At 30.3% G+C, this 60,948-nt stretch overlaps 4 protein-coding genes across 5 annotated transcripts in view; 1 reads left to right on the top strand and 3 right to left on the bottom strand.

Moving 5' to 3' along the window:
• Positions 1-1,311: 1,311 nt before the first annotated feature.
• Positions 1,312-35,619, bottom strand: LOC112694492 (transcription factor AP-4). Its single transcript, XM_025569968.1, has 6 exons — positions 34,809-35,619; positions 31,086-31,311; positions 9,228-9,396; positions 2,095-2,291; positions 1,664-2,020; positions 1,312-1,562 (listed from the first exon to the last, which is right to left on the bottom strand). Exons 1-6 carry the CDS (start codon positions 34,889-34,891, stop codon positions 1,434-1,436), a joined length of 1,161 nt encoding a protein of 386 aa, XP_025425753.1. The 5' UTR covers positions 34,892-35,619; the 3' UTR covers positions 1,312-1,433.
• Positions 35,620-37,475: 1,856 nt separating this feature from the next.
• LOC112694546 (polycomb protein Sfmbt-like) lies at positions 37,476-45,084 on the bottom strand. Its single transcript, XM_025570051.1, has 16 exons — positions 44,719-45,084; positions 44,003-44,133; positions 43,281-43,527; positions 42,034-42,233; positions 41,522-41,764; positions 41,327-41,456; positions 41,125-41,259; positions 40,946-41,063; positions 40,756-40,874; positions 40,395-40,642; positions 39,017-39,241; positions 38,591-38,834; positions 38,410-38,534; positions 38,242-38,349; positions 37,685-37,825; positions 37,476-37,617 (listed from the first exon to the last, which is right to left on the bottom strand). Exons 1-16 carry the CDS (start codon positions 44,738-44,740, stop codon positions 37,477-37,479), a joined length of 2,577 nt encoding a protein of 858 aa, XP_025425836.1. The 5' UTR covers positions 44,741-45,084; the 3' UTR covers position 37,476.
• A 5,836-nt stretch (positions 45,085-50,920) lies between these two features.
• LOC112694504 (5-formyltetrahydrofolate cyclo-ligase) lies at positions 50,921-53,962 on the top strand. 2 transcript variants are annotated; one of them, XM_025569990.1, is made up of 5 exons: positions 50,921-51,174; positions 51,581-51,776; positions 53,279-53,406; positions 53,468-53,595; positions 53,665-53,962. In XM_025569990.1, exons 2-5 carry the CDS (start codon positions 51,666-51,668, stop codon positions 53,880-53,882), a joined length of 585 nt encoding a protein of 194 aa, XP_025425775.1. In that variant the 5' UTR covers positions 50,921-51,174; positions 51,581-51,665; the 3' UTR covers positions 53,883-53,962. The 2 variants fall into 2 exon arrangements, with proteins under 2 accessions (XP_025425775.1, XP_025425776.1); XM_025569991.1 differs by lacking the exon at positions 50,921-51,174 and adding an exon at positions 51,188-51,389.
• A 786-nt stretch (positions 53,963-54,748) lies between these two features.
• Positions 54,749-60,948, bottom strand: part of LOC112694565 — a 58,163-nt gene continuing 51,963 nt past the window's right edge. Inside the window, exon 5 of the mRNA XM_025570079.1 lies at positions 54,749-54,997. Coding sequence (XP_025425864.1) covers positions 54,791-54,997 — 207 coding nt within the window. The 3' untranslated portion in view covers positions 54,749-54,790. The remainder of the gene's footprint in view (positions 54,998-60,948) is intronic.

Genomic DNA, 60,948 nt, shown 5'->3' with positions numbered 1-60,948 from the left:
ATTAAATTTGTTTAAAAGTTTATAGGCTCCAAAAGAATTGATTTTATCAGTCTTCAATTCCCAAAAATCTTAATATAAATAAAATGATAATGGCGTACATTTACTTAATTTTTTTTTTCCACTCCCATATCTCTTCATTCATATAAAATAATACTTATTGAAATAATTATAATAATAATTAATAATTAATAATTAATAGTAATAATAATTATGTTTATCAATATTATTAAACTAAACATGAAAAAAAAACACAGATGTGTTTTTTTTTTTGTAATTTATATAATTAAATAATTGAATTTTTTTTATATAAATACAATAAATAGGCTAATTTATTTATCATAATTTTTTTTTTCATTTTTTTATAACTTTTTGTTTAGACATAACAAAGCAAGAATACTGGATACAAGTTATAACAAAAATTATTTAATCCGTATTAAGGAGGAAAATAATGTAAAATTTTGCTAATTTTTTCAATAATTTGGCCAATTGAATATGATAATCTCATTATTTACATTTGAAATAAAAAATATTATGTAGACAAAGGAACATATCCACTGTAGTCACATAAAGGAAATCACATAACATTTTAGTCTAATCCACGTCAATTTAGTTACATCAAATAATATATCAAACAAATTACATTAACAGAACATGAAATCAATAGCACCGATTTCTTTTGTATACAAATAAAAATGGGCATTCTTGGTTTTATAAAGATAAAAATAACACAAATACTAAAAAATAATAATAATAAATTTAAAATAAAAAATAGTTGATTAACCTTATTCTATAGTTATTACTTTTTAAATAGTAATCATATTTAAATAACAATAGAAAAAAAAATGTAGAACTACTATTGCTATTACTGCGTATACTTTTATATTGCAAATAGTCGAGTTAAATTTAACAATATATTGCAAAATTATAATCAATAAAAAATATTTTAACAAAAAAGCTTACACATCCACAAAAATAAAAGAAATGTGACTTATGTGAAAACACAATTAATAGTAAAAAAATTTAAACATTGAACATTTTCAAGTGAATATGGTAAACATGAAAGCTCACATTTTTCATAATCTGAAATTAACATATAACATAATTCGCTATTGAACATCTTGAATATAATATTTAATTACAGAGAAGCCCTGAATATTATTGTTCTAGTAGTATTTTTAGTGGCATCAAAATAACTATACATTTTTTTATTTTTTTTTTTCTAATATTCTATTAACAATATTGTACAGTTTATAAATAAAAGATAAACTGTTCTTACTTCCAATTGATTATAACATATATAAAACATATATCAGAAGATTTCATTGGGACCTATATCATAGGAGCTTTGACTTCATACTACATGTCGGTGAGTTACAGATTTCTTGAGAAGATAATAAAAAAAAAACTTTTTAGGACCTCCTTTTCTAATGAAGTCACGATGCTTGTTTGCCAACAATGACACCGGGTCTGGACGGTTGTACAGGACTATTTGATGTTACCACCGTAGTACCTTGAGATGTCTGGGAACCACTGTGGAACTGAAGGAAAGGATTCATTTCCACCTTGAAAAAAAATCATTATCTGTTAATAATTTGCTTAAATATTTGACCATGTAAATATTTATAAATAATTTAAAATTTCATTCAATTTTTAAACAAGTTACCTTAAGCAACTTTTGATTGCTGGTCGCTGTATGTTTGGTTAATGCAAGAGGTGCTTCCTGGTGGTCATCACTAAACAGATTGTCACCTTCTAGATGTCGAATCGCTTCAACAATGGTTTCCAAGTTTTGTCGAGATGTACTCGTTAGGTAAACACGTGCAGATGGCAGTACTTGCTGTTGCTGCTGCTGCGGTGGCACAAGTTCTTCTTCAGGTGCTTTAAGCCGATCATCTACTTCGGGTGTGTCAGTCTCAGTCTTAATCAACACAGTATCTACTTCTGGTTCTCGTTGCACTACCAGGTTTTCAGACTCATTTACTTCAATTATCTCCATACCGGCTTCTTCACCAACTACACACTGAAATTAATGAAAAAATAAAATAAAAAAAATCTAAACAGTGCCTTAAAAATAAAAACCATTAGCTCTAATACCGTATTTGTGTTATGATGGTATTGTATTGTAGTCTGGGTATTCTCTTCTTTTGGTTTTGAATCGACAAAAGTTTCACCTAAACGGGCGGCATAGTCTTTTAATTGTTCTTCTAGCTCGACGCGTAAACTTTGCTCGCGTTCTAAATGTGCTCGTAATTCAGTCACTTCATCGATCATCAGTCCTCCATCTTCTAAACCTTAAAAAGAGAATACATTTTTTTATAATTTTTTAACAAAATATTTAAATATAATACTGAATTATTTTATGTTTTATTTATTTTGTATCATGATTGCAGCATCACTACTACGATTTCCAACAACAAATAGTATAAGAAGAACCAAATAAATTAATAAATAATAAAATAATCGTAAAAATTCTTCGTCCTGATAAATCAACAAACAATGACGAACCGAACGCACATCGTACTAAATCGTTAAACACTATAGCTAATGACCCCATAATGAGTCGCTAAAGTCGTAAGGGCAAACACTAGTTGCCTCCCCAAGTCAAAAATATCTATAATTTTTATACGAATTGCCTCCAGACTATATACGAGTTGTCTCCTGCCGTACCCTAAAATTTATCTTAAACGAGAAGGGTCTAGTACTAGTTGCCTCCCAATAGTCAGATAATAAATATAAGTGTGGTTCCAAACATTTTCAAACATCATGTATCAAAATAAGTTTGTAATTTCAAAGTCATAATCTATGACTTTTGTTATATTTGATATTTACAGAGCCGTAACTAGGGTAAGGTGAGCGAGACACTTGCTTTGGACGCCTGAAGCTAGGAAGCGCAAAAATATTTAACAATTAACTCATTTTAACAAATTATATTTATTGTTTTGCTAGAAACCTAATTAAAATTTTTCAGATTTTTCCGAATCGTATTATACATATTAAAAGCTGTGAGTGTGACAACCCTACAACTTTGATTCAGTTCTGCCTCAGGATAACAAATGGCTCGGTACGGCTATGGATATTTGATACAATTATATTATCTATAAAACTAATCATTAAAATAATATACTATTTTGAGTAATGATAATATATAATGCAAACCAGACCTGAGCCAGACTACAGTAAATAATATACGTGATCGAGTAACGCTTAGTTGATTTCCAACACTTGTTATCGTTATACGATATTATTTTTAAAAATATTTTTTTACAAACGTTTTTAGAACAAATCAATGTGAAGTGCGAAACATATTTAGTGAATAGGCAAAATATTTTTAAAATATTTAAAGATTTTAAATTTAGTTTTCAAAAAAAGTTAGCCTTCAACAAAGAACGGCGGATCTGTACGCCAAAAATAAGTAAGGCTTTTTTAAAAGTTAATGAAATTACAAAGTCATATTTTATGAAAGTAAGTTGAACCCTAATAATCATGTAGCAAATACATTATCTGAACAAATATTTAATAGGCAAGAAATTAGTTACTCTTTAAAAATAAAAGCAGTCACTAAAACATTATTATGTGAAAGGCCTTCGAAGTTATTACATGCAGAATTAAGACACCATAAAATAGATATTATTACAACTACCAATTGTACATTAAAAAAAATGTACATCAAGCTCGTAGCTCAATTTTTCCGAACTTACCTAAAACGAGAAATGAGGTTCATAATTTTTTAGACGAGATTATTATTATTTACGAAAATGAAAAATTTTTTTTACGCAACGATATAGAATGCGAAATTGTTATATTTTCTACTAAAACTGTGTCGATTTCAACTAAGGCACGCTTAGTGGCATAAAATGCAGTCAATTGGATTAGCTTCGCAATAATCTAATGACGATTCGATTAAATAACATAACGTGCATATTTAGCCTATCATTTTTTAACTCAGCGGAAGTCAGAAATATGTTTACAATGGAACTAGCAGGCATACAGCCTTTAGATCACTGGTTCCCAAACTGGAAAGCGCGCCTCCTTCGGGAGGCGTGTACACATTGCTGGGGAGGCGCAAGCAATTATTACGATGTACAATTTTATTGATTAATTCCGAATATTGTAGTTTATTTAAAAAAAAAAACACCAAAAAAGATGATCGATTTTTTCAATTGGAGAGGGGGTGCGAGTTTTTTGAAAGTCTACGAAGAAGGCGTAGAACAGAAGAAATTAGGAACCACTGCTTTAGATGATAAAATAACAGATAAAATTTCAGTTTATTTAGTAGATACATAGATATCAGAGGATTCAATTTTTCCACCTCATATATGGACACAAAAAAATTCCAGTATTCAACGCACAACCAATGTATGCAAATCCTTCTAAAGCAAATTTAATAGCTATTTTGAGTCTCCACATCCTAATATATACAAATTTATCGAAGTTTTATAACTAATTCAGACTGAGACTATAATTTTAATACAAAGTTCTAATAATCCTAAGCTACATAGACGATTAGAAATTAGAAACAAAATAATTTTCATTGATATCCAAATAAAAAAGCTGAAAGAAAAAAAATATTAAATTTTAAGTACCTACAAATATTGGCTAAAAAATACAAGCCTAAGCAATGTTATAAATAAAAATAATTTTTATAAAAAATATTATTATAACATTAAAATAATATTATTATTTGTAATTTCCTATTGTTTTTATATATGTACCTATATAATATATACACCAAGTCTGATATTTTCAATTATTTATTTATTTATTTAAAAGTAACAATGAATAAACATTATTTTTGTGGGACTGTTTTGTGAAGTTTATGAACCACTACTTAATTCTATAATACGGGAGACAACTATTGTGAAAATTCTTGGGAGACAACTCATATATAAATATAAACTACCTGGTCATCGGAGGCAACTAGTGTAAATTATCCTTTTTATTGACGATAAGAAGACGAGAGGCAATTCGTATATTTTGGGAGGCAACTAGTATGTGCGCAGAATGAAAGGTATATTTCAAATATTAAAATACCAATAACGTAAGACATCTAAAAAGGTGTTAAGTCATAGGTAGGTTAACAGATATTTATTTTATTGGCTCACAATAGAAAGGAAATAGGTAAATATCGGTGAAAAAATCAAATCAACTTAACTCCTATATTTAGTAACATTAAATTATTTTGGTATTAAAATATACATTTATTTCTTGTCTTCTTTTAAAAAAAAAAAGTATTTATTCACAATTCAAAATTACATTTTAAAGATAAAAAAATGAATGTCATACCTTATTGAACGAATATTATGGTCTCTATAGTATAATAACTACAAAAAATGACAACTAACATAATTTAGTTGGAAGGAACTTTAAAATTTTATCTGATCATTTCGTAGGCAATTATTTAAATTCAACACATACACTTCCAGTTCCCGTTATAATAAGTCATAAATCAAAATATAATCATATTATATAAACACAATGATAAGTAAAACACGCGTATATAATAAAATAAAATTCAAAAAATAAATGCAAACGTATTCACAATGCATGTTGGCTATATAACTGGGGCTGTATATTTAATGCGCTTACCACACTTTAAATAATGCATTTATGATACCAAATGTACACTTGGTACACAAAAAAAAAATAGTTTATAATTGTAGAAATAAATAAATATAATAATACTAACAAATCAAATATATCATTATGTAGGTTAGATCTAGTAAAAAAATTACATTTCATTAAATACAAATTATTTGTAAATATTTGAAAATATGTAAAACAATTTATTTCTCAGTTTTTCCCGTATTATTACAGTATTATTATTAAGTGGTTAGAATAACACACAGCTTGGTGAAATTGAACCGAGTGCATAGCAATGTAAAAAACAGATCTCGCTTGGCTCTCGGTTCGAACATAAAAAAAAATATTGATGAAATCAAAATTTTAATCTAAAAAGATTTTTTATTTTTCCTCGTCCAAAATAATTAATAAGTTTGTACAATTGTATTTTTATTTTTTTCAATTGAAATACAAATTAAAAAAAAGCATAAAATAAAAAATATCAATAATACAATTTTAATTTCTTAAATTTTAACTAAAATACACAATCCAGATTTTATACTAAAAAAACGGGTAAAAAAATTAATTTTACACGAAGCAAAAAATATTGAAGAAATATTAAATCAAAAGATACAAATTAATATAATTTTTATTAATCAAAAAATAATTTCCGATTTAAATACAAACACTCGAATATACTTAAATGATCGCAAATCTCAGTGTCACAGGGGGTGCTCGAATTAAAACGTAAAATAATAATTAGTAATAATTTTAAAATAAAAAAATTACCAATTTTAATCGTGGCATCAACATATTAATACAAAAAAAAAAAAAAGAAACATTGGTTTGCAGAAATTTTCGAACGGAAACGTATAGTTAGTATAGTTAGTGAAAACAAAAATATTGTTATTATTATTAAAACTTAAAAGAGTTGTATAGTGATTGCATAAGCATCCATAAACAAACATTTTAATGTGTATTTATGAAAAACAAATCTATCGAAAAAAAGAATATATAGGACGTCGCACAGGCAATTTTTAGTATCAAAAAAATGTTCACGTAAATTGTGAATTACTTGTTCCCGAATGGTTTTAGAGCTAAGAGACCTATTATCAAAATTAAATAAAACAATATTTTGGAGAGCATCTCATCGGGGTTTTCAAAAATATTAAATTTAAAAAAAGATACAGCCATTTAAAAAAAAAGAAAATAATCGTATTTTACAAATGCTATATCAAACAGACTAATTCAAATAATGAAAATACCCAATGATATGCCCTCGAAAATATATAAAAAATTTAAATTTTAATTTTAATATTAGGTATTTTTACTCTAAAATCTAGAGTGATTTATTTACAATCTAAGAATGTATGTTTTATGCCATAACAGTCGATTTTTTTTCCCGTCAAATGTTGCGCCTAGCAATACTGTCAAATACATCGTCGTTGTCGGCGGTAGTAACCCTCCTCACTCAACAATGTAACCAGTTCGAATTCTCTAACAACGATAACGATAAAAATAGAACTGCCGTGACGATACGACGTCGGTACTCAGTAACCCGCATTCATTCAAATTAATTTAATCTACTACTATAAAATAATAGTATATCATTGATAAATCGATGACAAAATAAGAATAAGATACGAAATTACACAAAAGTTCCCCTCGACCTTCGTTGTTTTGCAGTGGCTTAAGATCAATTCTTGAAATTGTACCTGCGCTAAAAGAGTTATTCGAAAATTTTTAATTCGTAAATAGTACATCATCTATAGATATTATTAATTCTACTCCTTCGATGAAAATAACTGAGGAATAATCAGTAATTTTCAATACACAATAAATGCGTATCGAGAAAAACAAATTACTTGCTCCTGGTTATTGAAGAATTTCTAGTTCCGTCTCTATACGTGTATACTTATATTCACGACAGTTTGTGTCATTTTGGAAAATTATAATTTTTTTTACCAATTACCACACATTTATTTGTAAGATATACAACAGCAAATGACAATTTTTAAAACAAATATTTAAATAAAATTATTACTTTGATATATCTAATAATAATGAATTAATTTTGTTTGTATTTATTTAAACATAAACCTACTCAGTCTCAAAAATGTAGCGTAGAAATCAACCCATATTTAGGTAATATACATTACCTATAGGTACTAATAGAAAACCTAAATGTACCAATATTAATATTTCTATATTATTAGTATACACATGTTAAATAAATAGTTACAAATATAAATAACAGTCATCCCTCAAAATTATGCAAGCACGCACCAGTACACTGATAACGAAATCAGCTTTATTCCATATTTTGTAAAATGGGTAGCTTGAACGCGTATTATTGTATTATTATTATGAAATTCGCTCACTACCACTGTTCATGAAATAATAATCCACGCTTCCACGATAAGAACTTGATAGGTCAAAAAACAGTGGGCGTAACTTGATCTACGGTCAGACTAGACCCGGCATCGGCCAAAATAACGTTCGGCCGAATACGGACGAAAAAAATAAAAGTATAAAATTCAATTGTACCCGGCCACATAATATCCAAAAAATTCGGTCGTTTACGGCCGATGTCGGATGAAAAAAAAAAAATATATTTTGATTTTTCGTCCGTATTCGGCTGATGCCGGGTCTAGTCTAACCGTAGACTTACACGGTGGAGACTGTATTCATTACAAACGAAAGTGTTATCTGTACACATGTGGCGATAAAGGGTGATAACGGATAAAAATTGGTAATGATCAATTAAATGGACACATAAGGTACAGGTGGTGTAAAGTTGATGATAATGATAAAGATGATGATGATAATGATGATAATGATTTAGGGGATTGAGGGAGATTCGACGGTATAAATGTACCTGATGCGGTGCCAATCACTTGAATATTGTCGGGGGATAATGCGCCGTTGCGATGATCGTCAACGTTCGTATTAAAAATCACCACTTCTATAAAGAAAAACAAATAGAATTTTATATTTGAAGCTTAGCCGTCCATGTCCGTGTATACACGTGAATTTCATTTTACATCTGCCACGGCGAATAAATGAACGAATAGCTAACGACAATGACAATGAATGATAAAAAAAAACAATTGGTTAAAACCATAAACGTAAAAACATCTTACAGGTCTCTATTTACTATTATAAAAAATAATAAAAACACCTGGCTCACCGTTAAAGCGTGTGTCTCTCTCTCTCTCTCTCTTTCTCTCTGTCTAATCTTAGACACAATATCTTACAGAAACAAAAAAAACTCAATATAATAATATTAATACGCAGTATACACAATAAAGAAGCGAAACCAACCCATGCGAAGTATCCAAAGCACACGAGGTGCATTTACAAAAGGGATAATGTGCGTTTTTCCCGGATAATATACATATATGTGTATACATCGAAATTGTAATGCATGGCGTACGTGCATACGTTGTATACACGTACACGCAACAATTCGAACGATGCTCGACAGAGAAAAAAAGAAAAAACCGCCGGCAGGTGCTGCCACCTTGCCCGCTCGTCGACATCATCCAGCAACCACCACCATTGTATCACCCTCCCCCTCCATTACCATGAAGGTTCGTACAACAGCCACCTCCTGTGCACACCACCACTAAAACACAGCACCAGCAACGGGTGTAATGTGTACTCACCAGCTGAGTCTTCGATTTTGCGTTTCTTGTGCACGTTGTTGGCCGTGCTCAACAGTTCACCCTCTTGCTTGCTCACCAGCCGTTTCAACTGGCAGTTCTGCGACAGAAGTCTCGTTTTCTCTTGCTCCAACTGGTATATGTAGTCAGCCGTGTGCTGTAAGATCGCGGCCTGCAAAAACACACAAAATAAGAAATTAATGAATACGATATCAGAATAATATTTAAAAAAAAATACCCATCCGGTAGAACTAGTAATCAGAGACGTATTAAGGTAAGGGCCATGGGTCCTTATGCCTAAAGGGCATGTACCAGTTGCCCCCAAAATTACCTTTTTTTATACCAATTCCCCCAAATTACCTAGAGAAAAATGTACCAGTGCCCTCACATGTTAATATATACACGATTACAATATATAACTCGTAAAATAGGGGAAGTAAATATAAAAATCATTAATAAAATATAAAATTATTTATAAAAATAAAGTATGAGTAAAATAGTACAATGTTGCGTGCCAACCGTTTGATCGTATTTCAGTTACTCGCTCAGTCTATTCAATGCTTGGGTGTAGGTTTAGTGTTATTCCTACTGCACTGTATGATATTCACGGACAACGATGGTAACTGGACATAGAACATTCTTGTATATAAGATCAAGGAAATGAACCAAAAATCAACTTCCCCTAGTACTCAGGACCCAACTCGGATCTCCGATTTAATGTTATATCATGTACATTTGATTGAACTTCTTCTCGTATTAATTTTAATGGTCGTTTAGAAACTTCATCCACAGCTTTCTGTTATAAATTATTAAAAATGGTTACTTTTGTTAAATTTTTACGTGGCGAATGTTTGTATTTGATAACCGATTTTAAAAGCACCATTTCGTCTTCACTTAAAGACAGCTTTGACGCACACGACATTAATGTACATCACCATTTTACACTAGCTTGTGTAATGCAATCTTTATAAAAAGTATAATTATTGAAAATTAACTAAATATTGCCCTTTTTACTATACACTCGCGTAATATTCTCCATTATGTTAACAACGTCAGTGCTTTCCGTTTTCTTGTACTAAAATGTACTTATCAAAAACATAGGTATACATCGTATCATATACCTAATAATTTTTAACAACCATAAAATTACATATAAAGATATAATAAATGATAATAATTATCCACTCGGACGCATCTAAAATTACGCGTTTTGGTAAAAACTTGTTTTGCACCAAGTAGACTATTATTATTTATTAGTTATTACAAAATACAATATTATATATTATAATTCCAATTTCCAAGCATATTTATTTTTATAAATAATTTTATATTTTATTTATGATTTGTATATTTACCTCCCTTATTTTATGAGCTATATATTGTAATATATTGTAATATTGTGTATATATTAACATGTGAGGGCAACTGGTACATTCGATTGAGGGCAACTGGTACATTCGATTGAGAGCAACTGGTACATTTGGTTGAGGGCAACTGGTATATTTTTAAAATCTCGATAACAGGTGTAGGGGGCAACTGGTCAACACCCAGCGGAATTGGTGTCGAGACTTAATAAATCTATAAATTCTAAAAATTATATTAAGTGTATGGTAAATACTAAGATTAAATTTAAAGCCACTAGGTGTCTCCAATATGAGATTTCCTATAATGTCACTATCATTCCCAGTTCTTTTACCCGCCCTAAGTATTGCTCATTGTACACATACGCATAGATTGTAATAATTTCAAAATAAAGTCACATATTTTTTATTTAAAAAAAAAAGAAACCATATTGGCTATCCACATATCTTCAATAAATATTTTCAGCCAATGAGTAGTTTTTTTCTATTAAAAAATATGTATTTCTACACGCAAATAAATGACACGAGAAAAAACTTTTTCCTCGGGAAAATCAACGTATATCTGGGTGATAAAGTTAATTAATAAACAAATAATTACAACTTTTGGATTAACTTCCTGAACTTACATAAATATATTAAATATATATTTATATTATATAATTATAATTACATTACAAAATCCAAGTTGTTACATTATCAGAAAATATTCACACAATCATTGAAAACTAGGCTGTATTTCCAAAAAAAAATTATCAACTTTTTTTAAAAATATGTAAGCCAGTGATTATAAAAAGCAGCCTACATAATGAAAATTCTTCAAAATAATTATCAGGATTTTTATAAAGTATAATTAACATTAGTTGAACGTCAATTTGAACATCAATGGATTCATCGATTTGAATCGAAAATTTTTTTGCTGAAATAATTTGATGCATTAGCTATCTTAAAATATTTTCAGATATAGGATCTAACCTTCGTTTAACAGTGTTATCCAAAAAACAGAATTAATTCTACCTTATTAGTTACATTTTTTTCACAGACATTCATAGTGGACAAGATGAGAGAAAATAGATTGAGATGGTTTGGGCATGTGATGAGACGATTGAGAATGATATAAGGACCGGTGTTGTATACCTAGGGAATGTAGAAAATCGAGACGAATGGAGGTTTAGAACAAGAGTAGACCCCAAATAACTGGGTGAATAAAAATCTTTTTTTGTAACTTAATTATAATTTATATTGTACAGAAATTAGTGAAAAAAGTCATAATAATAATGAAATTTTTTTTTTTAGGGGCAAAATAAATTTTGCCCTTATCCTGAAATTTCTAAATACACCACTGCTTGTAATATGTGTATTAGAAAAATATTATCTACTAGAGTGATAAAAGGGGGGACATTTTTCAAAGTCGTATACTATAAGATTTACGACGATAACACCTATAATACCGCACCTTTGTAGTTTTTTCTCTAATGCAATTACATCACACATCATGTTCGTGATTTACCTATGATTAATATACAGAAGAAAGGGTGTTTTTATTTTTCTTATCAATGTACCATATTTCATTATCTTACGTAAAGCGTAAAAACCATACTCGTTTGCACAACATTAAATTATATTAGACCATAAATAATAAAATGTATAAGAATACTAGAATAATGTACACTGTGTCACCTTTTATTTAATAACTTTTACTCGTAAATCAATCAAACGTAGGTTTGAATGATACTACACGCTACATATTACTATTGTGAAAGCTGCTTATTCTTAGTAAAAACGTATTTTGTCTTATACCAACGAACTTGAAAAAAGTCCTAATGATATATACTTATATTACGTATGAAAAAATAATGATATAATATAAAATATAAACCAACACTGCAACGTGATAATTATTTTTAATACATAGTACTTCATAACATAAGCCACATATGTAACAATATTTAAGTATTGATAAAAAGTAAAATATGACATGTATAGCTATAAGCACACATATAGTTAACACTTAAAAATTCAATGTTGTCAAGAGCAATATTTTTTTCCCCGAGTTCGTGTTTAGCTATTTCAATCATGAATGGTGATTCTTAAACGTAGTAAGCTTAAAATGCATTATAAAGTCAAGAGATTTTTAAACAAGAGCATGTTATTATTACATTTTCCGGTTAATAGATTTATTAAAAGAACAAAATAGTTGAAGGGTACTTTTCAATGAGGGGTTCATAAAACATAAAAGACCGCACCCTATATTATATACTAACGAATATAGCACATAAAACATTTTTCAAACAAAAATAATTTTGACATACCTATTAATAATAAATAGTATTAAAAATATATTCCACTTTCTAAAATATAAAAATTAATGATGCTTCAATATTAATACGATCTTATATCAGTTATTAAAAAAAAATACTTCTACAGAAAGAAACTTATATTTAAAAACAATGCTACTTGGATAAATTTAATTTAAAAAACCCATAAGTATATTTATTTATTTTATTTAGTTTTTCTAATTATAATACTAAAATACATATAATCGAATGTTCATTCAAATTATTAATTTATAATCGTAAACAAACAACCATAGTTGGATAGTAAATAACCTACTGGATACTCAAATATTACTTATCACTAAATGTTGATAGAGTTCATTCATAGTTTAAAATATGTAAATAACAATTAAGTCTTGACCCTTCTGAACCAGATATTCATAAATAGCAACAATAATTTTTCAATTATATTTTCTCACTATTATGCACAAAACTTTATAAATATGCCACACAGTCAATCATTAATGAATAAATTACCTAATGATGTTGTGCGAGTAATCTCTTAAAAAATATCACAGACTATTTAATCATCAGTATTATTTTTATAAGTTTATTAACTCAAGTAATTACTAATTAACTCGACCGTGAGATAATTAACATCACATTTTTAAAAATAGTTACAAAACACTGAGCAGTTATTAAATTACATTAAACTGATATACTATTATACAATTTATACAACAGGTATAACGAATTTTTTAATTTACACAGTCCAAATAATTTAAATGCAACGTTAAGTTGTTTTTATATAATTCAAGAGTACGAATATACCTTTTTGAAAGTAACTCGTTAAGAACTTAAATTTAACTATTTGAACGCGAAGAATTTTTCTTATTGAAAATTCGGGAGGAACATTACCCTTCAATTTTCAATGAAAAAAAATATAATTACAACGAAATTAAATAATATTATTAAATTCATCGCCAAATCCTTAATTATATTAAGTGGAAAAAAAAACGAACACGCTTGAACTAAAACCATTAAATCACATAACCTGTAAATCACTATATTAGTCCTACTCATCGGAGTATCTATTCCCTACATTATATCAAAATATATCTTTTGAATACATAATACAGTAAAACTTCCTTTAACGGTCACCTCTATTGGACGGTCAATTTTTTTGGTCCCGTCGAGTGTTATGGGAAAAATACATTAACACCTCTAATTAAAAGTCAAAATTTAAAAATATGTCAAATGAAAGATGGAAAAATGTTAAAAAATGTTTTAAATTCTTTTTGACAGTTCATCTTAACAAGCATTTATGATATCGATAATGTGAAGAACAATTGTCTGTGACTGTATATTTTATCATGTTCCATTAATGTTCAGTGTATAAAATGTTTGGAATGGCGTGTAGTTTCAATGGCATTAACACGAAAACATCTACGTTTAACGGAAAAAATAAAATTGTCCGATTTTTACCAAATTGTATATTTAAATATTAATTAATTAAGGTGAAATAGATGATCATATAAAAAAACCACAGACATTTATTTTGAAGGAAATTATTCAAATAATAAACTTAATTTAAAGCAAACTAATGTAACACAATTTTTTTTTTAATTTTAAACTGTATTCATGTTGTATCATAAATCATAAATATATTTTTTAAAAGCCATATTGATATGCGTTATTTATTTGGTATTTTATTTTTAAAATTTGCATACACTCTTTATATTGGTCACCAGGAAGGTATTGAATTTCTGTTACCAGTCACAGCTATAAGAAAAGTACCTCTAAATTGCGGTTATTATTTCCGGTCCCTTCGGTTACTATTATATGGAAGTTCTACTATATACAAATTATTATTTCACGCAAAATATGAAATTTCGATGAATTTATCGAAAATCATAAGACTAATATAAAATTCAACAATCTTTTTTTTGAAACATATTTTTGTTACTTAAAATTATTTCTGAAATATAAATTTTACCCTGAAAAAAAAACGTCAAAAATCCACCAATAATCATTATTAGTATATATCATCAGTCATCACCAAAGATTGAAAAAGATTTACTACACAGTATATTTCTTAAACTGCAATAATCGATCATATAACAGCAACTCCCCTTCCTGTTATAAATGTGCCCACGTTAAGGCGATATAGTTAAAACTATTTTATTACTTTATTTGAAGAACTTGGAAAAAAGAGTTTTTAAATTAAATAACGAATAAAATAACATGACATAATTTTCATATGATTATGTGTTACGTCGTAAAGGTCATGATGTCGGAATAGAAGGCCGTTAGGTAGCGGCTCATCACGCGCACACATCCGACGACCGACAACGACGAAGTTGATAACTATTGCCGATAGATGTGGGTCGTAATCAAAGACGTCCATCAAACTAGTCCAGAGGGACGAATTTCACATAATATAATGCAGGATATACGTTGAATTTCAATTAAAAACTATGGTTTTAGCCACAAGTTAATTATAATTATATAATAATATTTTGATGAAAATTATGTATTTTAACAGCCCACGTGAGAATTCAATTAATATTAAGTCTGATAGAGGACATTGTCTTTTTTATATTTTCTACTCTCCTGCCAATAGACACCCAAATTCATGATGTGCAAAGCTATATATATAATCTATAAAAATTGTAGATTAAATAAATTTCTCTATTGATCCCAGGAATGGATGTTAGAGCCCGGGATAGTGACGGAAGTGGCTGTAAAAATAACGACGACGAGTGGTTGGTAGAAAACAAAATACGAACAGCTGCGGCAATTCGAGTTGCCAACGAAAACAACAACACGTCAGCCCAAGACTTAAAAAGCGGTAAAAAAAACGAGGAGGCGGACCACATGGTTTCTCCACCTCTTGCTCTCAGTTTTTCCCTCTCGTCGAAGGATAATATTATACAAAGGTGTACGTACGTACACCTATGTATAATATTATAGTAGATTATTTTTTTTCCTACCACGCAAATGTAACAACACGTTCTATTTTTACGTAACGCACAACGGATAACAACAAACCATTAAGTATAATATTATTATTATTATTATTATTATTATTATTAGCAATACGAAATAGTTATACACAGTTTCATAATAAACTCGTTTATATACACAACGACGTCAAGATCTTAGCCGTGACGACGACGACGGGGCCAGCGAGGCTAACCGAACGTAAGTCTTGGATTTGGTAGCGGTAATTTGATAATACGCTCGACAAAGTGATTTGGAATTACTCCTTGTTCAACGCGTACCAATCTACCCACAGTGCCCGCGTTTTTTATTTATAACTTCACCAGACCTAACAGGAACATTTTTTAATTCGAAAATGAATATTTTTGAAGAACTTTGAACGAAATATGATAAAATTTCAAAAAGTCGATGTAGTACGCACTTCGAGGCGAATTCGAAGTTGTCACAAAAATATCTTATCACTAAATCGATCATCGACTGTATAATATTCCACGTTTAAGCATATGACCAACGGCAAATCACGACTTATAACTAGGGCTGGAAATTAAATATAAAACCCTAAAAGTGCCTTTGAGAAAATTGCTTTTATTTTTTAAAAATTCTACATAATATACCAGTCAATTGTTTATTGATAAATAAATGCGATATAAATTATATTTTATAAAATTGGTTAAAAAAAGTTTGATTAGGTTTAATTTTGATATTATTTTATAATAATCACATAATAAACATTGTACTTGAATAAAAATTACGTAAGCATATGAAAATCAAAATATCGAAATAAATTACAAACTCGAATTGAGAATCCAAAAACTCAAAAAACACTATGAAAACCTCGCATGAACTAAAAAAGGAAAAAAACCGAGTTAAAAACAAAATGTCAAAACATTTTAAATGAACTTTAGTATCCACAAGAGGAGCAAACGGAACGAATTCGAAACAATACGAACAATAAATAATAAATAATCCGATGCAAAGTGCATCGGAATCCCAGACCTAGCAATGCACACGCGGATCGTTTTCTCTGTTCGCATCGCGAGCCTGGTCCGCCACTCGAGCATTCGGCAGGTCCGGCCATCGTCTACTCCGCGGCTCGAAGAATACAAGGCCAACCGGTACGCGACGGCGGCCGCGTCGTCCAGGTGAAAGAACTACTGACCTTGAATGCGCGCGTACACAAAGACCACCCAATGCCGTCGCCGTCCGTTCTCCAGAACCGAATAAACGAGGAGAGACGCCACCGTTCGGATTCTAAAAATAATCGTGGCCTATTGGGGGAGAGGGTGGGGTAGGGGAAGAGAAGAACAAAACAAAAACGTACAACTACATAAACCGTAATAAGATAACCAGGGTAACGTCATCGTTGTTGTTATTATTGATATTGCCGCCGACGACGAGGAAGGAGTGGTGAGCGATTCAGAGCTAACCGGAAAGACAGAAAGACGAGTGTCCAGCGATTGTTTTACATTGGAAGGTATCACCCCCTCCCCACGTGTAACTACATCTATATATTGCACAGATTATAATGTTTATCTATGTTACCGATTTACAATACATTGACTATATAACTTTTAAAAATATTATCAAAAAAGCAAACCAAGGATTTCCGTACATTCACTGTAACGATCGTCAACATTATAATGATAACTTCTCTTAGAAAGTGTCCCACTAGCTCTCCAATATAATATATTATATATTATATATATATATATATATTTATCAATATAATATATCATAATTTGTACCTGCATAATATTATTATGCAGGTACAAATTATGTGTGCTGATTTTTTTTTCTCGATATAAAAATAAAAATTTAGTAACAGCAGTATTCATTACTAAAAACTCGGATAGTTTCCTTCCCAGGAAAAAAATCTGAATCAAACACAGGAGGAGAGCGTCCCTTCTGCTGCGAAGTGAATCCGGTTACTACTACGCCTGCACTGACAAACAAATCGATAAAACAGGATATTGTACTACTACTGCTGTTGTTATTGTTGTTGTTGAAATTATTTGAGACAACCGCCTACGACCGATATGGGCCAATACGCTAGGTCATATGAGTCTCCCATAGGGGAAGGAACAACGACGTAGTTACACGCCGGTACGAAAAGCGTTTTGACGCGTATCCTAGCGCGTGCACACACACACACGCGCGCGCGCGTACCTCATTAGTAACCCGTCTAAAATGTATACACCGTACGTTATTACAATATTATGTACTGCGTATAATGCACGACCAACATCGATTTTCTTCAATTCAACGCCGTGTGGGGTCGCCGCCGTCACGAGAAATAAAAGATTTCACTGACAATAGTACAGTGATACAGTGTTCGGCTCAACCTCGAAGCACACTCCCCCCTGTCTTTCCTTTTACCACAGCCCACCCATACGCGCCATTAACAACACAAATCCTACCTAGTTGGGTTCTCTAGAACAGACGACATTTTCGCAAGCGTGTAATACAATACCGTACAGCACGTGACGCGAAAAATACATTATACGTATTTTGTTCGAGCGCGTCAGTAATTGCGTTTATTTTCACACACACAAAACACACATTACCAATATATTAAAAACGTTATGATATACATTGCAATCTCGGATTGAATCACAGGTCACAACACAGGGTATGCTCAACTAAAAAAATATAGTACGATAAAATAATATACTATTTGAATGGAATCTGCGATGGAATTTACTACAAATAAAATGCCAGTGTTTAGCGGGGTAAAAACAACACGTAATTATTAATATTTGTTATTTGTTATTGTTGTCTCGTCCGAAACCCTAACGATGAACACATGAGGTAACCATGTGTGATGCACGCTATTGTGTCAACTAGCTTACCCTTCTCCGCCCGCGACGAATGTTCACGGTTTACTTCAACCATTTATATAACATGCCCTTGATAACGTCCGCCGCCTATATCAAAACACGCGCAAGTCTACACAACACCGAAACACCATACACATAAATTTGTTTTACAGGTATTCAACCGAATCGTTACTCAAAAATTTCAACCGTTATGGCAATTGACGGTTTGAAAACCACGGCGAGCCGATAGAAAATAATAAAACGATCAGAGTGTAACTTGCAAGCGCAAAATCGTCCGTTAGAATAAAAAATATATTTGGAGGCGAATCGACATTAATGAGCACGTATAGTGGGTATGGCAGTTAGATATTATAAATAAAACTTAATACCATCATGGAGGTTTTCCGAAGGGTTTAAATAAATAAAGAGGAAAATTCTACGTAGGTTTTCTTAAATAGTTAGATCAGAACAACTTCGAAACATAGTAGTGTCTATTTACATTCATACAATTGTTTTAAACAAAGTTTCAGCTACAACATTGTAGGCGTAATTATACAAACGTGTGCTACCAAAAATGCTCACTTGTAATGAAACGGTCTCTAATATTATTTACCCGTGAAGACTTTTCTTTTATTTCTTCAAAATACGATCAATAAGTGTATGACCTGGAAATGTTTTGCTATTGATCGTCTTCCAGGAATCGAAATATTTTTCCCCTCCATTAGTCTCTTTCAAATAAATTAAACTGTGATTAGGAACAGGCGAATATTATCCCTTGGCATAAATAACGACGATGCACTTAACGAAAACAATGATCGACCAATATCACGGTAAACTCTATAGTTTATACCGTAATGTGTAATAATTCAGGTACATGTGGTAAAGAAATGTACTACTAGGATTAATGCTATATGATACTAAAGTACTATAATATTATTGAACACTAACCATCATCCATCAATTGTACGATTTTTATATAACCTACATATCAAATATATAACAACGAAAACATAAAAAATGCAGATTTGTAAACGTATTACTAGTTTGTAATTGGATTAACCGCACAATGATTATGATAAAAGAAAAACAAGTAAATTGTGATAAAATATCGAGCTGTCGTGAATGTACATAAGATATGATTGTACTTGTTTCGATCAGTCGAGTTTTTGCGGTCAGCGTTTTGTTTACATAATAACATTTTATATCAATCCTAGGAAATTATTAGCACGTACTACGCTAATTATTATAAAGTACATATACCACAGACCACTACTGAATAATAATGCGAACAAAACATATGATTTTTCGTGAATTAAGTAATAGGTAAACAACTAAAAACATAATATTTAAATACAACATGATGAAAATGAAGAGCATTCTATGTATTATTAAGTATAATATTTAACAAATTAAAGTACTGAAAGTGCTTTAATTTTATAAATAAAAACTATATCAGCAAGAATGTAAAAAAATTGAGTTGATGAAAAAAAAAATCAAGAAACAAATAAAATCAGTTTAGTTGTTGGATTGTTAAAAATAAATAAAAAAAAGTAAGGATTGTGAAAAAATCAATTACACTTTTTACATATGATTATTTTACTTAGTAATTTTGAAAGCTTATTTCTCATATTTTTTCACTTATTACCTAATCATCAACAATACAATTATAATCGATTTAATGATTAGTTGACAAAATATTAGTGTAGATAATCGAAAAATAAACAGTTTAGACATTCATAGACATACATACAACCTTGTACTAAAAAAAAAGAAACTATTTCTGATTTAAAAAGCCGTGATATTCCGAACTAAGTGTTCCTAATGATTTACACTAAAAGCATTCATATAATGAAAATAAAAAAAATTATATTTTTCAGAGGTGAAAATCATTAGCTAACAACAAAAGCGCTATCCATAAAAAATGACTAAGAAACCCATGATCAAGAGTTTATAAATAACAACACGCTAACACGGATATATTGTTTACATACGATTGGGTTAAATACTTTTTAACCAAGAAAGTCACACGTTTTCTTTTAACACATATTATAGATACAATATACGATTGAATCGATTATACCGGAAAAAAAATTGCAAGACATATGTATTAAAATTATATCTAAATTAGTTTACAAACTATATAGAAAAATCGTTTACCGCGAAACCATATTCACCTAAGTAGAAACGAGGTTTCAAAATAAATATATTACAACGGTGCGCGGTTGATACGTACACGTGGAGGGCGGCAGCAGGCAGTAGGAAAGAAGACCCCTTTAATTTAATTTTACTTTTTTTCAATTTTCATTTATCCCGAGAATCCGGGGGAAACTCACGTTACGAATATTAATCATCAATCAAGTAACGACGGCAAAATATGTTTGGCGCACGTGACTTGATCGATCATTCGTCGACGTCGACGTCAGCGATAGCGGTAGAGAGGCGTCGTAATTAATGAATACCGAAAATGGCTTTTTTTCTTTCTATTTTTTAATTTAATTTTATTTATTTATTATTATTATTTTTTTTTTTTTTTTTGCAACCCTCCTTCGAAAGACCGGACCACGCCCTTAAAAACAACGCCGTAGAGATAGGAACGGGTGGTGAAGCAGCCGTCGCCGGAGCGAGACGACGGCGGCGCAGACGGATCAATAAAAACCCCCTAGCCCGTCTCGTCGACGGCGTGTTACTACAACACACGACGTACACGCCACGCGGCTTTACGCACGTCATCCGAGTGAGCCGCCGCCGCCGCCGCACTACGAGCGCGATTGTTCTCTATGCGTACTCGCACGGACCCGCGCCCTTAGCGCGCAACGCCGTACTACACACACGCGTAGAACAGCACCGAGTACACGGAAATGTTCTACGTCAATGTTCCTCTTCTACTCCGAATACTCCTCACGACGCATGTGTTCCTGTACCGGCATCCTCACTACCCTTCCCATCATGTATACTACAACTACTACTAATATTATTATTTTACGATTCTGATGCGTGCATTGCGTACAATACACAGAGCGATAATACGATAATAATAATAATGTGTGTGTGCGTAAATGCGGCGACGGTGCCACGCCCGTATTTCGAGGATGTGCGAGGGGTACAACTGGCCGCTCACCACCGTCACGATAGCACGTGACATCGTCCCCGAAAACGTAAACACTGTAGCTCTCTTGAGGGACGCGTAAACGGGTCCACGTGTTGAATTCTTGAAGGGCGGCTGCCGATGCCGCTGGCCCCCAAGGTTGGCACGCAAAAAACTGTGTGGATATTAGGCGCGAAACGCGACAAAAACGCTATAACCAATCCCGCAATCCTAGTGCTAGGAACAACATTCAATTCGATCGAAAAAATCCGAAAACGGAAATTCCGGATCCGTATACGGTTCGTAGTATTTTAACGTTTCCGAACCAATTAGGTGTACTAAACCAAAATAATATAAGTACACAATAATAATACAAACTATTCATACAAGTTTAATAGTGAATTAAAATTAATTAATAATTTAATTATAACTTCCTTAAAATTCAAACAGCCAACGAGGATCTAAAAAACTTAGTTTTAATGTGTTTGAATATAGTTTTGACAAACCATCCCCTGCTAATCAGCTGCATCACGTCTCTCAACAGCATATTATTTATTCCGCACACATGACAACAACAGCTATCGATTTGTACAATTAACAATCTTTCTAGACATAGATAACCCAAATAACAACCATTAGATCTTTTTGTCAAGAAAATAAACCCTATAGGTATTTCCAAAAAAACAAACAGACTTTTTTAATTTGATACGATTCATTAAATAACGAAAAATAACTGTGCAGTGCAGTTTACAAAGTAAACTCCGTCTGATGTAGTAATGCAACTGAAATATAAATACGTCTAACGCGTTTTATGAGTATTACATGTATTTTTCTTGATGAACATCTACGGACCAAATAATAAAAAAAATAAATCAATGCTTACTGAAACACATTATTTATCAACACATTTTTCAACGGAATACATAATAATACATAATGTGGTACAACAGAGTAATAAAAATTATGCATCTTGTACTAAAGTAATGAATATAATTAATATAATGCTCGAATTACATTCATAAAAATATTAAATTGAATAAATTATCGTATTTAAAACTAGAACATAAAAATAATAATTAATGACTCATTATGTTACCATCGCATGGCCCATCATTAAATTCAGTTATCTGTAAAAAAAAGTATTTTAAAATATACAGTTAAAACTATTTTTTATGTGTGTGAAAAAAATAAATATTTGAGAAATAAAATACTTAGTTCAAAAAAAAATCCTATTATAGATAGATATCCTGGTGGCATGGATCACTATAAAGTTATACACATTAAAAGTTATTATTTTTCAGCTCAAAAACCAGTTAAATACTAAAAATATAATTGAATTAGCTCACGTGAAATAATCATAACTATTTTAAAAATAATAATTGAATATATTGTCAAAAATGTTTACATTAATGGAAAAATGTACAAAAATGTTTAGCTTGCTTTATTTAAAAATAAAAATGACGTAGTATGCCATGTTATTAAGATATTTAATATTTACATAAATATTTTAAAAAAATAATTTAAACAAAATAGAAGTACATTTGAAAAAAACTTTCCGAATGGTATAAAATTATATTCAAGGTTTACATCATGAAACCATATACTAATAAAATGCAACAATTGTGTACTAAAAAGAAGTTTTTAAAGTTTTAAATACTTTTCTCACCAGGATTTTAGATATAAAGAATTAAAGGACTTTTGAATAAATCTGAGCACACTCGTTTCATATTCCTCAAAAAACCAATGGCCCTGATGCATACCTTTATACCTTCAATAGATTAAGTATTTCAATTTATTTTATTTGAATTTCTAACCACACAAAAATAAAAACAAACATAAAATACAATCACACAACCCGTTCAAAGTGCAAACCTTAAAAGTAAAATATTTTGAATATCTATGGATAATAATTACAACATAATTTAAACAATTGGTATGATTTGTAACAATACAAACATACAAAATAAAATGTATGTTAAATAATTCATAAATCAGAATCAAATAGAGCAATTACATTATTTTAATCCAGGAGCTAAATTCAATAGAAATTTTATTTAAAACTATTGTTTATAACTTGAGAAAGACTCCGAGCATTAATATAAATAATATATTATTTAGGTACCCAATATAGTTTGAAGTTTATGAATGGTAAAAATGCTTCTGATAATAATTGATTACAGATTTCAACATTAATAGCATCCTCAAAGTAGCATTTATAGTTATAATTAGAATATAATAAAAAAAAGCATAGTTTAACAATTTATCATAACATACACTAGAATACTAAAGAAATATTTTGATTAGAGTAGGATAAATTATCAACAATTTTGGGTTATCCTTGATATTTAGACCAGTCGAATTCTAAAAATGATTATAAATCTTATTGTGTTTCAAATCAAATAAATAAATTACAATTTAATTAAACTCTTCGAGTTAAATATAACAATGACATTTTTCTAAAGTAAATAAAATTAACGTATTTATACTTCCTAAATTAACGTATTAATATTTCTTAAGAAATAAATATAATATAGATGTGGATATGTAACGTTATGACAGTGACAAAATATGACAGTTTTAAAAATTTGTTTTGTACCACATCTCGTGCTGTATGCCGATAAAGGCTCACCTACACCAAAAAAGCCACAAAGTTAACAGAAACTAAAAATTCGAATCCGGTGACTGACGTTTAATTGTATTTGGCCACTTTGGATACCTTTATTGACCGAAAATCAAACACCGTACAACCAAAGCCATGACATAATGTAATATATAACATTATAATCATTATTTTTATTGTTTTTATTTCAGTGAATACACATACACGCGACACGTGAATGGTAGCACACGTCATACATTCGTCAGCGCAGAAAAATATTAAATGTTTAGTTCGTTCATACAGTCAAACCTCTATTTAACAAAACACTTTACGCAACGAATTTTCTATGGAACCATAACATTTTCATTAAAAAGTGTTTCTAATAAACGAATGTATTTTATAATGTTTTTTTAATTATATACGAAATATATGATGAAATAAAATTTAGAAAACTAACTGCTATCGCCGTGGATCATCATATATCTACACTAATACATATTAATACCATATTTTTTATATTACCGTGAAATATATTATTGGTCAAACTGTTCGAATCTCGAACCGAACCAAACCCTTGATGTTCGGTGGTTCGGTTCGAAATTCGAACTCGGCATGAAAAAAATCGAACCAAACTATCAAGCATCTTATACTGTTCGAAAATCGAACTTGAAAATATTTGTCGAACCAGACACACTGGCCACGACGATAGTTCGAAAACCAAATATTTGTACAATTCTTCAAAAGTTATTTTTGAAAAATAAAAATTGATAATGATTATTAAGAAATAATTAGACCATTGACAATAGAAAGTGATAATCTTTAAAGGACACGTTATACATTATTTATAATAATAATAATGTTATTTTTCCAGTCGCATGTTACACATCCACCCTCCGCCGACCAAAACATTAATAAGTTGTTTATCACCAATAGAGGCGGCAGTGTATCTACATTCATAAATTAGATATTTTTGTTTTTATTATATTTAATATAGAGGTTAAAATATATTTTGATACCGCGACTGTGCTGTTAATAAAAACATGTTTACAACTTACATCTTACATTATAAATTCTACTAATCATTCTATATTTGTGAATTATAGTTATCATTACTATTTTTTTTATATATTATTAAAATGTACAGATTATATTGTCATATTACATTCAATACTCAATGAATATTTTATAAGCTACAAGACAACACGAGAGAGCACAATACTGGTTTTGAAAAATAATAATAAAAAATTATCTAAAATATAAATGTATTGTAAATAATACATTTACTTAGACTTAAAAGTTAAAATTTTGAATAGGTGTTACGAAAACTTAAAATACAATAGTAATTAATAATTATGGTTGATTTAATTTGTAATTTGTACAATGTACATGACAAAAAGTATTGAGTTCGAATTCGACTTAAAATCATAATAGGTTCGGTTCGGTTCGGTAGAAAATATGAAAGTTCGGTTCAGTTCGAGTTCGAAAATATAATTTAAAGTTCGGTTCAAGTTCGGTTCGATTTTAAAAATCAGGGTCCAACCCATCACTAATTATTATTATTATTATACATTTTATATACAGTTATTATTGGCATATGCTTCGTATAGAGTAAAAACGTATTTTTAAGTAAAAAAAATGTTTATTCTATTTAACGACATTTTTTCAAAGTACCGTCAAGTTTGTTGTGAATAGAGTTTCGACGATACAAACCGTACATTACTACACTGTACACGCGCACATTGTACATACCGCAAGCGTATACGTAAAATACGATGTGAATAGCCGCCGCCGTCACCATAGGAATGTGCGTGTTATTTTATACGTATATATATATATATATATATATATATAGTTGCCGGTTGACCCGAGAGCCTGGTTATCCATATGCGGCAATGCGTTAAATGAAAATCTACCGCCAGCGTCTGAGTCATTTCCTGTCGGTCAATTCCCGCGCGCAACTTTCTCTCCGGCAGAACGCATGCACGCACATACGACGTACATACGACGTACACGTACGTTTTAAACGCGTAAAACCATACCGAGACCGAAGACGCGACTGTGAACCAGTCAGCTGAAGAATGCGTTCCGAGAACGTATTTTGCTCTCGTGCTCGTACCCAGTTACCGAACGTATGCAGCAAGTACATACTATATTATACACGGTATACACAGCTCGCAAATAATATAATAATTGTTTAAAAACGTACTTAAAAAATATGACAACGGGTCAACCGTAAATTATACCCATTGTAAAATTATAATAACGCATACTCATGTACTCGCTATAATAATAGATTAGCAGACCGAAGCTGGAGCAGTTTTTTATTTATTTATTCTTGTATTGCCAGACCTGAGATAGGATTACTTTACTTTGGTAAATATTAATAGTTTGCGACTGCTTAATGCCCATCAAAATCTTACTTCCATCTTACTAAGGAGGAAAAAAATGACAATTATAAGAAATTTCCAATGTGTGTAACATTTCATTTACAGCAAGACGATTCTCCTGAAAGCATAGGAAATGCGGAAGATTCGTCATGAAAAAAAAACTAGAACAGATAGCCAGGAATATGCTAAAAAAATTGAGATTAACCCATAAAAAAGCTCAAAACTCTTGGGAAGCATTTATGTCAGCTGATGGGCAACGATCCATGGGGCTATCTTACAAGCTAGTAATGAAAAGATTGGTCAAATTATAGCAAGAACTAGTTTACCGTTCCTCACTCAGCTCTTAGCAGCGTAATAAAAGCCACTAGAGTCAAGAGATCATTGAACCAATCACAATTGGTAACATGGTAGAGTTCACTAACACCCAAACTTCTAAAATAAAAGCAACTGGCCCGAGTACAGTGATTAATACAGTATAGTCTTGAAACTATCAGTATAAATTGAGAATGTATGATGTAATTTATGGATGGTAGATTCACACGGAGCTCAATAGAGAACAGTCAAATTCTCCTAAATTAAATTTAGACACTCAAGTTTGCAGACCTCGTTCCAGTAGTTGGAACAAGTCGAAGTTAGTACTAAGATGAAGATTACATTCGAACTAGTTAGTGATAACATAAATAGTAATGGATTGATGAAATCAGTGAGCAAAACTGCAGCGATCATGAAGATGACTATTGTGAAAATGGATGTCTATTTTTCGTGCTTTAAGAAGATCATTGAAACCCAAAGAACACATTAATTACTTGAAAATTCAGCTTAATCCAACCTTGGGTTCAACGAGCACATTCAAATGGAATGCACGAAAAGCTCTAGAAACAACGATAAATTTTTCTCACTTCTTAGAGGTTCAAGGCATATAAAAAATTAATTGCTGACATCTATAATACCTAAGTAGCTGTATATGCGACCCTGTAGAGTGCTCCTCGTTGATTTTACAAAACTACGAGTATATAGGTATTTATTGTTAAGCGAAGCTAATTATACTCATTTTATGTGGCTGGATTAACCGACTATATAGTGTCAAACCACTTAACGCAATTTCCAGCTGGATAAGGGTGCTTTCAGCATATCTTCAGAGGTTTTCCCGAGGGCAAGACCAGAATTTCTAGCTTATGACGTAATAGATAACGTTTTTATATGCGATAGGTGGACAAGAAAGCTGAAAAGTGGGTGGGTGAGCACAACACTACGAGAATGATTATACCCATCTTGAAGCAAGTATTGGGTACTGGAGAGTGGTAGAGTAGTAACACAAATCTTAAGCACTAGGGAGGAAGAAGAGTGTTTGAGATAGGACAATCCAATGCCGTCAGTCATACGAGATTAGCCAAAGGCTAATCTGAGAATTAATTACTGGCATGAACAGTTCCTACTCAGGTTATGGACCGGAATCAAATGAGTAATTAATGATTGTTTAGTATAATCGGTGCAATAAATTCTGGTGGACCAATAGAAAAGCAGAGCAGTCCTAACCCCGGTCAGGCAATGCAACGATAAAACAGAAAGAAAAAACAAAGTGATTCAAACAGTAGTAGTTCCACTTGTAGTAAGAGTAGTAATTTAGTAGTATACAATACTACGGCGCGGCATGTTGGCGGCGTGTACTCTACGGTTTTAACCGTTCATTAAAACCTGAGGAGCGCGAACGCGGCAATTCGACAGCACGAGGTACGAATATATGCCGCGTTACCACGGTAACCAGACAGGGCATTGGAAATCTCTGGGTTCCGTGCGGATGGATTGGCCGAGAGAGTGAGAGTGAGAGAGAGAGTAAAATAGGGAGACTTAAAATTTTGGAAAAATATTTCGTAAAACAACGCGGGATAGCGCACGAGGTCGATACACCCGCGGAAAACATCGCGATCGGGCGCGGTAGTGGCTGACGTCACGTAACAGGCGCAAGCGTACGGTCGCTGACGTCAGCTCGCCCGTCGGGATCGATATTGTCGCGAGGCGATAACGCGTGGGGCGTCTACCGGCGACCACCCCGTGTAGCGGCCCCGCTGATGCTGCTGCTCAAAGCATATACCAATCCCTCCCGTGCGAGCTACATATCACGCCGGCTCCCTCCCGAAACGCAATACGGTCCGAGTGGCGGGACTTCGAAGAAGCAGTAGTTTCCTTCATTTATATATATATACTTTTTTTCTTTTTTTCAAACGAAATGATAGAAACCATAAAACGGGTTAGTCGCGAGACGTACACACACGCACACAAACTAGAATCACGTCACCAGATGGCGTAGGTCAGTTTGCGGTATACGCAGTGCACTACGATAATAATATGCTAAACAACAGCCGCGGAAACAGTCGCGTGTAGCCACTTTTTCTAATTCCTATGAATTGCCTATTTATAGACGTGATTTTCTCGTACGCGGACGACCGTGTCGGTTAATACGGAACTGCTGCTTGGTCGTTGTTGTTATGACTATTATTATTATTATTACTTGGGCGTACCTACTGCGTAATCATTATTATGCGTTCTACACGTTGACGCGAACGAGTGCGGGAGAGACAACAACAATAATGGATGCAACGCGGTACACGGAGAGGGCGGAGAAGGGAAAGGGAAAAGAAAAGAAAATATATTTAAAAATAAAACCAGTAAAAAAAAAACAAAAAAAAAAACCCGTCGATTCCGAGAACAGACCGGGGCCGCGGCGGCGAGTACAAAACGCACGGGGGACGCAAGACGCGCACTACAGGCGTGAAGGACAACGAGTGCGTTGAACTGGCCGGCGACGACGGGTGCCGCTGCAGGTATCCGACACCGGCGACGGTCTACCACGCCGCGGAGGACGACGACGTTCGCCGTGACCGAAACCGCGAGCCGAGCACAACGTTAACGATTAAAATAGTGTTTACAGCGCAATACCTGGCCGTCGCAGCCGAGATGTAGTAAGCGCGTTGACGACGCCGGTAGTTTAAATATTCACTATCGTCTCATTTAGGTTGGCATCAATGTTCGATCGGCGTGGAAACGTTCGGTTCGAGACAATGGGGCGGGTGGCTAGAGGGGGGTTACGCTACATAACTGCCACAGCCGACGCGCGTTCGTCAGCTGTGTGTGTGCAAATGAACGTGAACGTGTGCGTGCGTGCGTGCGTGCGACCAACGGCGGCAGCTGCTACGCTTCGTACACGGTTACGTTCGACGACGAGCACGGTGTGTAACTACGAACGGCGCGCACTAACATCACGTTGTACACATGCACGCACGCACGTACACGCACGGGAGACGAGGTGGGACGGGACCGTGCAATAAGCCGAAAGACAAACAGCTGACGACTGGCTGCGGCCGCCGTACGGCTGTACGACGGGCGGCACCCATACCGTGGCCCCACGAGTGTCTCATGCCGCGCGCACAAACACATGGAACGTTACGAACGCGTACGTAATCCTGTGCGTGCGAGTGTGTACGTGCGCCTCGACCGCTGTGGTTCGATGAATGAAATCGTCGCGCGTATTACGTGTGTAACGCGAGCGCGTGTGTGCGTTTGAGTGGGTATGTGTGTGTGTGCGTGTACTCGCGCATTGCGACTACGGATGATCAAGATGATGATCATCATCATGTACACAAATCGCGACGAGAGTGGGGGGGAAAGAAAAAAATTAATAATAAAAATCCGACGATAACGACAACTCGGGACGGGACGAACAGCCGATACGACCATCGGTGGCCGGCGCAAGCATTTCGAATGACGGGGGTTTAATCGTTTTTAATGCAGATTACGATCCGATTCGTTTAACGTCAAAAAAAAAAAAAAAATCACGATGTTTACCATAATTAACGTATTGTAATCCGTTTAAAAATACTTGTATGAATTTTGTCAATGAAAATGTTGCAATTCGTCGTCTTTTACTACGAAGTTATTTATTCTTGTACTATAATCTATTTGGATGATAAACATATTATGTTTCCATGCCTTTACTTTAATCATAAAAAATGCAATATGCAATAATTACAAGGGGGTTACATCCCAAGACGTGCACCACTGATAACGAACTTTAAATTAAACGTTTAAGTCGCAATGACCGGAAATTTCGGTTCCCTTCGAGATAAGCATCATTGCACCGACGAACAAAGCACAAATAATGAAGTTTAACAAAATATTAACACTACTCTGTTTTTTAATGCCCCATCCAGATTCTCGGGTTATCGAATTCAACCTCGGTTTTAAATATGATATTGTAATAGCGTACGTCTATTCGTTTCAATATAATTATTTCTATTATCGTATACGTAAGTGGACTGATGGTAGTGCGCGATTCTCACCTTGCTCAGTTTCTCGCCCTCGTGGTGCGGAATGAGGGTCCGCAGATTTTGAAAACCCGCGTTTATCGACTGCATTCGGCGCCTCTCGTTCGAGTTGGCGATCTCCCGACGTAACCGTTTCTCGTGCTCCATGGTAGCACTCATCTGGGGAGTCCTGTGGCCCACCACAATGGGCGTGAGTCCAGCCGGTGGTGAATCAACACCTTCTTCAGAAGCGTTTGTTAAACTACGAGGGAACAAAAATAAATAAATCAAAACAATATTTTCATTCATCCACACTATTCGGTGTTATATTATAATATTATAGTAAATGTACATGCAAAAAAAAAAAATTAATATTCGAGCGATTGCAAACAACGCACAACGCACGTAGTGATTACTACGTACAACTATTTCGTATTTTGAACGGCCGTTATTCACATCAAAGAACAGCGCAATTAACGAACACAAGTTTAATTATAATTATATGAGACACGACAGGTGCGCGCGCGCGAACAAAACGTCATTATTTAGCAATTTAAATTGCGTTGTAGGTAGCCTAAACATACCGTCTTGGCCGACGCCAATGGGTTATTATCGTTTTCCCCTCCAAAATTTCATGAAGTGTCCTAACGATCACTCCAGTTCCAAGGGTGATTGTCATTGTTTGAATTGAGTAAAATAAGAACCCGAACAACAAAGACGAACAATTACGAGAAGAAATAACATGTCGAGTGCATAACGTAATAGAAAAAGAGAGAAAAAGAATGAAAAAAAAAATGTCTACTCGGATAATATAATACCAGCAAATGAATATTTCGAGAAAAGTCTGACTTAAACAGTAAGACGGACGAGGAGTCTTGACACAGCATTTGTAACCACCCACCAAAGACAACACTAGATTCGAGTAAACTATATTTGTCATTTCATTGACATATTTTTCTTTCGTTTAAATAGTAATAACAAAGTACCACAAATGAACCGAAATTAAAACATATATTTTACGTTAGTAAAATAATATTTAGCCGACAGCTATACATTGTTCAATTTTTTTTTTGGAGGAAATCATTTTACAGTATTTTATTCTCTTTTGATCGCAACACGATTAAGTGCCAGAGCAGGTGGCTGCAATAACTGTTAATCAAATATTTAGGGTTATTTTCGAAAAACGTGCAACACGAACATACGACAATGAACGGCGTCACAATGCACCATCATGCAATGATGGGAGGGTGAGGCAACATAGAAAATAAATAATTTATTTTTACAATTTTTGCAATCAACAAATATTCAAAATAACTATATACCAAAGAAAATCTTAATTGTATACACATAATATACAAATGATACAATCAGGTGAAATAATTATAAAAACAAATTGTTCGATTTTGGTACGATTAATGGATTTAATAAAGTATGGAAAAGTATTATGCATATGTAATATAGGTGTAAAAATTTAGTATTTATTTGAATTATATTGAATTATGACAACAATTTTAAATTTATAATACTTCAAATTTAAAATATTCACCAATTTAACATGAAAATTGAAAGTTCAATGTAAAATTACCCAATTAATTGTGAAATAAATAATTCAATCTTCAGCATTAAAAATAGGTTTTCATTATGTCTAAAATAAATATCGTTATAGCACGTTAATTTTTTTAAAACACTTGTTCTACAATTTTCTATTGTCTAAACACGCTCATTACAATAAAGCGTTTTCAGCATAACAATCAAACCTTTTTTTTCCAAAACAGTTGCTCAAATTCACCCAACATTTACATTTACACTGTATTATAAATATTTTTTACAACAAAATTCTACACAGTTGGTTTTTCTAGCAGTTCTTAGTTATACAGTTTTCAACGAAATCAAATACAAGTTTAAAATATAAGTATGGAATTCGCATATAATGAAAATATTATAAAATAAATAATGTATTATTATATTTTCGGTAAAGAGGCTCGATTCGTAAAATATATAACCAAATATAACTATTTATGAATTACAATTATCGACCATTTTCAAATGAAAATACCAAAGTAAGTTATTGTTCGACGCCAAACTACAATGATTTATTTTAATCTTGTAAAAATCTCCGATGTACAGGCATGTATGGGTGTACGTGTAGACAATAGTTTAAGTAATTTACAAGACGGAGCACAAAAAAAAGAAAAAAAAACGTGCAACCGAATAATAAATAGGTAACCTCTACGTATAAAAGCATATTACATAAATACGAGTCACGTCATACTTGTCGATAAATAAATTTAAAAAAAATTATAGTGTCGAAAAACGAATTCAAACTTAAAAACCTATATTCCCGAAGTCGTTGGTGACTCACACGTGTGTGACTAAGAGGATAAATTTAAAACGAAAAATGGCTATCACGCGGTAAGTCCACTAACCGTTGTGGTAATTACGCACATACTACGTAAATACGTCGACGAATCGTAAACAGAATTCGCAAGCAGTTGTAAGCCACGGGGTAATAATTCGGTTTCTGTTTCGGCACAATTTGCACACACACACTCTTCGTCTTCTCGGACAAATAGTCGGTTAGTTATTTTCTATCATTCTTTCTATCACGCCGCCGGTGTCCTTGTGGTTTATCGGTTCTTCGCCATAAATAATCACCGTCTAGCTCCTTCCCCTGCACCCACCCACCCACCGACGACCAATGTGCCCGTTTCGTTCTGAACAAAATATTATCTCGGTCCGTCAGCTGTAAACGGCGGCGAACACGCGCGTCCCGGCGACGCCGTGACCTCCAGACGGAACGGGCGGCATCGTTTGCGTGCGAGCGCGCGCGCCGTCAACCGCAGCAGACGACCGGCTAGCGTAAATGGCCTTCCGCGAAGGCCTCCTGAGAATCCGTCGCGTGGCCTACTTGCGTGCAGCCGACAGCCACTGCGGCCGCATACCATAAGACGTAAATACCGAACAGAAAAAGATAAGAAAAAAAAAATAATCGAAACGCAGAAATACGTTGTTACACAAATACGAGTGGTTGTGCTACACGCAGTCGTCGTTTTGACAGCTGTGAGATGACGCGCGCACACAAACCGGTTGCCGGTTCGGTCGGTGGCGGGTGGGGACAACAACAATAGGGGAGGACAGCTGGCCCAACAGCTGGATACCGGCAACCATCTGCCGCGCTGGTTCCACAGTCGAAATAACCGAACGCTGTACCATGAGAGAGTAAAGACCGAGAGAATAAAAAAAATTCAAACGATATCACGTTCACGCGTCCGTTTAGGCATATTTCACGTGCGCCCGTCGCCGACCGCGATGCGAAAACATCACGTCCCGCGGCGACGAGATAACGTTACCCGACATTATACGAACTGAGAAATATTATTTACCGCGGTCATAATGTTAATAATTAATCGTTTCAGAAATAATGATCAATTATAGGTTCATGCGAACGCATGAATTCCATAACAAGCCCGTATCGCGATTACAGACCATAAATGTAGGTTATTGTCGATTACGATTTATCGAGAACGTTTTGTTATTTTTTTCCCTCGCCGTTCGCGAATGGTGATAAAGATCTCAATCACAACAGCTGACGGGCGTGTACAACACGCACAGGCACCACGAGATATACACGACCGAACACATTACGCACGGTGCACACGGCATGCACGCGAAATCGGATGGAGAGTTCAACGGATGTTTGCGTTCGGAATTTTTACCACGACGCTGGCGACAATAATTATTACGGTCGAATTCACTCACCTGCAATAGTTCAAATCCTCGTGGTCATATTGTTGCAAATCGTCGAACCGATCTCCCGATCTTATAGTTATTGCCGTGTCCATGTTCCTTTTGAATAGATCCGGGGAAACTAACACGGCACTGAACACGCCGCCAACGCGCTCGCTGCGTACGACGGGTGTTGTAGATATTTTTTTATTTCTGGGTTTCGCGTCTGCCGGCGAATTTCTAGAGGTGCCCGCCAACGATCGGTTAAAATAGTATTTGCTAATCGCGTTACGACGACGCCGGTGAAATGCTGTTGCGTCCGACGACCGACGGTGACCGTAATCGTACCGCAAACGTGTTGCTAATCAATTATCCACAATCGATTAATACGTGTTGTACATCATCGGTATATGGTTATTATTGTTTTGACCACACGCGAACGCGCGTTGTAAATAAAAAAGTATAGCGCGTTACGCACGCACACCGGCGGCACGACACGAACGGGACGGCGTGTGACGGATGCGAGTATTCCGTCGGGCCGCGCGCAGTTAATCGGCGTTTTCGGCGCGGTGACGGCGGTACGGACGAAAAAAAAAAATGGCGCGCGCGCGTAACCGATGCACGTACGTACACCAACACAATGAACTGCGTTATGGCGGGAAACAGCTGTGCGCGCCGTAGTACCGATGCCGCCCGAGCGGTGTGTGTGTGCGCGTAAATGTGTATTCGTACGCCGCGCACGCGGCCACCATGTTTCTCGCGACTTTTTCCGATCCCGGCAACCGGCCGACCGACGAGTCCTGACGGACGGGCGTTGCAAATGCCTCCCGTCCGGTTTTCCGTCACCGTTAAAAACCGGAAACCCGGAAAACACCCATTCCAACACGGTAACTGCTCCCGTCTCTGCGGCCGCGCAATCGACACCGGCCGGCGGTGGGGATAAAGCAGCGGCCGGGGAACGCTACGGTGACCGCCAGGGGGCGGCGACGGCGGCTCAGACAACATCGTGAATCATTCCTTCGACCGTGAAAACGCATACATTACAAACATTACGCGGTCCCCACCCCGACGCAGGGAAAATTTTCAAATTCCACGTCGTTCTCGCCGGCCGTGGCTAGACAAAAACGAAATTCCTGCCGGTTAGGTGCCGCCGACCGATCGACAACCATTGTTTTCGCGGTTTCGCGACCAACTCCTCTCCCAACCAACACGCGCTGTTCATCCCATGCTCATTACTCGGCGAATGTTATAATACAAATAATAACGATAAATGTGGTCGCATTATTGCACGCCACCACACGTGGGTTGAAATCGCATTTTTGTTGGTGGTGCGGGATGGAAGAAAGGAAAAGATCGATTACAATGGCCGTGCACTATTGCACGTTGAATTAGTGTTGCCATTGATTATAACAACGCGATACGATTATCGATACGATATATTACACTATACATCAATATACCAAGAAAATAATACATCATGAAATAATATGTTCGTCGAAAAGATTATAAAGTACTAAGATTTAATTTTTTTTTTTTACACAATACCTATTGTTGTAACATTACGACAAAAACAAATCACTTTTCGAAAACTCCAGATTATATTATAACCACTGCTACAGACTTGAACGTTGTTTATATCAATTTCACCCGACCATCAACTCAATTGTAAATTGTCACTGTTAGAAATAGTATTTTTCCGTGGACACGTTAGCACGTGTAAAACCAAAGATTCGTCAAATGTCAAATCGACTGAAACTTCCATGATTTTGGTCTTAGTAATTCATTTTTATTTGTCTGTAAAGCTCTTCATACTGCAAATAATGCCAACAAAATCATAAGAGCATTAGATGAATCAATTATTGATAATCTATTTGATTATAATTGGTCATTACATAAACATATATAAATAACAATATCTAATAATACGTATTATTATTGCTTAGTATAAAAGAAAAAAGGCCACAGTGGTGATGGGAAGAGTACATCACAATTCCCTTCCCATCATGATTGCCATTTACCATTTATTAAAATAATAACTATACCAAAAAACAAAAATTATTTTTTACATAAGTAATAAAATCAAAAGTAAAGTACAATTCGTCAAATTAAGTAAAATTAAATAATAATAAATGTACAAATTAAATAGTGTTAGTATAGCAATTTCTCTAGCAACATTTAAATTTGAATAACATAAAATAAAATTATAACTATTATTTATAATACAGTATTTATCTTAAATAATTTTAAAGTCTACAAATTTAAAGCTCGGTATTAAAATATGTATAGGACAGTTAAAATTTATTATAATAAATAAATTTAATAAACCATGCTATTAGTGTATAAGTAATTATTTTGCAAAATCAACAATTTAATATTCTATTTATCCATACAAAATTTAAGTTTTCTAAAAAATAAAGAATAAAATTTCGTTTTAACAGATTTTTTTAAACTACTATTTGAGCAAAAATTATTTTCATTATTAGTCTGTTAAAATTATATTATAAAATATAAATTGAATAATCTAAACAGTCTATGTAGCACGCTTTAATATTTAAGTATAAATATGTAATTATTTAACATTTTATTTAATTCAACCAAAACACTAAGGTTGTAGTAAATATAAATATCATAATAGTATAATATTTATCTATGAGGCTTATCTATTCTTTTTGTTGAATATAAAATACCAATAAATGCCAGTTCAAATAAATTTTTTTTTTTTAGTTTTATTTTTTAATTTTTGTATTAGATCAAATATTTTCAATGAAGGACCAACTTTATTTCCCGTCATGTGTATAATTTCTTCTTTAGTGAGATTCATCAGTTTTTTACCATCAATATTCTGAAAATAATATTAAATTAAATTTATGAAAAATATCAAAATTTGCTTAAATTTAAAAACTTATTACTTGACTTAAAAAAACATCACGATATGTAGCACATTGATTAAATAGCAAAAACTCTGATACATCTTTTTCGTTCCAAAAATTTGTATCTTTTTCCAAAAATGATCTTTCCAAAACATGTTCTTCTTTAATACTTGTAGCATCCTAAGAAAAATTTAAATATTTATTTGTTATAATTGCTATTATTTATTTCTTCTACATTATGATAAAAATAACTAGATAATTAAGTAAATCAGCAAAATATAGTATAATCCTTGGCAGCTGGCCAATCTTGAGTCTAATCTTATAAGAAGAATACCTTGTGTTATTATCATTTATGCAAAACTAGCGATAAGAACTTTACTAAAATATTGATTTAATTCACTCGTGCTCTAAAAAAATTAAATTACAAACATATTTTCAAAAACTATTTCAATAGTTTATAAATAAAACTTAATTAATTTTAATCAACATACCCATCAAATATAATACTAGTTAGAAAAAAAAAATTAGCATTGTCAATTAAAAAAAATATAATAAAAATCTGCTAAAGGTATAACTAAAACTGATAAAATATTTACACATGCAACTGGTAGTGATTGATCTGGACCTAGAGGTTCAGTAGCTGAAACTGGACTTCGTTCACAATTTGAAGTCATTTTATTATTAGCAGCCCACTTCTGACAAACCTAAATACAATTTTTTATTAAAAGTATGTTAATCTATTATTTATAAAATATAGTAATTACATCTAAAGAAGTATAGCAAGACGTAGGAGCCTTTGTTTGTACTGGTAATGATAATACAGCTGCTTTTTTAATTGGAAAACGTTTTTTCTTGGACTTTTTATTTTTATTTTTAGCTTGACGAGGTTCTACAATCAAAAGTTAATTTTATTATATTAATTTCAATAAATTAAACAAATATTACCTTGAATAACTTCAGTGATAGGTCCTTCTAATTTATAACCAACCACTTCACACCAGCCAACTGGAAATATATCAGATGAACAACAGTCTAACCATTGATTAAAGTCGTTTCCCCATCCATCAAAATGCACTTCTATTAATCTTCCTGCTGTTCTTAATACAGTTGCCACACATATTAAATGAGGATTCATTAAATCTGTACATTCAAGTTTCATGCTAGATTTAAACCCATGTTCAGGTACTTCCTAAAAAAAAAAATGAAAACATTTATAATTATTATGTATAAAATAATGCATTATACATATTATTCCTTTATAATTATCATTTAACAAACAAAATTGTACATAATATAATCATCATGAAAATAATCAAATATTTATAAATTAAATTAAACAAGTATTACTAAAAAAAAATTAACAGATCATACCATATCAAACAAATATTTTGGGGCTGCAATACTATTAGAATTTTCCAGATAGTCTTTCCATACAAAAGGAATAGTGACATTTTGAGGAGGTTTTAAATTAATACCATGTGTTTCACAAAATCCAGCTGGCATGATACTAGCTGACGTACAATGATAACAGAACCAATCTTTAGGAGTACTGTTATAAAAATCAATGGAGATCATTAAATAGCCATCATTCAGCACCTAAAAAATTAAATAATTAGTTTTTTCTATTAAAATATTATGTATGAAAATAAACAAATTACTTTTTTTTGGCAAAAAATACTGTGCATTAAAATTTTGATTTAGTGAACTGTACATATTGTAAAAATGTACACTATAAATTATTATATTATTAACAAACAATTCAATACATATAATTTTAAGTATAATCCACCAACAATAAAAATTTTATAAGACTAATCTTTAACTATTGAAAATTGTCATTATTTAATGAAGTCATAAGCAGTAGCATATCAAGCAGTATACTATCAGGGCCCCTTAGGAATATCTAAGTTGGAAGAACACAGTACCTTTATCACTATATTAAAAAAAATATATATCTTTTTATTTAAATAATATTTTTATTGAAAATATTTTCATTTAAAATACAAAGAAAAAAATTTACAGTGGTGGCATTTATCAATTTACAATACAATTTCATTTATCATATCAATCACATTTACATCATGACACAGAAGGGTGGACGTTAAAAAGATCCTTAAATATTTGAATATAGATACACAATCAAGAAGATAATCATTAAGATAATAGAAGTATAAAAGAGGAGAGGTAATTCTTAAAAAGGACATGACGTGGCATTTATCAATATTAAGATTAAGATTGATTCAATTGACCCAACTCCAAAAAGAGTAGAGATCTAATTATATATGAATGTTTTTTAGATGTTAGGTAGGGTCAGGAGGGAAAGGGTTTCCTAATACCGAGACTATCAAATATATATTATACATTTTTTCATCTAAAATTAAAGAATAATAATACAACAGTACTACAAAAACACTGATATCTTCTCAGTTCCAATAAGACTTATTGAATAAGTTATAGAATACCAATGTAACATTTTATAGCTGATAAAAATATATTATTTATAGAATAATATGATGGTTCTATTAAAATGGAAAAAGTATCCACATATTTTCCTACGAAAATCATTATACATTTTAAGAATACATAAATTATAATCAAATTGCTTAAATGATTGTCTTTCCCAAAATGATAAACATTTTTAACACATTAATTTACATATTGTAATATTTTATATTTGGCAATATTTTTTTTGACAATAGTGATTTTTTATTATATACAATTAATATACTCAAATTATGATCATGATTACTTTCATAACTGTTGCAACACATATTGAAGCAAGATTTAGAGGATCAATTGCTTCTAATTTCATTCCAACTTGAAATCCTGTTTTATATGGTATTGACATTGGAAAAAGATCTTCTGTTGCATCATCTTTATCACGTAATCCTTTAGATGTTCTATCACGATATTCATCTGGAGCACATAAACAGTGACCAACTCTACCAGCCCAACCAACTGGATGAATTAATGGTGAATCTTCATGTACCCAAAATACTATAAATACCAAAATTAAATATCATTATTCGTTAGTTTTAAATTTATAACATTGACTTTTATAAATACATATTTATTAATGACTAATTTATACTAAAAAAAAAAGTTCTTACCTTGTTCTTCATTATCATAGTACCTCAATTCTAACCTTTTACCAATTATATTAAGAATTTTGGCTACCTTAACTTTTGATATGTGCTCTTTATCAACTAATTCCAAAGTTAAATCAACTCTAAAACAATATAAAATAAGAAAAGTCTTTAAGTAAAATAAAACTTGCAAAAGAAATTGCAATAATTTTACCGAAATTTAGACTTCAAAGATTCAAATATTTTTAAACGAAAATTTGTAGGCAATGTTCTAGCTCCAGTTAAACACTTTACTAAAAATTCTTTCCAATCACGATGTTTTGATTGAATAGCTAAAAAATGTAATACATTAGAACATAGTATTAAATTTAAATTATTTAATTAAGCACTTACATTTAGGTGGTATTAAAGGTTTACCCCTTGTTGCACACCATCCAACAGGGTGTACGACATTAGAACATAAATTTACCCAAAAATCACTTCTTTGGTCTAATTCATACCCTTCATATCGTAACTTAGCTTTATAACCTAAAGTAAAATGTTGAATTTATAAAGTTCTTAAAAGCACTTTATATAGTTTTAAAATAAAGCAAACCTGCAATTTTTACTATAGAAGCAACCCAATAATAATCAGGAAATTCTTCACTAAAATTATCACAATCAGAATTTACAACTTCAACTTTAATCCCAGTGGCCATATCATCCCAACAATCTGCCATGGGTGCCTATTCATTAATTTTAATTTATCTCATAACTTTTCAAAAATTTTACTTATTTAACCAATACATACATAACGAAAACATTGAACAGGAGCAACTTCATAATTTTGGTGTATTAAATCGTTTACCCAATCATATGTTTGTGGTATCGGTCTGCAAGGTATTTTATCAGGAGGAAATAATAAATCTTCTTCAATGGGATATGAGGTGAAAGAAAGCGAATCTTCAGATTCAGACTCACTTTCATTATTTTGATAAGCTACAGTTGAACTACTTTTGACAGGAACACTATAATTACTACTATCAGTTGAAGGCTAAAAAAAACAAAGACAACATAATATAATTACATATATATTGATGTTCCAGAAATATGTAATTTTAATAAGTTTAAGAATACATGGTTTAACTTAAAAATAAAATGTATTGAATTGTATTAGTATGTTCAATAACTTATATGAAACATGTTTCAGTTTTGTGAAATTCAAATATTAATGGATACTTAAGTAATAAATTTAAATATAAGTATCAAACTAAAGTTTTTATTATTATTACTAACATAAAAATGTATACATGTCAAACATACCGTTGTAGCAAGCAACTGTTCAGGATTTACAAAATTAGAAAATGAGTCTTCCTCATTGTTTGTATTATCCTTCTGAGATTCAAAAGAAAAAACTTCAGATTTTTCCATTGCTGCCTTAACACAAGCTTGACTGCAATAGTTTCTTAATTTTGTATAAAATGAATGTTTAACACCAATTGCACCACAATTTTTACATACAGCTGTAAGATATAATTATGTTTGTTTTAATATATTTAGTTAATAAGATTATAAAATGTACAAAAAAAAACATGTAGCTAAATTTCATTTATATATATATATATGATTGGATATAGGTACCGAATGTTTTACTAACAATACTTTTTGTACAAATATGTCATTATTACAATTTGTGTATAGACAAAATATGTTAGTTATATTATTTAATTTGTCTTAAAATTATGTGATACACAAATATGTCTCTATCTATTTACTAGATTCTAACAAATTACAAAGCTAAATTCTAACACAGTAAATTACAATTATGGTATCTAGATCTCTAACTAGACTATAGTGTAATCACCCAACCAAATTTAAAGTCAGCTAAATTTTACAAAATTGCAATATGTTACAATTTCTTTATTAATATGGTTCTTATTGGAAAATAGTCATAATTACACAAAATTTATTTGAAATTCAATGAAAACTTTGTTAATTAATCATACATGGGAAATAACAACAAATACATTTCACCTTAGTTTATCCAGTAAAATTATCATGCAAATCGATATGTTACACCACATCTTTTGATCCTGATGACTCAAATGTGAAAAACGAGCAACAAGCCAAAAATCTATGTCACATATCGATTCACGAGAAAAATTTGCAAGAAATATCTTATAAGCATTAATTTTTAGATTCAAAATAGTGATATGAAGATAATTTCACAAAACCCAGGTTTTAAAAACAGAAAAAAATTTTAAAACATTCTTTATTTGGCCATTCCAGAGAGTACACATTTAATAGTTTCTCAACCATTTCAGGAACATCCTGTACAACACTTAATAATAAATATTAAATTAAAAATATATGCAATTATAATTAATATAAATTATATCAATAACAATTAATGCCATAGAAATATCTATTGATTAGTATAATTTAACAACTAAATATATATTATGAATATTATATTTATTATTTACAACAAATTTCAATGACTATATAAAAATCTATTAATAAAAAAATGTAGATAATTTAATATAAAATATTAGTTGATCTAATTTTACCTCGTCCTTCTTTTTCAATAGGTAACATGTTGGGATCAGAATCTCTTTGATATGCAATTGGAGTTTTTAATTTTAATGCTGGATTTTGAATAGGTTTAATTTTTCGAGAATTAGAAGTATGTATTTTTCTTTCTTGTGCACAAATTTCATTTTTCTGAGCATTATCAGAATCATTTTTAAATTTCCACATTTTGTTTGGATTATCCACTTCTCTTGTTTGATCATATACCATATAATTGTTAATTTCCTAAAAAGTAAATTTAATATAATTCAATCAAATTAATAACTATATAATAGTCGATAAAGAATAATTTTAAAAATAATTCAAATATCAGTTTGAGTTTCAACTTTTTTTAAATATATCATCTTCTATGTTTTTCATATTAGCTATTTAAAACCTATCATGAGTGAAATTATAAAGACAAAAATCGAAATATTATCAACTGATATATAACTTGACTGCAAACATTGATTTTAACCAACTATTCTATTAATATGAGAATATTGAATAAAATAAAATGAATTGTAGGCCATTAATAACAATTAACTTAGGACCAAATCAGTTTCTGTTATTTCTTGATATCTGATAAATAATTATATTATATTAATTAAATGTTAACTATAAACAAATATAATAATTAATAATTATATGTTTTTAGTAAAAAAAAAATTTTAATTTTAATAGTTAGAAGTGATCTATCTTTAAAATGATGTATACTAACCATTCTAGGTTGAATAGTTTCAACTTGTGGTATGGAATTCTTAAAGAATACAGGATCTATAGCAGTAGAAGATTCAGTTTGAGAATGAGGAATGTACACATTGTTTCCATTCGTCCATACAAAATTCACATCTAGGATCAGATATTAAATACGATAATAATCCAAAAATATATCCAAAAGTAATATAGTTTTTACGCTATTTAGTTCACATTAGTAAAAATACATATTTGTAAGTACAATAAATGATTCATATATATTATAATAAATATTTCATATTTTCACTATTTTAATTGCTAATATCATTTTCTTGAAGAATAATAACAATAAAGTACCTAATGTACATTAAATTACTTTGATGTTGTATATTGTTATATTATATTATTAACTTAACTTTTTTGTACTTCAATATTCAATTTCATAACAACTATTTAGTAATCAACAAGTTACTGTTAATACGAATATATATCATATATTCAATTAAATATACAATTATGCTAAATTATTAAATACAAACAATTATAAGGAAACTAAAATATCAAAAAATGTTTAAGCAGTTCATAATTTCAGATTTTTAAATGGAAAATACTATTTTCAAACATAAAATAATTAGAAAAATGGTTAACCTAAATTGAACTTGATCTGCAACTTAATCTTTGGATATTACTAATTGATACAACAAATTGGATGAGAGGAAAAAAAAAATTTAAAACGATTACCTTTATGAACAGGGTATTCCATGGTTGTTGTGCACAAACGTGTGAAATATGTGTATCACATGCGCGATTGAAAATTCTTAAATCGCAATCGGCAATAACATCGAACCGAAATCGAATACATGTACAAAAGTCGTGCATAAACCATAACTTTCGACGCAACGACTTTTTGTTTAATGTGTAATAAAAAAAAAACTGTTAGCAAACTACTGCGCACGCACGGGGCGTCGAGTAAAATAATAGACGAACTCGAAAATAAAAGAAAGACGTTTCTATGAACATACGCCAGCAGTGTAGTTTGTACCGTTTGTAGGCAGTAGTTTGATAAGAATTCGATTACAGGGTTGGTGGAAGCACCGAAAGGCAAAAGAGGGATGTGCGCTATCTGAACGTATTTTGATAACGGTTGATAACAATTTGACCGCGGTTGTAATTCTTTGAAATGTTAATCCGATTATTATATGATCTTGTACGGAAACGTAGTTATGAATAGGTCCACCGTCCAAGTCCGTAATTAGTACATTCAAAAACGTTAAATTCTGATATCGCAATGTAAATTACTGACGTTTTTTTATCATTAAAACTGAAAAAAATATTTCATGTCGATAGCAGGTATACCTACATCTTTATTAGGTGCTGTATTTTTACGCATCTTTCAGGTAAATGTATGATTATTCTTTTTAACACATTCCCATAAACGGCATAAATTTTAGGAACAAATAATGACTATAGCAGATACATACATCTTCGAATATATTATGAGTGCAGTTATGGAAAAAAAAATATTATATTCTTATTTAGCATATATGCGTTTATAAACGTTTTAAAATTTGTCTATAATAATTAGTACTTACTTATGTGATAACATTTAGAAAGAATTTTAAACACTCCTCTAAAATTAAAAAATCCTAAAAAATCCCTTTTAAAGTGTTAAAAAAAATTAAGTATGCATAATGAAATTATTTTAAAGAACCACTTTGTCATAAAATTACATATACATACATATTTGTCCAAGCATAATAACGAGTTTTTCTCATATACTGACTATTTCCTTCGTAGTTTTACTGAATTTTAACGTAATTAAAAAATATAAAAATAATTTAATAATATTCAAATATATCGCTAGCAAGACTAACCGAAGCCCACTGTGAAGTTTATACCATGAGTTATTATTTATAATATTCAATTCGTTTAGATAATATTCGTTACATTTTTAAGATCATGATTAAATCAATAATTAATTGGACTTAAATAGCAAATAACAATGTATTTTTATGCAGGTATTTTCAATCTTCACAACTTATGTAATATTAAAGAAGGTTCTAAAAATATTATACATTTTTACCGATCCCTATGAATTTGAAAATTAACATAAATTGTTCTAAGGATGTAATTTTTAATTTCTTGGTCTAAAAAATTTGGTTTTTTAAAAAATAAATGTTGAACGGGTGTCACAATTCGAAATAGAGTTAGAAGTATACTCGTACATATGAAAAGAAGGTGAAATGTATAAACATATATTTTGCAACGAGAAAATTTGGTACAATACATCTGGTTTGGGCAGCTGCTTACTAATAATACTATCATACGCCGTGAGACGTGTGCTATAGAAACCCTCCCAGTCACAATGGCATAAACTCAATTGGGGGGTCTAGAGTGGGCTTAAATCCCCACTCTTGCATTATTAAATACTATTTCCCTTCAACTGTTGTTAACTTTACAATATTTTTAATAAAATTAATTCAACCAAATTTTTATTTTTTCTTATAATTTTTTTTTTTTTATAAAATTTTTGTTTCTTAGTTTAGGTACTGTTAAATTTAAGTAGAAACCGTGCTGCACCTCTCAGAGTTTTTATATTAGTTGTACCTATGCTTTCAATATTTATTCTAAAATATACTAGTACTACTCTAGTATATTCTAAAGTCAATCTTATGCCCGATAAACCAATATATACAAGTAGCACCGAATGCATTTTTGAGAAAATAAAAATGACTGATGATTTTCGATTAAACATACTATTTTCTGAAAACTCCCATACACGAAACGATCGGTTTGTCGATTAATAGGAATACCAATTGTACAATAAATTGAAAATTCACTATATACGAAACTACAAAATTGTCGACTTGTTTATCAACTTCTATAGTTTTGTCTTTAGAACCAATGTCAAATTAAGTACTTGATAATATTTAGTTTGCTATAGACATATAATTTTGGTGATACATTTTTATTTTTTGTATCGTTGTTTTTTTTTATTTTCAAAATACTTATTCGTAATAAGCAGAACTCATAACTTATAGCTCTAAAAAAAAGTAGTTATAAGCGCTATAATATTCTCTTAAAAATATTCATATAAGCGTTTAAATATGCATTAAAAATACAAAAATAGACAACGAAAAAATATATCATGTAAAAAACTCAATTTTCATTTATTATTAAAAAAAACAATCTTCACTTAATAAAAAAACATATCATGTATAAAAAAAATGTAAACTTTTATTATTAAAATTCCGATCGCGTCGCTATATGATACAAATAAATATATAATTTAAACCTAAAGAAGAAGAAATTAATTAGTTATTTAACATGAATTAATTACATATATAAAAATTAATACTACTATAATTACTTTTTATCATTAAAAGAAAATTTTTTTAATGCTACGGAACTAAAGAAGACTTAAAAAAGTAAAATAGCAAATAACAAATTTCTAAATATGCAAGAATAAGTCTGCAAAATAGCAAAATAGCACTTTGAAATACGCAAAAATATGCAACATAAAATTTCGCATTTAACTTCTAAGTTATCTGAAACAAATGTATAACTTACTTAAGTATTTCTAGGACCTCTCAAAAAAAAAAAAAAAAAAAAAATGTAAATGCTATAATTTATAAGTCCTGGTAATAAATATAAAGTATACCATAAAGACTATAGAAAAAAGAAAAAAATGTTATACACTATCGGACTTTTTTCGTGCATAGAAGACATAGACTATGATTAACAAAAGACAAAAAAAATGTCTATACATTTATGTAAGTTCCATTAAAAACTTTTTGTCCGACTCATTGACTTGTCCATTGTATTGTTTTATTTGTTTTGATTATAAAAGTTAAATAATATTATATATTTATTTTTATGTTTTGTATCTACTATGTACATTTATTGTCTGTATAAATTTATAGTTACACTTTCAGCTGCAGTAATTATTTTTAGTTTTCATACTGTTATTCAACATTAAAAATAATACTTTTTTTAAATTATATTTATTACATGTGATTTGTATGAAAAATTAATAAAAAACAAACCATACATTAATTACCATAAATTTGATATTTGAGTGTTTATAAACAATCCCTATAAAGAAATGTATATTTTTTAATTCTAAGTAAAGTTTAATAAAATATTTTTATTTATTTTTTTTATTTTTCTTTGTTCGCACATTAAAAATATTTCTTAAATAAGATTTTTCTGCTTTTTCATTATCATTAATGTTAATTAAGGTCCATTATAAATTGTTAATATATATATATATATATATATCACTTATTTCAGCGCTTAATGTAATTTTTATTTTTTATAATTAACTTAACTTACGTATTAATTGAAGTTAAATTAAGTTAACGATATTTTTTAACTAAAATTTTAACTTAACTGATGTAATTCTCATGTAAATTAACTTAATTGAACATTCACTCAATTAACACAACTAAGTTAAAAAATAGCATTAACTTACATAACCTTGGTTACAACCATCTTAGTACAAATTTAACTGAACTGTATTGTTTTTTAGTACATATTTTCACTATTTCGATACATACCTAATCGTTTTGTAGCGTATCTTCTTCTTCCTTCATCTTTCTTCCAACTATTTGAGGTTGGCCACACTTGCCCTAAACCTCCACTAGTCTCGAATTTCTACATCTCCTACGCACACATCAACAAGCTTCATATCATTCTCAATCGTATTCAACCATCCCTTTTTTTGGTCTTCCTCTTCCCCTTTTCTCTTAGAGTGTATACTTCTTAAAAAAAACATTTTGATGTAGTATACGTATTTTTTTTTTTTACAACATTTTAATATGAAATGTAAGTACTAGTGGCTATAAAAGTTCACAAATTTTTTTTTTTTTAATTTAATTTTTTTCTTATTGTATATAAGAGAAAAATTACATTTTTAACAGTTTTTTCAAATTCTAAAGAGTGTCACTTAAAATTACGCAATTTTTAAATTTTTAGAACAATTATTAACTATAGATCAAGTTGTCAGCTTCTTTTTAAAAATGTTTACTATATAGAAAATGCGCCTGGAAATTCTCTCGACGTAGAAATTTTTTTTTAATAGAAAATGTTATAAAAAACCAATATCTTAATTGATTGTTAAATGAGAGAAATTATATAAAATTGATTAAATTTATTTAAAATGTTTTAATTATTTTAGTAAGTTACAAAATTATCATATTTATAACCTTAAAATGAAAAAAAAAAAGAAAGGGCCCTATCTATAGATTTCGGCATTTTACTCTAATAAAAAGAACAAATACAATATTACAATAATTAACTACACTTAAATAGTTAAAAAAAAAATAAATAATAATTTATTATTTTATTTTATTAGTAATAATATACACAATAGGCGGGAATTATAAAAAATATAATTTATAAGAATGACAATATTTAACAAATGTAAATAAAATAAGATAAGTAACATTGGACATAGATTATCTGCCTCATAGTTGTTTATTATTATTTATACGGAATATAATTTAAACGTAGAAGTTTTTATTTAGGTATATCAATTGATTTTAATTATAAAAAAAACATTAACCGACTTAATAGTAAGATTTGTTGTATGTTTAATAGTTTCTATTCACTCTTATTTGAATGTCGTCTCTATTTATTTTTAAATATTTCTAACTATTTTTCTTTAGCGTGTGCGAGAATAAAAGGACAATATAGCGATTTATTTGTTATTCATAACATGGATGCACTATTTCTCGTTCAAATTTTTTTGAAAATCCTGATGTTTCACGTTAATATATCCAAGCAAGTTGTTATGCTCTGTGTCGCCAATGTCTTAATTTGAAGAGGTTTTCTTTTCTTTTTTATTCTTTCCGCGACCCTTCTGCGTATTAAGTTACCTAGGACGCCACAGCACGTCTTTCTAATATCGTGTTCTTATCGGTCTAATTCAAATTTTGGGCATATTACTAATATGGACATAATTTATTATCAATAAGCTGATTGTTTTATTCATGAAGACTAGATATATCTATAGATAAATCTCTAGTTTTCATGGTTTTATTATTAATCAATTATCAATCGTGTATTTTAATAATAAAGGATTAATAATAATGAATTATTGTTGTTTTTATTACCGGATTCTGAATCCAATTCTTCCAAGAACTCTTTAAATTTTCGGTGCATCAGTGTATGTGATTGAATGTAATTCGCTGTTTTTATGATTACTTGCAAAACATGGTTCATCGACAATATTTGGGAACAATGGTTTTACTGATGAATCAAACAGTTTGTTGCGATTCGTTGTTAATAATATGGATTCCGCTTTGTCCGGGCATCTCAGAATATTTTATTGGGACAAAAAATAAATATTTTTCGTAAATGTTTGATAAATCTCACGGGTCGCAAGCTTTTCAAGGTGGGCCGCGGGTTGGCCATCCCTGGTGTAGAGTATAGATTAAAGTGTGATGACTGATTTATGTGAACAAATCCTCCACCACGCGTGCAAACCATTTTACTAGAAAATAATTATTTTACGATACTATTCGAGTACTTTTGATTTTTGAACCAATATGGCGGTTAGTAAATGATTCGATACTATTCATTTGATACCAGTATTTTTTATCGATATGCGTAAATTATCGAAACCATGGTATCGATACAAAAAATACTTGTATCAAAAGAAAAGTATCGATACATTATTGGTATCTGCAATATCGAAACGTCCCTATCTGTATCATAGACATAGATATAGATACTATATCAATATCCGTGATCATAGAGCATATATAAGGTATAAATAAGTACGTTTCATAGAGTCATATACTCCACGGTTTTAGAATATATCTTCTAAGACCGTGATATACTCTATGTGATGTTATAGACTATGTTATCACATAATATTATCATTATATTGCACAGGCTTCTATTACAGAATAAAAAATATAATATAAGATAAATAAAAATATATTTTTGTGCCGACCCCAAATAGTTGGGAGAAATACGAAGGAGAAGAAGAAAAATAAAAATATATTTTTGTGCTTCTATACTATATTCTAGTATATAAGTCTGTGGTATAATGATATTATTATCAGTAATTGTTATTCAAAATTACCTGTTGCATCACAATATTAAAATATGTTCAAAAAACAATGATCAATCAATTCACTGATTGTTATTATTATTTTTTTATATGATTCTGTCTATATAGAACACAAAGTAAGTAGATTAGCATTAACTAACGGATATTTAATTCAATGCTAGTAGGATAATACTATACACGGAATGTATTATTTAAATTGTTAATTGTTGACAAATTATAGATAATCAGTAATTACTTTTACTAGACGCATATGTTTAAATCAGTTTAGGTTAATATTTTATCATCTATAATTGTGTAAGCAATATTTTATTGTGAGAATAGTGTCTAATTTGTACGTATCATTGGTTTTAAATTACCTTTAAATTTTTATTAACATTTTTACTTTTTACATTTAATTTCATAACCCTTTTAATTTTAATGTACTTTTAAAATATATTAATCAATAAAAGTTTTAATTTTCCATACCAAGTTTTAATTTTAAATTCTATTACAAATTATTATTAAAGTAACTTTTTATTTTAGCATATTTTTACACTTTCAATTAATTGACTCTTCAGTATTGGTTTCATAACTAGAAGTTTCTATTAGTCTTATAACATTGGACATTATGGAACTTGTAAAAATTTCCAAATCTAAATTACGACAAGAGTTAAAGAAAAAAATTTCGAAAATGACTGTTTATGAAATTGCTGAGCAATCAAAATTAATAACCAATAAAGTAAGTTATTCGACTGAAATAATAAATAAATAAATATTTAAATTATAATGTATTAAATTAAAATTTATATAGTTGACATAAATTCAGCCATTATTAGTAAATAAATATTAGTAAATCATTCTTATTGTATAATATTTAGGATATTTAATTTTATAGAATAGTATAAAATTATTAATAATAGAATTTAAAACTAGTGTGTTGATTTTTACTTGTATCCAACTATAGATTTAAAAAATAATATTCTGTTGTAAATATGTCCACCCTAATTCACATATCTAAAGAATCATGTTCACATAAATATATAATTTAAAATGTTTCCTTAATTGTAACATTATTTTATTTTTCTAAGTCAATTTTTCAGGTTTAGATTTTTAAATATTCGAAAATAACCTTTAATTAATTATAAATTTATAAAATCAAGTGTTCTAATCATTCAGTAACATTTAAAATTGATGAAAAATTACTAGAACCATCATATTAATACATACTTTATATGCACAATATAGAATTAATCATTTATGTATTTATTTGAGTATAAATGTTAAAACTTAGTTCATTATAATTTAGTCTTTTTAGTTATTAATTATATTATGCTTTAGATATAAGATTCTAATTAATCATTTATTTAAATAATTATAAAGCTTTAATTCATTGAATTTATAAATGTTTTATGTAGTTGTAGATATTTTAAATTTCTAATGATGTAATACAATTATAAATTATTTACTTACTAATATCATTGATTATAAATACTATAATACTAATATGGACCTTGGGTTTAAATTTAATAGTAAACTAGATCCTGGCCCCCATATTAATTATGTTTGTTGTAAAGCTTTAAAAACACTTGGGTTTATTGTGAGATTATCCAGAGATTTTCGACTGGGATTATCAATCAAGTATATTGTGCTCTAGTCCGCTCTATCCTTGATTATGATGCGATTGTTTGGGATCCCGTTACTGCTGGTCACTCTAGTGAACTTGAAAGGGTACTAGGTAGGTTCCTTAGATTTTCTAGATATTTGTTAAATATTCCATGCACGCCTCATGACTATGGCCCAGTTGCTGATGTGCTTAATTTGTCATCTCTGGCTGAACGTAGACGGTCCGCGGGTTTATCCTTCCTTAAAGGGCTATTGTGCAATAAAGTGAATTCTTCAGTTCTTGTATCCCTGTTAACTTAAGGTCCCTCAGCTTGTAACTAGGGCAACTGCTCCTTTCTTTATTCCCCACTCTACCACCAATTATTTGGGCAACGAGCCTATTAGGCAGTTAATGTCCCATGCGAACGCGGATCCTTCTTTTTTAGAGTCTATCTTTGAATATTAGATTTATATAATTATCCTTAAGATTATCTATATGTATTGTTGTAAAAATTTGTTGTACTAAATTTACTATATTACTTGTAAAAGGGCTAATGCCCGTATATTCTATAATAATAATAATACTATGTATTTATAATCAATGCTAATCTATTTAAAAAAATAACAATATATGTTTAGTTATTGATTCACCCAGCATACATTAGAAGCAAAAGAGTGTCTGTTTATATCAGTATGGATTCCGAAGTACAAACAATAAATATTATTAAAAACATTTTTGACACAGGAAAAAAATGTTTTATTCCAAAGTGTGTTATTATGTTTTTCAAACTTAATTACATTGTTTATATATAAATACTTTGTTTTAAGATATAATCAATATGATATGTCTATGGTGAGTTTGGAGTCAATGGATGATCTGAAAAGCTTGCCGAAAACCAAATGGAATATATTACAACCAGCAGACAATGATGTTCGTGAAGATGCATTGTCTACAGGTATTCTATAAATGTTATCATATTTTCAAATATTAATAATAATGAATTTGGGTTTAAAATATTATACAGGTGGTTTAGATTTGATGATAGTTCCAGGCTTGGGATTTACTATCAATGGAAAACGGTTAGGACGCGGAAAAGGTTATTATGATCGATCTATTGCTGAGTATAGGAATAAATATCCTTATAATAATTTAAAAATTATTGGATTAGCATTTAGCCAACAAATATGTGATGATATACCTACTAGCGAACAAGATAGTTTAATTGATTATATTGTGTATTGAAATAAGTAAGTAACTATGTGAAAATGATATAATAATTAATGTATTAGTTTTCTAAATTGTACACTGTTCTAAAATTATAATCGGTATTAACTATATATTGTTTTATAGTTCAATTATGATTGTTATATTGTGTTTTGTTTAAAATAAAAATAAATTAAATTCTAGGCATTATTATATATTTTATGTCTCCATTATATTAAATTATAAATTATCATTACATTACATTTACAATCAAAGTTCTTATATAAGCAATTTCATAAGTATATAAGGTAAAAATGAATTAAATATACTTATGTTATCAGATTATTATAATTTAACACTATAGTCACATCCAAAAATTACAAATAATATTTGTTGAGCATAATTATTTTACAGTATAACATCATATGGCTATAATAATGATAAATATTTAAATCATATCACATAAACACTATAATATCCATTTAGATGAAAATTTACAAAATTAGAAATTTTTCTTACAAGCTAATATTTTAAAATAAAATGTTTGGTCAACAATAAATATATTACTTTGAGAAATGTACTTATCTGTATACTAATGATCATTAATTTTACTGATGTCTGATATAATCTATAGGCATTTATAAATTAATTTATATATATTATAAATACTATAGGAAATCATTTGGATTCATTTATAACAAAGGATATGTGATGATTGTGTAAATATCATTAAATATTTTTTATAACTAAAACCACAAATTTCATAGGGCGTATAAGTAAAATGTCACAATTTTCGTATAATAATTTAATATACCTATAATCTATGAGTAATATATAAATATGTGAGTTCATTAATAATAATAATAAAAATAAAATACATTATTGTACTTGATAAGTGTATAATATACATATTAAAATTTTTATATTGAGAGTTTGAATGCAATTTATCAAATAGAGCCGAACATTCTTTTCCCCTTGGTGATAACAAGGGTGACGGTGATCACAGATACGAGAAACATGATCAGACCTATAAACGTCGTGACTAAACGACACCAACACCTGTGCTTCTTTCCCACCTTGATCTTCTGCATCAGCTTTTCTGCTTGTTGTGCGTCCAATGTGAATTGCAATCCACGCAACATAGCGTCACAATCCTAAACAAAACAGTTAAACGGATTTAGTGATACTATAAATTATAATTTATTAATTATATACTTCTTAGTAAACATACAAACTAATGAAAATATTAGGTATGGGAACTGCAATGTTATTTTATCGTTCAAAAATCTATGCATTTAATCACTATGGTTAAAAGATATAAAAGAATAATTGAAAAGACCATTACTTTTGATAATAAAAAGAGTTAAGTAGATATAGACTATATAATTCAACTTATATTTGCAGAAATTATAAATTAATTTAAGACAAACCAAACAATTATCTTAGATTTAGAGAGAGATATATATAACATACTAATTACACTATATTTTATAATATAATCTAGAGGAACAAACATGGTTATTTGAAGATACCTATTCTAGAAAATATGAAAGAAACAAGGCAATTTAATAAAAAAACACTAAGTTTCACTAAAATATTGTCTTCATTGATTTAAGAGAATTAAATGTTTAAACTTTTTTTTATTAATTTATATTTATAGCATCATAAATTTAGGAAGCATGTGTGACAATATTAATCTTAAATATATTGCCTATATACGGTTAGAAATATTTTTGAATATTATTGTTTGTACACTCTAACTAAGCTTAGTTTGTATGACGTTCTAACATCAACAATTTGCAGGATAATAATTACCAGGGCTAGGATTTGTATGCAATAAAAAATTGTAATATATGCATTTTATTTACCAAAATATGCAAAAATATGCATTTAAATTTTTATAAGATAAACATAAAAATATAGTTAAAAAAAAAATATTTGTTTATTGAAATACATCAGTGGTTGGATTTTTTTCTTAACCCTACAATGCATGATTTTTTTATTTTTCATTATTTAATTTTTTTTGGGTTGTTATATTAGTCCTAATGAAGGAGAAATTACTAAAAAAAAAATTGGTATTTTAAGCCTCTAAAAAACCAATTTTTTAGTTTGTTGCCTGTGAGCAACGCTATGTATTTACGTACAACATAATTATTTATTAAATTTATAAATGTAATTTATTCATATACCTATCTTGAAAAGTTATATTGTTTATTCATCAACTATAAATATAAGAAAATAATTGATTAACTTACCAATTACAAAACAAAGTATACATTTTTAAAAATGTAACTTAATACAATATAATTGAAAAATAAAATAAAACAAAAGTAATTTAAAATAAATTTTATGTTTAACAAAAATAACCAAGTCTTATACTTTAATCAGCAGGTCTAAAATTAAATAAGAAGTAATAATATTAAATTATAAATATTAATCACAAAATATACTAAAAACATCAATTTTTCGCATTCTTATAATCGAAATATGTAATATAAAATTATTATTAATAATTAATTAATTATTATAATATTATTATAAAATAACACAGAATCACGTATTCAAAAGACCAGCTATATTTTCAATTTTTTGAAATGTATTTATACAATGGCCATTAGTACAACAAACTAAAGATGTTACAGAATACTAGTCAGAGTTCGTTACACATCCATGGCTATACTATCTGTACCAACTAGGTACCTAATTATAAGCTATATAAATTCAACATTGCTGTTGGTAAGTCGAATATGCTACATCCACCGTGTCGAACTATTATATAGTTAAATAGACAAATTATTGATGCGCTGACATTCACTTAATAATAACACTAAGTTCAGACCAATCAGTGATCAATATTAATATGTTATGTCCAAACAACAAAAAACGATGGATGATGAAAATCGGTAACGAAACGCGTTTCGTTTTACCTACCAATACATTATTATTAATTATTCTAAAGCTTAAAAATGTAAAAGTCAAAATGTCCATCACCTCCAATTAACCTCGGTATTTTATGTTTGGTTTTCGTAAGGCATATTATTTGTACTAGACGAGATAATTAATGTATTGACGTAATGTACAAAATTATTTTATGGAACATACCTATACGCATGGTTACAAGTTTTAAAATAATTTTGTCATATTATTTCTGACGGCCAGTGGCGTAGTCAGGAACTTTTTATGGGGGGGAGGGGGTTTCAGCAAATTTATGTATATTTAATCTTATCACTATCATTTTGACTACTATTAGTATTGATCTCGGTATTTTTAAGTATGGTTAACATTAGTTTTTTTGATTCAGGTAAAGAAAAATAATTTTTCTAGTATGCTTATTTGTTAGAGAATTTACCTATAATAATAATAATAATAACAATTTAGGAACTAATATAGGAACATAAATATTAGATATTAGAATATTTTCTGTCCAATCACTTAGGTATACTAAAAATTTAAATTTAAAAATATCTTACCATAATGGAATGTTTAGACGTCTTATAATGATGTAAAATTAAAATAAAACAAATATATTGGAATATAAATGTCAAATATAAACGAATAAACGAGTATTAAGTAAAACAGTGAGACACCAACGGGCAACGACTATTAGTTTTATACAATAAGGTGCTTGTGTTAAATGATCAGCGAGTCGCGAATGTTATAGGTATATCCAAAATAAACTTTGAATACAGATAATGATATCTCTTTTATGTCAGTTATCGGGACCAGACGACCGATTTATATTTATATATGTATATAGAATTAACCGTTGTAGAAAACCTAAATAATATGTTTCCGAGCAAAAATTATGAAAGTAGTAGTAAAGTATTTAAATATGATCATAATATTATGACTTTTGTGTGTGTGTGTGTGTGTGTGTGCAGCGTGTTTATATTACGTTTATAGTGTTTATACAAACTATTAATATGATTTCCAAATCAAAATTATATAATATAAAAATGTTAAAGAATAAACCGTGTTTCATGTAAAAGTTAATTTACCATCTCAGGATCATGGGGGGGTTCTGACCCCCAACCTCTCCCCCATGGATACGCCACTGCTGACAGCTATCATACAAAGGTTCAACAATAATTTATGACTATAACGCACGGATTGACATAATAATCAGAACTAATATTTATTACAAATAATGATATTCACTATCACATATTTTTAAACAGATATCTGATATTATAGATATTAAAGATTTAAACGTATATAGAAAAACTCATTCTCTATTATAACTCACATTGTCGGAAAATAAGTTTGAGTGTCGTAAATTCTTATAAAGTAGGCACACGTGGTAGCGGGTGTAAAGTTTTTATTTGGACCTCACGACCGTAACAGATTGGGTTAAGATTTTTGAACAAAGATGAATATATTGATTTCTAAGTACCTCAACGTGTACATATGAAATATTTTAGTAATATTAAAAAAAAAAAAAGTAACAAAGTAGGTAATAATCAAAAATTAAAAGAAAGATATTAAAAATGTTTAGATGATATACGTTTATATTTCATTTTGAAAAACCCTAGTCCTCATACAACCATTAACCTATAGCTGCAGACTCCATAAAATCGATTTCCGTTACATACTTATAATCGATGTAATTTATATAGTTTTTGTACAGTTGAACATTAAAATGACGCGGTTATCCGTAATGTAAAAAAATCAATATACTAAAATAATGTTTTTTTTTTTAATTAGTGATTTATATCCATAGACTATAAAAATTATATCTATTTTACAATCTTTATGTATAATATATCATATAAATAATTCGTATTAAGTTGCATTCTTTACTTAGGGCGTATGTCGGTATCGATCAAATATCGGTTCATGGAGATTATACAATCAACAGGTACAATGCGTATAATAGGTACCTATGAGTTATATTTTGACACGACACCGTCATTAGTTGTATACCTACTGGCCTATATTTATGTGTAAATATATTTTTATTTTTCGCCGTTGAATTCAATAAAACCTGCGGGTAAACGAACAAAGACTACATAGAAAATATCAAATACTATTTTTACACTACCTGAGTTAGTCGTGCCTGGAGAAATAAAATATTTAAATTTAGCTGCTAATTTAAAACGAATAAATATCTGTTTTGTTTGTGCAAAAGTTATGTAAGTTTAGAGATTTTAATTAAATAATACTAAACCAGTGTAAAGACTAGTTTACCGTATTATGAGAATTTGTTGATTTGGAGTAGTGAAACAATAACGTTTTCATTATTTAAACTTATTTTAAAAAAAAAATTGACTTAAAATGTATTTGAGAAAAACCTCTGATTTTTATAAATATCAAACAAATAAATATGATAAAAAAATAGAACAATAATAATCATTATAATAAATGTATAACTATTACATAACAGAAATGTTCAAATCCAAACGATATTGGAGTTTATTAAGACATTATGTAAACAGCATTGAATCCAAAAAAACTCTTGTAATTTTTAGTAGCTTTAAAAATATACAGAATATTTTTTAGTTTTATGGTATGCATAATATTGTTCTAGATTTTTTTTAGGATTATTGTGTTGAAAAACGTGTCCTCATCACAGTATCGTTAATATTTTATTATTCCAGTAAAATGCATTACGACGGACAAATATCAGGTAGTATACCTACCATAGTAATACATTGGGACATTTGCAGGTACCGGTTCTGCACCGCACACCAGAAATATGAATATTTACAACACAACCGTTGCTCGTATTGATCCAAAACTTGATTGTTTCATAATTATTAGACTATCATATATTAAAAGAAGACAAAATTAATTTACAAAACATAAAAAAAATAACCAGTCGAATATAAAAATTCACGTTTGTATCACCGTTTCATCCTTGCAAAAAAACTATTGGATATAAATATAATATAATACAGTCAAAAATGATTCCCCTTGGATTAAAATAGTTTCCAGTCAATTAAACTGATGCCGACAGACAACAATATATTATGTATATTAAATGCGAGTAAGATTAAATTACCAATTTATTTATTTCTATCTATGTAGGTATAATAGTGGTGAATTAATCCTTCAAATTTATTTCTATAAATCAACTATTATACTAATAATATTTGAATAATTTATTGAAACACGATGAACCGAATCGGAGGACTTTACACGGAATAGTGATGTACGCCAGTGTACTAATTTCTCGGCCAAAATCGGTAAAATTTTCAGGTCTAGCAACTTTTTTTGTAAATTTATTTTGCCTTCGTTAAACACATTTCAGTAAAGCAATGGAGTGATTATAATAAGACAATTACATATAAGAAAACTAACAATTAGTTAAATTGAGAAGCCTGAGGAATTAATGAATTTGATAATAGAATGGAAAACAAAAAATGGAGTGAGAGTTAAGAAGGAGATTAGTGTCGGGAGTGATATAACCAAAAGAAGATAGGACAGAAAAAAAGGAGTTTTCGGCTAGGGAAAAAAGAAGGTTAGTGAAATATAATATAGTTGAAGCCGCACATGGTGTCATCGTGTATATAGAGGAGAAGATTTAAATGAGAGCATGGCAAGAAAGAATTGTGGCCTATTCGAAGGCGAATAAAAGCGACGATTAGTTGTCTGAAAAACTTAAAATCATTGAACCATGGACAATGAGGGATAGTGGGAGTGAATTGTCTGTGCCAAGCGCCATAATTAGGTGACAAAGAAGACCATTTAGATTGCCAAGCATTCCGTAATAGTTTGCGGTGAATTGGAAAGATATTAGAAGCTGGTATTTTGGAGTTAGAAATGTGTTTGGAGAATTTAGTTGAGAAGCTAGATAATCAGCTCGCTTATTGCCTGCGATAATAACATGACTGGAAACCCAAAATAATTTGATAGTTTTGTTATTAAGGTTAAGACAGAATATTAGGAGTTTGATAATGATAACCAAAGAGGAAAGGAAGGAATGTATGAATCAGAAGTTATAGCAAGGAGAAATGACTGTGAGTCGGAAATTATGAGGAAGTTATTAAAGTCAAGAGAGAAGATAAACACGGAAAAAAAAGATGAAGACGGTGAAATTGCGTTTGGGTAGTCAGAAAAGGATATATTGAGTTTGGATATGAAGGAGGAACAGCTGGCTGAACTA

Source organism: Sipha flava, unplaced genomic scaffold, assembly GCF_003268045.1.
Source record: "Sipha flava isolate LNK unplaced genomic scaffold, YSA_version1 130_pilon_pilon, whole genome shotgun sequence".
NCBI classification, from domain to species: domain Eukaryota; kingdom Metazoa; phylum Arthropoda; class Insecta; order Hemiptera; family Aphididae; genus Sipha; species Sipha flava.
Note: the sequence above shows the minus strand (reverse complement) of the source record. Positions and strands in the feature narration are given on the sequence as shown.

What these genes read in the sequence shown, in the direction of transcription:
- LOC112694492 (XM_025569968.1), bottom strand. Translation starts at nt 34,891, where the DNA reads ATGGACACGGCAATAACTATAAGATCGGGAGATCGGTTCGACGATTTG. An exon ending in GAGGATTTGAACTATTGCAG is followed by an intron (nt 31,312 to 34,808) that starts GTGAGTGAATTC and finishes GTTCCCTCGTAG; the next exon opens with TTTAACAAACGCTTCTGAAG. An exon ending in AGGGCGAGAAACTGAGCAAG is followed by an intron (nt 9,397 to 31,085) that starts GTGAGAATCGCG and finishes GTGTTTTTGCAG; the next exon opens with GCCGCGATCTTACAGCACAC.
- LOC112694546 (XM_025570051.1), bottom strand. Translation starts at nt 44,740, where the DNA reads ATGGAATACCCTGTTCATAAAG. An exon ending in GTGTTGCAACAGTTATGAAA is followed by an intron (nt 39,242 to 40,394) that starts GTAATCATGATC and finishes TTAATTTTTTAG; the next exon opens with GTGCTGAATGATGGCTATTT. An exon ending in AATCACTACCAGTTGCATGT is followed by an intron (nt 37,826 to 38,241) that starts GTAAATATTTTA and finishes AATTTTTCTTAG; the next exon opens with GATGCTACAAGTATTAAAGA.
- LOC112694504 (XM_025569990.1), top strand. Translation starts at nt 51,666, where the DNA reads ATGGAACTTGTAAAAATTTCCAAATCTAAATTACGACAAGAGTTAAAG. An exon ending in CAAAATTAATAACCAATAAA is followed by an intron (nt 51,777 to 53,278) that starts GTAAGTTATTCG and finishes ATATATGTTTAG; the next exon opens with TTATTGATTCACCCAGCATA. An exon ending in TGAAGATGCATTGTCTACAG is followed by an intron (nt 53,596 to 53,664) that starts GTATTCTATAAA and finishes AATATTATACAG; the next exon opens with GTGGTTTAGATTTGATGATA.